A 72,089-nucleotide genomic window follows, 5' to 3' on the forward strand; every position below is an offset into this window, starting at 1 on the left:
AGGAATTCAAGCTCACTTCACCCAAAATTGCAAATGACCTTTTTCATTAGGGAGCCCAGATCTTTAATATAATCATAGTAAACTATAGTCTATTTATTCCTACACAAATATCCTATTTTGGAAGACTTGCATTCATGCAATCCTTAAAATAATATAACACATTCTTAATATGCATATAAAACATTTTTCTAATCAATATAAGCTCCTGACACATAAAATCAGATTATTACAGCTCTCATTAGCAGACTCCAGTTTTTGCTGTTTGAAAGTAAACAGAAGAAAAACTTATTTCCACCTGCTAAAATTTCATGCAGGGTTACAAAAACAATGCACACTCAGCTTTGACCTAAGAAATACCTTCAAACATTAAAAATTCATCAGTCAGGGCTGGTGGTGTATTCAAGGAATGCTCCTCCACTTTGCTGCTGAGCTTGGATTTGAATAAAATGCCCAATGTTAACAAACAATACCCACGTTTGGCACTTTGTGTATTAAATTGATCAAACAGATTTTAGGAAGCACAATGCACAATTTGTACAGACCTGATTGAGTTAATATAATATCAGCAAATTTTACATCGAAATGATTCTGTTTCTTTTCTTTGTGTTTAAAACCAGCACAGATTACAAATTTTAATGATCTGAAAATGTTTGGTATACAAAATCATGCTTATTTCAGTATTAGCAAAAACACAAGAAATTTTTCAACACAAACACCCAGCTGTGTCTATTTTAAAAGCAGTTCAATGACAGCTTGCACTTATGAGCATGCAATCAGCTAATTTCGCTTTTTTTTTCTTCTGTGTTAATCAACACTTTCCTTCCTGCATATCAGAGTACAAATAGTATAGTTACTCCACATCAGTAAATGTTTACGTAACCTGTCCTTTCCCAAGAATCCGGTTACACCGAATCATTTCACGCTAGACCGACTACGAAAACGTACCGGGCGTCCACCTCAGAGGGAGCCCTTGTGTGCCATTATAAGTGGCGCTGGGAAGGGGGGCTGTGGGAGGGGGAGAGAAACGGGGAGTAGGTGGAAGAATGGAGAGAGGGAGAGAAATGGAGGAGAAGGGTGGGGGAGTGAGGAGAGAGGGAGGTGGGAGAGGGGCGGAGGGAGGAAAGGCAGTTGAGGAAAAGTAGGAATAACAAGCCAGAGGAGGGGAGAAGAGTGGGAGGAGGAAAAGCGAGCAGGAAAAGGAGGGCCCAGAGATCTCTCCAGCCTGGTCCAAAAGGCCCATTAGCTCACCGGGCTCCTCCCGCAGGAAATCTGAGCTTAGAAGTCAATGTTGGGGGCCTTGTCACTATCAACGTTGGTAGCTGAAACCCTTGGATTTCCCCTCACGTGTAAATATAGTTGGTTTTAAAGTAAGAAAATACGTAGACACTGGGGTTGGGGGGAAATACATAAGGTGGAAGGATAGTGAAGGTTAGTCCAATGTCCAAAGGTCCCTTATGGCATTCCTAATAGAGGCATATTTAAAAATCACCAATTTTGTAATTATCTGTTTTTCTCTTCAGAGTTTATTCTCTCAGAATTTCAAGGTGAGGGTGGGGTGCAAAGAAGAGTGGAAACTCCCTATCATCCTGATTATTCATTAATTGCATTCTTTATATTAGAATTAAAATTTAGCACATCCTTTTATTCTTCCTTCGTTTTCTTCAATACATCTGCCAGTTGACTTGATTTCATCGAAGTGAAGAAATGTCTACATTTTATGGTTATTTACCTTACAGAGGAGGAAAAAGGGTGCTTTTCATTTATATTTCTCCTCCACCTCCCTCTTCTCTCCGCCTAGATCCTCTGTAAGAGTGGAGCGTTTCGTGCCCATGTGGGATGAAACAGCCTTTGATCAGTGTGCTCCGAACCGAATTCCAATCCCTGGGAAATGCTGGGCCTTAGCCCTGCCCCTGGCCACGGGATCCCTTTAAAGCCCCCGAATCACAAGCTCCCCTCTCACTCCAGCCTCAGCCGCACCTCCCGTCCCAGCGCCCCAGAAGCTGGGATTGCGGGGTGCGTGTTCCCCATGCTTTTAGGAGTCTTCCAGCAGCATTAGGGGGGGAAAGGACTGCTTTGGTGTGCGGTTGTTCCAGGATTAAGGCTCGCCCAGATTAGAAGCATGTCAGAGACGGAAAGAAAGGAGTGAAAATAGGAAGGCTTTAAAAAAAAAAAAAACCGGAAAGAAATAAGACGCCCATCCCTATTTCCCCTCCAATGTCAACAAGCAGAATGAACACACTCCCGGGGTGATCGCTGCGCCTGCTCGCTCCCAGTTCGGATTGGAAGCGGCGGAGACGCGGAGCGGCGCGGAGAACCCGCGAGTCACCGGCGCGGGAGCGACGTCTGGAGAAGGACGGAGGGGAAGGAAGAGAACGCATCGACATGGCAGGTGTTACCTGGTTTATTTCGAGATCGGTACAGTTTTCTCTCTGAACATCCCTCATCGGAAGGCCCTCCTGGGCGCCCACCACTGCGCCGCCCCCGCCCGCCGCCGCCGCGAGCCCCGGGCCGGGCTCCCCGGCGGCGCCCGACCCCAGCCCCGCGCTCGCCGCCGCCGGGCCCAGCAACCAAGTAAGTAACCCGGCTTCGCCCGGCGCCGGCCCCTTCCTCCGCCTCAGCCCCGTCCCAACCCTCCCGGGCCAACCCCCGGTAGGTGCGGGGCCCCCTCCCCGCGCCGGGGCGGGCCTCTCCGCCCCCGCCACCCACACCCTCCCGTGCGGCACCTCCAGGGCACCCCGTCCTGAGGGCGCGGGAGGCCTGGGCGGCCCGCGGCCCGGCGGGGAAGGGAGCGCCCAGCAGCGCCTCTCCTCCCGCGCCTCCATTTCCTGCCCTCTCCGCACGGCCTCTCCCCGCACGCCCGCGCTCCTCTCCGCCGCCGCCCCCGCTATTAAACATAAAACCGGATACAAACTTTAATCAATAAGGACAAATACTGACGCTCCAGCCAAAGTGACCCAACGCACTGAGGAGGGAGGCGGAACGTGAGACAGTTGCCCTAAGAGGGGACTCCGGCGGGGCGCGGGGGGCGCGCGGAGGGGCCGCGGCGCAGCGTGCTCCCGCCGGCGTATCCCTGCGCCGCTCGGCAAGGCCGGGGCCCGGCGAGCGGGGGGGGCGGGGCCCCGGATGGGGGCGGGCGCCGGTGGGCGGGGCGTGGGCGGGTGGGCCCGGGCCCGCTGATTGGTCGACGGCGGGAGAAACGCTCCCGCACGCCGCCGGCTCTGATTGGCCCAGCGGTAGGAAAGGTTAAACCAAAAATTTTTTTACAGCCCTAGTGTGCGCCCGGAGCTCGGGAAATTAATTGTGGCGATAGCCGCCTCGATCGCCGTCTCCCCGGCTCGCCGCGGCCGCTCCGGGACGCGCCCGCCCGCCGCCCGGCTCTCCCCCCCTGCGGGCTGCTGCTGCTGCTGCTGTGACTGCTGCTGGGCGAGGAGGAGGAGGAGGAAGCAGCAGGGGGGGGGAGCGGGGGGTGGGGGGGGACCTAGAAGTAGAGTTGGGAGCGAGGGAGCTTCACCCCCGGAGCGGTGGTGGTTTCTTTTTTCTCTTTTTTCCTTTTCCTTTTTTTTTTTTTCTTCCTTCTAATTCCTGAGGGGTGGCTGCTGCCGGTGCTACATGACTTGCCAGCGCCGGAGCCTGCGGTCCAACTGCGCTGCCGCCGCCGGAGCGCTCGGTGCCGCCGCCGCCCGCGCCGCCCGCGCCCCGCTCCACACCCACCGGTCGCCGCCGCCCGCCGCGCCGCTGCCCCGCTCCCGCGCCGCCGCCGCCCCTCGACGACCGGGTGATGCTGGACATGGGAGATAGGAAAGAGGTGAAAATGATCCCCAAGTCCTCGTTCAGCATCAACAGCCTGGTGCCGGAGGCGGTCCAGAACGACAACCACCACGCGAGCCACGGCCCCCACAACAGCCACCACCCCCAGCACCACCACCACCACCACCACCACCATCACCACCACCCGCCGCCCCAGGCGCCGCAACCGCCGCCGCCGCCGCAGCAGCCCCCGCCGCCCCAGGCGCCGCAGCCCCCCCAGGCGCGGGCCGGCCCGGGGCCCGACGAGGACAAGGGCCCGCAGCCGCTGCTGCTGCCGCCGCCGCCGCCCGCCGCCGCCGCCCTGGACGGCGCCAAAGCGGACGGCGGCCTGGGCGGCAAGGGCGAGGCGGGCGGCGGCGGGCCCGGGGAGCTGGCGGCCGCGGTCGGGCCGGACGAGAAGGAGAAGGGCGCGGGCGGCGCGGGGGAGGACAAGAAGGGGGCGGGCGAGGGCGGCAAGGACGGGGAGGGGGGCAAGGAGGGCGACAAGAAGAACGGCAAGTACGAGAAGCCGCCCTTCAGCTACAACGCGCTCATCATGATGGCCATCCGCCAGAGCCCCGAGAAGCGGCTCACGCTCAACGGCATCTACGAGTTCATCATGAAGAACTTCCCCTACTACCGGGAGAACAAGCAGGGCTGGCAGAACTCCATCCGCCACAACCTGTCCCTCAACAAGTGCTTCGTGAAGGTGCCGCGCCACTACGACGACCCGGGCAAGGGCAACTACTGGATGCTGGACCCGTCGAGCGACGACGTGTTCATCGGCGGCACCACGGGCAAGCTGCGCCGCCGCTCCACCACGTCGCGGGCCAAGCTGGCCTTCAAGCGCGGCGCGCGCCTCGCCTCCACGGGCCTCACCTTCATGGACCGCGCCGGCTCCCTCTACTGGCCCATGTCGCCCTTCCTGTCGCTGCACCACCCGCGCGCCGGCGGCACGCTGGGCTACAACGGCGCCGCGTCGGCCTACCCGAGCCACCCGATGCCCTACAGCTCGGTGCTGACGCAGAACTCGCTGGGCAACAACCACTCCTTCTCCACGGCCAACGGCCTGAGCGTGGACCGGCTGGTCAACGGCGAGATCCCCTACGCCACGCACCACCTCACGGCCGCCGCCGCGCTCGCCGCCTCCGTGCCCTGCGGCCTGTCGGTGCCCTGCTCCGGGACCTACTCGCTCAACCCCTGCTCCGTCAACCTGCTGGCGGGCCAGACCAGTTACTTCTTCCCCCACGTCCCGCACCCGTCCATGAGCTCCTCGCAGAGCGCGGGCGCGTCCATGGGCGCGCGCGCCGCGTCCGCGTCCACGTCGCCGCAGGCGCCCTCCACGCTGCCCTGCGAGTCCTTGAGACCCTCTCTGCCCAGCTTCACGACGGGACTGTCCGGGGGACTGTCTGATTATTTCACACACCAGAACCAGGGCTCTTCCTCCAACCCTCTAATACATTAACCTCCCTGGGACCAGACTGTAAGTGAACGTTTTACACACATTTGCATTGTAAATGATAATTAAAAAAAAAATAAGTCCAGGTATTTTTTATTAAGCCGCCCCCTTTCCCTCCCTCCTTCCCTCCCTCCCCTCCCCCCAGCCATTTCTGTACGTTTGTTCAGTCTTTAGGGTTGTTTATTCTTCTAACAAGGTGTGGAGTGTCAGCGAGGTGCAATGTGGGGAGAATACGTTGTAGAATATAAAGTCTGGGAGTCAAAATTATAGTAGCACGTGTATCTAAATAGTGACTGCTTTTGCCATTTCATTCAAACCCGACAAGTCTGAAGAGCCGCCAGATTTCCATGTGTGCAGTATTATAAGTTATCATGGATCTAAATGGTGGCCGCAGACCTTGAGAACAACCTAAATTATGGGGAGAGTTTTGTTTTTTTTTAATGTTAAACTGTAATTTGTATTTAAGAAGCATTCGTAGTAAAGGTGCCCAAGAGATTATTTTGGCCGTTTATTGTTTTGTCCTTTTCTTTTAAAAAAAAAACTTTTTTTTCTTTTGTTTACTTTTAGACCAAAGATTGGGTTCTAGAAAATGCACTTGGTATACTAAGTATTAAAAAAAAAAATGAAAGTTGTTTCAGTTGGCAGCACTGCCCATTCAAATGAATTGGAAGGGGACAAAATTAACGATTGCCTTCAGTTTGTGTTGTGTATATTTTGATGTATGTGGTCACTAACAGGTCACTTTTATTTTTTCTAAATGTAGTGAAATGTTAATACCTATTGTACTTATAGGTAAACCTTGCAAATATGTAACCTGTGTTGCGCAAATGCCGCAAAATTTGAGTGATTGTTAATGTTGTCTTAAAATTTGATTGTGATACTGTGGTCATATGCCCGTGTTTGTCACTTACAAAAATGTTTACTATGAACACACAGAAATAAAAAAATAGGCTAAATTCATATATAACTTGATACTTTTGTCTCTTTTATTAAGTAGAGCTGAGTTCTAGAGAATTCAAAGGCTTTTTTAGCCAAGTAAAATGTAAACGCTCCTTTCATTTGAACTGAGACTTTAAATGAAAAGAGTATTTTTTTTTCCATTATGGAATCAAATTTTACAAAGGAGCAGGCTATTTAATAAACACTAGCTTTAAACAAAGTATAGGCTTTTCAGCTGATATTTTAAAGTTTCTGTAGATGTACTCAAAAAGAGATAATTTACTGTGCATAGTTATTTACCCTGTGTTTATTTTCAAATCAGGCAATAGAATGCTTTTTATATATTTTGTTTCAGGTATCTTGTTTATACCACTTGGCAAACTATAAATAAATGTATGTGGTTAGATCGAAGTGAATATAATGCTCACAATATGTAATATATATAGACACACAGAGCCCTTCAGTTCAGGTAAAATTTGCACTATGAATGCTGCAAATATTTTTGTTTAAATATTTGTATTTATACTAAGCCAGCATTTATTTTGGTCGTTGTTTACTCACAATGAAAGAGTTCTAATAAAGATGTGCTGAAGTTGCAATATAGATTTTGCTGAAGTGCTCACCTGTTGTAATGACTTGCAGACCAATGTTTATATTTTATTTTAAATTATAATTTAAAGTTCTAGAAATTCAGAAGCAGTAAAATGCCTCTTTCTCATTTTCTTTCATTTTTGCAACGTAGAGGTATTTATCTGATTCCCTTTTAGATAAGTCTGTATAATCTAGAGATTTGTTTCTTTGTTTACAGTCATAATTTTAACTTGTAATATACATAGGCATGCATATATATATATATATATATATATATATATAATTCTGAAACAACATGAAATGATTTTTGAATTGTTTCAGCAGTCCTATTGCAATGACTCCAGAAAATAATTATAAAACCTAAGTAAAAGGTTTAGTAACTAATTGGATCCTGTGGTGAGTCCATGGAGGACAAGTTGTTCATTTGTTACAATTGTATGGTCTGAAATGTGTTCTGCAGTAATGCAATAAGCTGGCTACTTCTTACAATGGGCCCAATGAAAAATAATCTGTCCCCAAGATGTTATCGGCAAACACTTAGAGAGTTGCTCAGAGAGAAAAAAAAATAAAGCCAAGGTAGGAGAGAAGCAAGAGTGACTCAAACAGATTTGAAATAGAAATACAGCACGGTTAATATTAGAATATGGGGATGGATGGGTTGCGAATGGAGGTAGAAGAAGAAAGTGAGAGAGAAGGGAGGAAAGAAAAAAAGATCTTTAAAGAAATAAAAATCCCCACTACCAAAGGAAATAATGAGAAAGAAAGGGAGGTGTTTAAGAAAGACAGAAATATAAGGGCCAGGATAATTAAAAGAGTTAGAAGCAACTATGTACAAATAGGAAATGGACCTAATAGAGTAAGACGGCTAGTTTAATTATCTCCTTTAAGCAGACTGGACATGATTTTATTTTTTTCATAAGAGAGCAATTTCACCAAAGGTCAAAGTTGCTTGAAATTTAACAGTTCTTCAGAATGAAGCATGAAAGAAAACCCCACAAATAAGTTGTTTTAGAAGCCAAATTTATGGCTGGTATTAAACAGTGATAGAGTCCAAGTGAATGAGGTAAGGCAAAGGAGATCCCCACTGATGCATTTGTGAACAAAAACAGCTGAAGGGAAAACATGTGTTTAGACTGAAAAAGGTGATGACGTGTTTGCTTTTATCGGGGATTTTATTTGTGGAATGATAATGTACTGGCACAGAAGAAATATAGTCTTGCCGATCAAAAGTTGGAGAGTTGAACTCTTATATTGAGTTAAAAGGACATAGATCTAGAAGAAAGATTCCCTCCTTGAGTATTTTTTAAAGTCATATTAAAAAGCTATATTTATTTGTCATAAGTGTTTATTTGCATTATGGAGAAATAGAATTTCAATGGCAAACATTATAGTTTGAAGTCAAGATTAAAACTGACTTCTTTGAATTCATAGGAACTAAGGACTGGAGTTGAAATTCTATTTGGATACTATATATATATATATATATATACATACATACATATATAATGGGGGACAGAGAAATCTGTGAAGGCCTCCTACTGCCCAATATGAACATTTAATTTATCTCAGTCTTATCCTATCATCCTTCAAGTTATCTTTTTTAAAAAAATACATGACAATGTAGTGTGGCATTTAGTAGATTTTTTGCAACAAATTGATTGTAATATGGCATTAATATTTATTTTCACCAATCTTTGCAAGTTAAAAATTACCTTATACCAGGAAAAAAATTTTCAAAACTTTTCAACTGTTTCTTCTTTCATAGTTATAACTGTTTTCAATGAGATGAAAATTGTTCTTTTTGAGATTTTGGAACTAAAAGTGATCACAACTTATAACTTGAAATTCCAAATTACGTTTTATTTCTAGGTTTAAAGTATTTTACTTGAATTTACCTGGTATAAAGTTAATATAAGTTACTGATATATGAAACATTAAGAAAATGGCTTAGTTAGAGCAGGAAAGGATTCTTCCAAATATGTTTCAAGATTTAATACAAATATCCTTATGATCATGGAAGATTTAATGTGATTTCTATAACTTGCATAAAATCAAAGGTAGAGAGGCAAAAAGTGAACCTTCTTGTGCGTTGATTATATATATTCAAGTTGCATATAGGCAGATAAATTGAATATATTTAGAATTCTAAGTATATAAATGTAATTTCTAAAAAGTGTATTTTCTACAACATTGCTGAGGAGCTTGCATGCATTGAAGCAGTTTTGCTTTTGAGATATTAATTTTATGTATAGTTTAAGTGTCTGGTGAGTTTGGGGACAAATGCCTGTTGGAGAAATAGGCTAGCAAAAGGTGAAGGTGAAGATTGGAGGTTTTAGCACTGGCTGAGATGGGATGCTGGGGCTGTGTAACAGTGCCTGGAGGGCGGGGTTCCTGTGCATTCCTACTTCAGCAGATAACCTGCCCCCACGCCACTCCAGCTTCTGCCAGACAGATGGAACTCTCCAACAGGATAATCTGCGCAGCCATTCCAACAAGCAGGGTAGGTGAAACGCATTAAAATTCTACCCTCTTTTTTTCTCCCCCCTCCATGAAGCCAGATCCTGAAGATACAGAGAGAATAAGGGTCATCTAGATTCTCCTTTAACTCATACTCACCTGTCTGCATTCTCTCTAAGAGCTACCTACCTGTGAGAGTTCAGAGGCACTCTTCCACAGTACTTTATTTTCCATTTTTTTGGTGTGCTTTTTTCCTCTTTTCTCATCCCAACTATCCCTTCTTTTCTGTCCCTTTTCCAGGGCCTCCCCTCCCCCAACCACCAGCAGTTCAAATAACCCACCTCTTAGTCTTGGCCCCTAAACCGACCTTTTCCCCACTGTAGTGGTCAGTTCGCCGGAACTTAGTCCTGAGGGTGTAGCTCCGAGGAATATGTGATGTATTGAGTCTATGGTTTGAGTCTATTTTCTTCCTTCCGATTTATGTTTTTTTCCCTCCACCCAAGACTGCCTGAAGTTGTCTGAGGATGCGGAAGAAAAGGTTGCGGCCTGGGAGCGCTCCTTCCCTCCAGATCGGTAAGTAAAAGTGATTTTCCGAAGGGTGGCGGGCTACCCCTGCCCACCTTTGACTGAGGCTTAAAGCACGACTTTGAGGTCCCTGGCGAAAGTGCTCCTATTTTTTTTTTTTAATTTAATTTTCTTAGAGGCGTGTGCTATCAAGGAATTAGCTTAGGAAATGCATGCTTTTTCCATGTCGGGCAGAAAGTCACTGCGTAAAGAGGATGCAGACATGGCAAAGAGGGACGAAGAGAAACCAGGCGAATTTATAGGGAACAGGGTTGGTAGGAGACGGAAACAGGTCCCAAAGTGCAAAGTCATTCATTTCGTGGAAATACGATTTCTGAGTCTCACCGCAACTGCGGGGATATCCTAACTGGACTTTCTTAAGGATTAAATCCGTAGGTATTTGCTCTCGTATTTGAGACAAAGCTCTATGCAGACCTACCTCGTTCTAAAGTTCTTTTTTCTTTTTCTTTTTCTTTTTTTTGGGGGGGGAGGGGGAGCAAACGCTTTTCCTCCCCATCTTCACACTAACATTGACAACCTCCCCAGAGCTGGGCATCCTCGCTCAGCTTTTTGGCTGGGTCACTCAAGTCCCCCACCCTACACACACCTCCCCAGCACACACACACACACACACACACACACACACACACACACACGGAGCGGCCCCAGGCGGAGTGCAGGCCCCGGGGTGGGAGGCTGCCCTTCTGCCGTTCGGAGGACCAGGGAAATGAGCTCCGTTCTGGGTCTGACTGTCCCTGCTGGGAATATCCCCGGTCCCGGCTTTGGGAATCTCAGGCAAATAATTGATTGCTAATGCACACTTAGGGGACAAAGGTGTAAGCTCCAGGGCCTGGCTGTCCCGCGGGTGGCCCCAGCGCCCCGCACACAGGCTGGTTCCGCCAGAAGCGATTTTGGGGCTTCGCTGCGATTTCCTCCTCGCCTTCTCGGAACCTCCTGGGGATGAAGCTGGGGGGAGAGGCGCGGTGGTGGGAGCTGCAGTTTTAACAGCGGGGACCCAGCGTTTTCTGTTTTGTTTTGTCCTCGGGTTGTGGAGTCTGTTAAAGTGGCTGGGACTGCGGGGCCGGCGCCGGTGCAGCGCGGCCGGAGGAGAGGCTCGGGGACGGCGGCACAGCCCGGCCGCGGGGAGAGAGCGCTGCGCGGGAGCAGCAAGGTGAGGGCGCTCTTGCCCAGGACAAGCCGAGCTTGGCGTGTAACACGCTCACACTGGCCGAGGCCTGGGAAATTACTCCAGAACCGGCTGGTGCGCTTCCCCACCTTTTTCCTTTCTCTCCTCCCCCTCCCCCTTCTCCGCTTCCTTCCCCTACCCCTTAAAAGTTGATTCTTTTGTTTACCTGGTGCTGTTTCAGATCTCAGCACTTATTTGCTAGTTGATAACACTGTTTTCTCTGTAATAGACATCTTTTCTCCTTTCCACCCCCTGCTCTTCCATTTCGCTTTCTACAGCTTATTCCTTTTCTACCCGAGCGTGTTGGCCAAGGTGAAGGTTTTTTTGTTTTTGTCTTTTCAAACAGGAAAAGAGGTAGCCTTGGGGTGGGAACTCCCTTAAGTACTAAGCGAGGCCCTGGGTTGGGGAGAGGGAGGCAGGGGTTGGGGAGGGCAGAGCATCCCTGCGTGTGCCGGAGAGTGCTGTGGTCTCCAGCCATGGAAGGAGGGGAAGGAAAGGACAATGCAAAATAGAGCTCGTCACTTCTGACTGCCCCTCCGTCGCCCATAAAACCCAGTTCCCATGCTTCAACATCATCCTTACCTGGCCTCCTGTCAAGCTTGAGGTAGGCAGAAATTTTGAAATTGTAATCATAAAAGTTTTTCTAAATGATAACAAATAACTCTCAAATTAATTTTTGTGGGAGTAAGAGAGGAGATAAAAATGCCCCAAGTCCTTTTCGCGGTCCGGTGCCTGACATGTATAATCCTCTTTCATGGTCTTTGGCCTCTCCGAAGAGCTTCACGGGAGGAAAGCACGTTGCATATTGCTGAGATTTGGAGATTCCTGTCCAAGTGAAAAGTTGCCAGACATGTTTGGATATTCATTTTTGCCTGAGTTTAATTTGTCTTCCCAGGTAGCGCTTTCAGAATCAGGTCCTAGTCTTCAGTTTTATTCCCTCTTTTCTAGTCTCATTCTTTAAATCAGAATGCGGGTGTAAAATGCAAACATATTCATTGTTGATTCCGTTGATCAGGAAGACTAAACACTGTAGTGGGGTTAGTTAGGGAGCATTGTTCTCAGTTCTTCATTTTTTCACTGCTCTGGAATAGTGACCTGATCATTGTTTTTTGAAATTAAATTATCTGTTAAATTAGCCCCTAAACAATAACTGTTGATATTTTCCCTTTGGGTCCGGTTGCCCTGAATCTTTTTCCCTAGATGGGAAGAAGAGGCATCAAAAGATTGCTTGGACACATGAAAATGTAAAGACTATAAAAATCAATATTTATGTGCTGGTGATATTATGTATGTAATAGAAATCACTTTCAAAGCAGATGAATTTTATAAACAAATTCGTTTAGAGGCCTGTGCTTCAGGAGGACCACACTAATTCAAGGATGACTGTAAATAAGCATCTTTGTTGATTAAGAAAAAATATGAACACAGTATTTTCATTACTCTACAAAACCTAAATGCTCAAACTCATCATATACCGGTGCTTGCTAAACTGAATTAATTCTGTCATCCAGGGATATTCTCAAAAAGGAAATTTAACTTTAAGCAAAATCTGAAATGTTTTAGATGTGAATTTCTAGAAATCCAAAGTATATTTATTTCTTTGAATCAGATACTTGTTTGTTTTGCAATCATTATATGAAACAATTTTAGAATAGCGCAGATGCTCCCGCCCCCCTCCCCTTGTTTCAGATTGCTTGCATATGCAGGCACAGGCATGAGAGCTTCCAGGATATATTAAGGGAATGACATTTTTCTCATTTGTTTTAACAAAAGCCCAAAGAATCTTTAAACCCAAAGGTAGTAGGGTAGTTCAAAAATCTTTTAAGATAATGAGCACTATTGTGTGTTTTTCCTATTAAAATGTGTTGAGTGAATGAATAATTAGAGGCTATGATGGTTGGAAATTCAGAACAAGAATGAGGTGATAATTTTGTTATTTAATACTTTTATAATTTTTATAATTAGCAATGTAGTTTTAAAGTTGGCAAAGCTTTCTTAGAAAAAAGTAGGTACTCGTTCCACCCCGTCAAAAGTACTTTAGACTGAAGGAAGGAATCAGGTAGAACTGGCATCAGGGCTAGTTTATTATTTTTTTATTTATTCCAATAGTAGTATTAGTGGAGTTGAAATACACTTTTAATAATACATCTTGAGGTTATTGTAGGTTGGAAGACTAAAATTGATCATTCCTACATCGATAGTGTTGCCTATTATTGCATTGATTTGTGTTTGTTTATATAGAGGCTTTTGGTTATTTACTTACATATTTCAGCATCTGCCTCTTGATTATTATCTCAGGTTGGTTTTAATGAAAGCTTATATATATAGGAAACATGCTTGATATATCAATTTTAAGTAAACATGATAGTGAATTATGTCAACCCAAAGAGTTTATGAAATTACTTATTCATACTTGCTTTTTTAGTAGTTAACTGTTTCTCATTAAAACCTCAAGCTACTTGAAAACTTCCATTCTTCTCTTCACATATTGTATTGATGTGTTTCAATAAAATAGAAACACAGGTAATTTTATGGTGTCAGATATGATAGAATGAAACTGATGAATGTCTTGTCCTTTTCTGTTGGCACAACTAAGTTACCCTCATAACAATAAAGTGGCCTCTGTGTTTACTAATGCCCTGGATGAAAAATTAAGGAGCAGCAGGATTTGAATATAGAAATGGCCTTGTTTAAAAAATATCTGTGACTTATGCCAGGGGTACTTCTACTATGCAGGGTATTTCAGAGTTCTCCAAGACATATTAAATGCATACACTCACTTATTCTATGATTTAGTGTATGTGTACCATTCTGTTTTATAAAGATAGGTATTTCTTGGACTAATATATCTTATGTAAATGTTATGTATCAGGGTTCAGTTGAACACATACAACACTAAAAACCTTGGGGTGTTCTTTACATGCACAATGCAATAGTGGGAGATTGTGATGTGTGTGCCTGCTTCTCTTATTGTCATTTCAAAATGTGGAAAGATGACTTGGAAATTGGAAAATAAAAGTAGCTTAATTTATTGAGGGCTATTTACTCCTCATTTTATAGTTGTTTTTGTTGTTTGGAGGATGAATCTCTCCTTGCTAAAATTTTGGAATACATCTACCAAATATGGTTTACAGTCCAATTCTTCATCTATAGAGCTCCCCCATCCCCTCCAGTATTTGTAAAGTATATTGGGGAGAAAATTAGCAGAATTATTTCTTGAGGATGAAAGGATCCTGGGAAATGGAAAAGGAATCTCCTCAATCAGTCGAATTTTCCTGAAATTGCTTACCCTCAGCATCTGCAATGGGAGGTGGAGCCTCACAGTCCCAGGGCTGCAGGCGGGAGGTGGCTGATGGGGACCTCAAGCTTTGCAGGAGGTTGAAAGGGGAAGTGGAGGGAGAGCTTTGAGTTTGTTTATTTGGTTTATTTTTCTGTCCTGTGCCAAGCCCTTGAAATTAACACAGGAACATGGCCCTTTAGGACCAAGCGCTCTTGGCATTCTTTGGAGACTGGGATTCCAGAGCATCAGATGTACAGGACGGATAGCTAGGGTGTGCTCACCCAACCCTCCCTCTCTCTTTTATGGACACACCAGCTCCTCCTCACATGCATGGGGTAGTGGACAGTGTTGACTTGAATTGCGCTCGCTTGCTCCAAGCCTCTCCTGTGAATGAACCCGAAAACACTCGACAGGTCGTGAATAATCGTTTTAATGAGTGTGCAAAGCGTGCGATGGGGTGCACCGAGCTGTCCGGTTAAACAAACAACTTGTACCCCGACCGAATCTGATTGTTAAAGTGCAAAGTGATGTCAGTACCATTTCCATTGCCCTGTGGAAAATCATAGATCTGACACTCGGGAGTCTAAATTTTTCTCATTAAAAATATTTTCCAACGGTATATGTGATCTTCTTTAATATTAATCTGAGCCAAACAGAAACTCATTTGGAAACCAAAAAATTGTCATGTAACTACTTCAAAAACAAATCAAGAGAAAAACAAGGAAGAAATCAGAACAGATATTAAAAGTCTGAGAATTTCTTTTTGATAGCTCACATGTCATTGCTGATCAATATTGTAAAAAATCTTACCTTTGTATTTATATTTATTTATTAACTTAGAAGAGGCAAATATCAAGTTAGCTGAATCTAATCAACTAGGATGGATCATTTGGTCCTGTAGTAATATAATCTCTGAACCTGTAAGGACTTTTTATATTGAAAGTTTAACTAAAATACTTGCTCTTTATGTTAGCTTGTGAAAGGATGAATGAATAAGTACTTCCCACATTTATGCTTTCAAGGAAAACAGTTTGGAGGAAAGTAGTGGGAAAGGAAACCTGATGGGCCACCCTCTAAAACAATAACAAAAAGCACAAGCAGAAGTGAGTTCTTCAGAAATCACAGTCTCCCCCACTTCGTCTGCACAATTGCACTGGAGGAATAGTTCTTTTCCATCCAGTTAAAAGATCTTCTTGGTTCAGCCACTGCTGCTCCTTATCTTGTTCATTAAAATGTTCACAATTTCAAACATCAAAAACCACATAAAAGAATAGAACCTCAAAAGATTAAAAAATATATATCCATTTTACATATCCTCTCTAAAAAACTGTGGAGAAATTTGTAAAATGTTTTTCTCCACCAGCACCTTCTATACATTCACAAATCAAAAGAGCCAACTAAAAAGATGGTTGGGAATAAGTGTATTTGTTCCAAATAACTAGTTTCTTTAACCAAAAAAATTATAGGAGGGTTAAGGGTTAATATTTTATTGGATTGTTTTATAGATTTTGTGTTTTACTTTACTAAAAACTGAAAACATATCATGTCCTACAGTCTGAAGGTTGTCCTCTAGTAATTATAATCAGATTTAAAAATGAAATATTAGGATATGCTACACTTTAATATGGAAGCTCAGCAACATTTGATCACTCAGCTTCTACTGCCATATTGCTCTTTACATCTGTCATTCTTTTTAACCATCTATTTTACATATGATTGTCAATATACAACCAATGGAAATTAAATGAATCCATATAAAACATAACCGAGGTATTTAATGGAGTAAGCAATTTCTTATGGAAGTCATGATTTTGTTATTATGGTTGCTAGTTTGTATACATCTGTCAGTTTAGCCACAATTGGATAAAATGGAAAGTATTGAGATTCCGTTTCCATCATCAAAACTTGGAAAAGACAACCAGCAGTTTAGTATAGTGATTTTTATGTATTTTAACTGTTATCTAGTGAATGTATCAGAATATCAATTCAGAATACCCTTTATTTTCTAGATTTGACAAAAAAAAAAAAAAAGACTATCAAAAAGTAGGAGCTTGCACTTTTTATTGCTTTAAATATTTGGGGGCATACAACAAACCGTGCAGTTATTCCCTAAACAGATTTCTTCTCTGTGGGCTGACTGAGTTGAGGAATTTTAGGAGCCAGTGAAAGAGCCACATCCATTTCTGTTTTAGATGCACAAATAACAAAACTAGAGGATGCATCTGTTTTTTTAGTGTGTGTGTGTGTGTGTGTGTGTGTGTGTGTGTAAAGAACTACACCATTAAAACATTAATTATATTTGAAAGAGAGCAGAGAGCTTGTGGGTAATTGCATTATTGAATTTATATTCCATAGAACCTGTCTGTGGAGAGGGCTGAAATTGTATACCTGTCTTAAATGATGCACCCTCTTCAGTGAGGTGCATAAGAACAGCAAAGAGATGAAGGAAGCAAACCTGGAGGGGAATAATAGATATTTGGAAGGATCTAAGCAGAGGGAATCCATGTGCAAAAGCATTTCTCATGAAGAACAAGCACAGGGTCTTTGTTCTATGTAAACAAAAACTAATGTGATATTTTTTTTCTCTACAAAGCAAATCACAGAATGATCTTAGCTGAATTTGAGTGACTAAGTATATTTCAATTATCATATTTCTGATCCCCAAGTCCTGTTTTATTTCAGAGCTGCCAAATTTTATATCCAAAGTTTAGATTCTTTTCTTCCCAATCCTACATTGGTATGAATCATCCCTGATCATTTTTAGTTTTTGGCTTAATTACTAGTTTTCAGTTTTAAATTACTGATAAACTAATTAATCTGACTAATGTTCCTAAACTTCTGTGAATAGTATAATAGATGCAATAACAACACAAATAAAATTTGCAGCCATGATGATAAAAATAAAATGTTAATAATGATACTGCAAACAATAATAGCAGAAACAATTTTAAAATAATTTATCTGGCTGAATAGAATGAAGAGGAAATTTGTGTTTCACAGCTACAGTTAGGTATTTCTGATTTCTTGTTTCACTGGTTAGATGGATAACCCGTTCTGGCTCAACTCAAGTGTTCTGAGATTCCCTTGGTTTAATATAGTTGGTCTTTTTTAATTGCACAGAGTACTTCTGTGCCCACTTTTCTTCATTGATATGTGTAAGATCCCCCCAAATACCATTCAGAATCAAATCAACTCTCGAAGGAGACTGGGAGCAGAGGCATACATGTGGCTGAAGTTCTGCTGGTGAATGGGCAAGCTGTCATATTTGGGATCCTGTAATCGGGGCTGCGGAGTTTGAAATGGGCAAAGTGCTTCAGTTATGAGATGTCTGTGAGCCAAAGAGAAGAGTAGCTCTGAGGAACTCAGCCATAGGACAGGACACAGAAATTAAGAATTAGGTTCCCCTGATTTTTTTTTGATTTAAGGATAGAGGGATGGAAAGGGGACAATAAAGTGGAGGAAGGAGTTCACGTTGAAGATGTAATTGGTAGTGATCTAGCTAGTAAAGCTAAGCCCATCTCCTTAGGAGGAAGGAGAGGTGCTTTTGTCAATTGTAAACCTGACAAGGTTTATTGGTTCAGGCGTGAGAACAGCCACCAGTACCTGAGGCTAAGTTGGAATGAATTTGCCAGTGAACCTGTGTCTGCAGGAATCTAACTATACTCTAAGCCCCATGTTCTGAGCTCCCTGTGTTATCTCCCCCTCCCCCAAAGGGGGAAAAAAAAGCAGTAGGGAGGGAATTAGACTCAATGTTTGTCAGGCAGATGTTGCGGGCTGTTCGATAACTGCTTTCATTTGTGGAGAGGAAAGAAAGCTGGTTAGTAGAAGAAGGGTAGTTATAGGAGGGGAGAGCAGAGACAGAGATAGAAATTCCTTGGCAACCCAGCTACTAGGGCCAAATGGATAAGGACCTTAGCTATAGAAGGGTAATTTGGGAGCAAGGAAGGGTAACCATTCAATATTTTTAATGTTTTGTCTTATTATAAATGTAGCCCTAAAAATTTATAATAAAAAAAGACCTGCATGTCTTGTTAAAAATCAAATTACAAAAAGGCCTAACAATGCCCTGTTCTGTCCTCCAGAAAACTTTTTCCTTTAGTTCTTGTCTTCTAACACACACACACACACACACACACACACACACACACACACAATCCATAACTAAAACAGTGGTGGAAGGAAGAAAGGGAGGGGAAAAAAGAAGGACACAGCTTCCCTGCTGGTTGTTCCTACATCCACCTTTTACCCTTAACAGCAGGGAGGCTGAACAATTCTTTTTCATTTGTCTAGTCTTTTCACTTAAAACGGTATGAAATATTCCAGTTCATCAGAATAGTATTTTACTGAAGATTAGCAAAGAATGAGGAACTTTCATTTCTGGAGATAAATTCACTGAATATAGTCTGCAATGGAAGAAAGGCAGCTTTGGCTGCAACTGTATACTGCTTTGCTCTTCAATGGTACCCCAGGCTTTCTCTCTGCACCAATAATAAAGTTCATTTCAACTCTTCTGGAAGTACAGCTCTGCAACTTGAACTCAAACTGGAGCTTTCCATATACAATCCAAATCTAATACAAATAACAACTTAAGAAGAAATATTGTTATTGTGACTTTTTGTTTGCATTGTTCTTTTAATAGAAAAGTATCATTTGTTTCAATAAGATAATTAAAAGAAATCAACACTGCCAGTAAAAGTAACCCTCAATCTTGTTATATATACCCCCCCTCCCAAAATATGGCTTTTAAGAATCAATTTTCAAGTACTTTGGTTATAATCGTATATAACTGAGAACCCCTGGTTCATTGGAGACATGCCTAACTAAAAGAAACCAAGTTAGTACTTTTGTAATGGAAATATAGGACAGAAAGTAAAGAAGCAATAAAAGTTATTTCACAAAGTCATACAGACATTCATGTGCCCAGTTTATGCTCCTATTTCACAAAATTAGTAGACTTCTATATCCCCATATCTTAAAAATAATTTAGCTAACACAAACCAGATATTTAAATGTTTATGAATACATGCACCATGCTTCATTTAGTTCAAATATGTATGCTAGTTTATTTTTAGAAAGTAAGACTAAATCAGTACTAACATTTCTAAGTTTTTAACTACCAATAACTGGGATTTATTTGTGATCTGTAAACACTAAGGGAAACCAGAACCACTACATTTTGTTTAGATTTTATGATGAAGCAAATACAGATTCCTATCTTGGGATGTGCAACAGTAAGGAATTTAGAGGTGAGTGAAATTAAAACCTACACACACATTTTTTTTTTTTTTGTAAACCAAGATTTGGTGATTTCATTTTTTAAACACTAACATCTTACTATTAAGTAAAAGAAATATACAGTTTCAAAGACAGGAGAGTTAAGTAATGACGTTTCAGAAAGGGAATGGCTGCAAATGATGCTAACATTTTTTTTTCCAACAAAGAACTTTTAAGGCAGATGCAGTCAGATCTGTTGCACAGTGGCAAAGCCAATATTTTAGAAGTGGGTTTGGGGAGATTTAATTGGGAGGAGGAAGGGAATACATGTCCAAGTGACCCAAGTATTGCTAATGGTGAGATATGACTCGTGTAGAATAGGAAGGATTCCATTCCATGAGAAGAACTGCACAAGACTATTGGTCTATCAGGTTTACTCTCCTTTTAAGTATACATTTCAAAAACTTATCCTTCCACTAGGCTCTCATTTGCAGTTATGACTTCACAGCCAGCAGCCAGTTTGTATAATAGTTCAACACATCAGTTCAGTTTTGAAGAGAGAGAGAGAGAGAAAAAAAAAACAATAGGCAGGAAAAATAAAGTGAGTCCTATCAATAAAATTCTCATTGCCAGTTGGAGAATAGGAAAGAGGGAGGCATCGAAACCGGACGGCGGGGAAAGAGCAGTGCTCCTCACGTGAGTCTTGGGAAGATGCTAAGTAAAAAGCTGTTCAGAAATTGGGATTAATAGAGCAGCTTACACACAAATCTGCCGGAAATCGCGCTCCGTTTGAATGAAAATGAAGGAGTTGATGCATATTCTAATTTTCTCTGTTTGGCTGCTATTTTGGAGGAAGAGACTTCTTTTGCTGATGGCGGAACTTTTTTTGTTCCGCACAGGAAATGTGTATATTGAGCACAAATATTTTTCTCCCCCTTCCCATTGCTCTCCTCCCTCCCGCCACCCCTCTGTAATCGGCGGTGGCTGGGCTCCTCGGTTCCGTGGCCGCTAGTCCCAAGGTCTCTCCCCACCCCCAGGATAACGGGGGCCGGCAGTGCGGGGAGAGGAGAGGAGGGTTCCTCGGAGGCACCGGACCGGCGGAGATGAACTCGAGTTTCCATTCCATGTTTGGACATTGAGAGCGCAGGGAGTGAGGCGTCAGGCGGTTACTGTGATGACCATTAACTTCAAAAGCTGTTTCCTCTCATCACCAAGTAAGACAGTAAGCGCGGTCTGACACACACGTGAGGATCCGTGTCCGAACCCGGTCCGTGCCCCACGTCCTCGGGGACCCACGGGGCGGGCGCGCTTGGAGACGGGAAGCCCGGCGGGGCCTCGCTCGCCCCGCACCCCGACGGGAGTCGCTCCCGCTGAGAGCGCAGGGAGCGGCGTTCTCCGGGCTGCGGAGAAGCCGGGGCTCCGGAGGGTCCGGGCAGCGGGCCGCGGGGCGGACAGTGCCCGGGAGGGGGTGGGGGAGGCCGGGGAGGGAAGAGGGGCGCTCCCCCGCCGCGCCGCGCCCGCAGGCCGAGCTGGGGCTCCGGGTTTAATTCGGGGCGGCGAGTGGGGAGTAGGGGGCTTGGAGCGGGGGGAGGAGGGAGAAAAACGGAAACACCTCCGAGTGTCTATACCCGGGATAAAAACCCCGGAGGCAACCGGTTCCCAGAAATTTAATTTCAAAAGAGCGGGGGAGACCTGCCCCCTCCGCCCCCAAAGCGCCGCCCGAGCCCAGGCTCTGCGGAGGCAGCCGCTCCTCGCCCTCGCCGCCGCCGGGGAGGGAGGGGGAGGGCGCTGAGGTCCCCGCAGGGCGGCCCCGCGGCCCCTGAGCGCCCGTCTGTGCCCCGTGGGGCCGGGTGCCCGCTCCCTACCGGCCCGTCCGCCCGGACGGCCCGCTCCGCCGTCCGCAAACCCGCCCCGGCGCCGCACCGCCGCGGGGCTGGGCCTGGGGTCCTCCCCTCCCGGCGCAGAGGGGACCGGGGCGCAGACCTGGCCCTGGAGAACCCACGTCAAAACACCGCCACGGTCCTTAGCGCCCAGAAACCCCCACTTTGCCCACAGCCTCTGGGACAGGACCGGGCCTCGCGGGCACGGGAAACCGCGAGAGGCTCCGGGGCCTCGGGCTTCTCCCGCGCTCCGCGGGGCCTGACTTCCGGTCCCGGGTGGTGGTGGTGGGGGGGCCCTGAGCCACACCCACACACAGCACTTCCGCCCCGGGGGCCCCTGCACTTCCGCCAGCCGCGTGGCTGAGGGCTACCTTCCAGGAGGCGGATGATGGGCCCTTTTCCTCTTCCCTTTATTTCTCTTTATTTTCAATTTCCTTGAACGTCTTCGCTTTCTTAAACATGGGAGGGGAGCAGGGGGAAGGGAGTGGAGAGCTAGGAGTTGAGAGTTAAGGCGCACACAAGATAAATATTCCCCCCTCCCTCTTTTATTTTTCAGATCACCTGCCTCTTTTTGAATTCCATGCACAAATTCCCATCAACAACTTAGTCCTTTCTTAAGGCTAGGCCAGTGTCTGAACTTAGTAGGCATGCAATAAATGTTAAAAAGAACTACCGAATAAAGGTTTGCCACTTTGGGCACATGTGCTTAGAGCTAGTGGGTAAACCTTAAAAATTAGCTGACTTCTGACTTCTGGTGTTTTGTTGAAGTTAGTTGAGAGGTTAATGACCAAATGCTTTTTCCGGCATTTTGGTATTTTTTCTTTTTTTTGGGGGGGGGGGCGGTGGAAAACTCCCCCAAATGGGGAGGAAGTCAGAATTGCTGAAAACGTTTTCTTGAGGTTTTTTTTTTTTTTTTTTTTTTTTTTTTTTTTTTTTTTTTTTAATGTGTGGGGTAAAATGTGATTTTTAGAATTTGCAGGTTTATCAGCCCCTCTGTGGCTTTTCTTTTCCATTTGCTTTCTTTTTAAAGTTTTACTTTCAGAGGCAAGAGGTCAGGCCTTGTGAAGTTAACTTAAGCTCTTGTAGCCAACTTGAGGCAGAAACTAAGATATATCTTTTGCTTTCAAGTTATAGTATAGTTTAACCCTTGCCGATCCTAATTCACTTGTATCATCTGCATCATTCAACTGTTCTTGTTCTTTGCAATAGCATTTGTTTTTAAATGCCAAAATAACTTTTTTCTAACAAGGAGAGAAATTTTATAGGTGTGAAGTTATGAGACTAGATTCAGTCAACATATGTAAGTGTATATTCTACTGAGCACTAGTTGTATAACTCACAGCCTAGTCCCTAGAGCATTTAATATCCCACTTTTGTGGATTGTAGCAGTGAAAATATACACCAATAAGGTAACAATCATGAAAATAATTTGAAAGGCTATAATTGCAAATCAAAGTTAAACTGTATTTATTAGCATCATTATGAAGAGGCATTAGAGGGATATAAATAAGATTCATTCTTATCCTCTGGGAACTTACAATCTATTCAATACTTGGGCATAAATAATGTAAACTTAAATTGATAGAAACAGTTACTAAGTAATATTCAGTGTCTGGCATATGGAAAACATTCAGCAAATAATTGTCTCACATATTAATTTGCAGCCATGCCATTCTTTTAACAGAAATATGATACTGATAAGAAATAAAGGATTAATTAGGAAAACTTTCATGGAGGGTATTAATTTGTCCTTAATGTGTCACATAAGAAGACTAGAATATGCAAGCTGTTTGTATTTGGGGGCTGATTAAAGGTGGCATACACAAAGAATGAGAAAGATTTTGATGAGCTGGAGTTTGGTGGTGATTTCTAGTAAACCTTAAAGACCAGAGGAGATTGTATTTGATAGCAGAGACTGATCTTCTATGCAGAGTTTGGCATGATTAAAATTTTTTAATAGAATTTAAAAAATTCTAGCCAGCAATTGATTATGATGAAAACTGAGGGAGAAAGAGTAAGAAAAAAAAAAAAAGATTTTGGTGCAGTTCTGTAATGCGATATTACTAGATAGTGGCTATAGACAGAGCCATCATTAGGACTTTTCTCCCCAATTATTATACAATGGAAAGTACATTGAGATGATGAGATTTGAATAGAATAAAGCCACAGGAGCAGTGAAATCAGTACTACCCCAATTATTCATTCTGGTGGTGGTAGGGAATATTCTGTTGACTGATGGTGAGCAGAGATTAGTCATTTATCCATTATTTATATTGACCCATTATTCAGTAGCAGTACTTCTGATCTGGGTGTGATTTGACGACCCCTCCCCACCTCCACCCCCCAACTCAAGAGACACATTTGGCAATGTTTGGTGACATTTTTAGTTATTAACAACTATAGGGTCTCTGCTGGCACCTAGTAAGTAGAGGCCAGGGATATATATTGCTAAACATCTTATAATGCACAGGAGAGCCCTGCCACCTCCCCAGCCCCCGCTTCCCAAACAATAAATCTTCTGGAACAAAAAATGTCATAGTGCCCAGATTGAGAAACCTTCAGTTATGGATATGAAGTAAGAGTTCTATGAAGTAAGAGTTCTAACTCTGGAGAACTAGACAATGAGACCCAGAACCTAACTTTTCAATTGAAGAAATGTTTTATTTGTTTAGTGAGTCAAAAGTGGCTCTGAAAATGACAGTGTCTCTTCCTAGCCCCAAGGCTTTAGAAACAGGACAATCAGAAGGATACCTACTTGGATATTCTACTTTTAACAATATGGAGTTAGAAATCTTTCTTAAGGGTTTGTCATCTAAATATTATTTATTAAGTTAGTAAAATGTGCCTGTGGAGTTGCTTAGCAACTTATGGAAAGCTTGTTTTTTAGAAGTTCGTTTGTTTGTTTAAAGCTAGGGTAGGCTGCATATTATTAGCTACATTACATAAATCAACAAAGAAATGTACACTGAAAATGGAATAAGATGTTACAACACATTTTCTGCTCTCTGTGTCTGGCAATTAAAACACTCTAATTGGTAGAATTGCATCAAGTGTTCGACAAACATTATATATGAAGTTTCAACATAATATTGAGTATGTAAGAGAACCAAAGGAGAAAAATGAAGCAGGTTTGTCATAAAGTATGTGTTTATCTTAACCTTTCTTGTTCTTCAAAAAAAAAATCTTATCTACTAAGTACTTTTATCAGACACTAATTATCCTCTTTCTGAAAAGAATTTCTCCAACACCCTTCAGTGCTTGCACCCTTTAATCATATCTCATTACATCTACCTAATCCATATCTTTTTCACATTGCCAGGGCTCATTAACAGTTTTAAAAGCCAGTCTTGGACATTATTATTCTTTGTAACTGAGATGAAAATAATGCCAATAATATTTTATTTCTAAAATGTAATGGATCATTTAAAATTTGTTCTGAAGTCACTTCTTTAAATATTAATGAGAAATTAACTTTTAAACATGCATTAAGCTAGCAGGAATGCTAAGATGTGTCTGAAAACCCTGAAGCACCTTTTCAGAAGAGAAGTTATTTTTATAAGCTGTTTTAACAGTGGATCATGAGTCACTTTGAAGGGAACTGATCCTTGATTAACAGTTGGCTGATATTGTGATTCTACAGATGTGTGGAAGCAATACAGGTGCTACCTATGAACCAGGACAGATTTGAGCATTTTCCTTTTCTGATTGACAAGGGTAAGCTCTTGAATGGGCCTTCATCTTTGTGTATTACCCTGTTTAATTGAAGATAAGACAAACCAAATGCCCCACTGAAATAATGAACTATAGGCACCATGTTTCCCATACACTTAAAGAAAAGATTATAAATATGGATAGTACATTATTCCTTTTTATTTCTCATTTTTAGAAAAAGAAACCCAGATCCAATTTGCAGTTACCTGACTAAAGTAGAGCTTCATGATAGTGACATTTTAGGACTTGAAATTCAAATTCTATCTCTGAAAATATAACTACATAGTTCTAACATGTTATTTTCAAAAAATGGGAAGCTCTTTCCAACATTATAACTAAATTTGACTTTTTTTTTGGTAATGCTCATCAGAGGGTATGTTTTTATTGATTCTAGAGAGAGGAAGGGAGAAAGAAAGAAACATCATTCACACCCCAACCTGGGATTGAACTCACAACCTTGGTTCACACCCTGACTGGGAATCAAACTCATAGCCTTTTGGTGTACAGGATGATGCTTCAAACAACTGAGCCACTTGGCCAGGGTAAGATTCTTTCTTGAAAGTAATTTTTAAGAGCTTTAGGTAAAGCTTAATGGCCATTACTTATTTACTATACACATACTCTTAAGCTATATTTTAATAAACCAAAAGTAATTGTCCAAAAACCCAGCTTTTAGACAAGTACCTCCAAGCTATTTATTCAGCAGTAGTGGAAATGTAATAAAAGCTTTCATTCAACTTCGACATCACCCTTTCTCCCCCCCGCCCCTCATTCATTCTGCTAAAAAAGAAATTCTCTCTTATTTGTTTAATAGGTATTTATTTATTTATTTTTGGAATATAATATTTTAGAATTTTATGTTTGCTCTGATTTATCTCCATGAATAAGGTTCAGCTTATTGTTGACTGTAGGAGATTGCTATTAAGCAGAATCAAATGAAACCATATGAGTTGGTGAATTTGGTGTGCTGTGTCTTTTACTGATGCTAAGAATTGAATCTGTAAATTTTTTTAGGATCTGTAAAATTTTTTTTTCAAAAATCATTGTTGATATTTTTTTTCTTTTAAGTTCTCTTAATTTATTTACTCATTTTTTGCGGAGGTTAACTTTGTTTATACTCAATTATACACGAGTATTCACGTGTGTTCTTTTTTTACTTTACTGAAATAGCTTAAGTATTCACTCCTACTAAATTTCTACCACACCAAAGTCAATGCTTACTTTCATGAAATTTTTCTAATTTTATTATCATTTAAATTATTTCTACTAATAAAAATAAAATTTGACAACTTAACAATTTAACACCACAATAATTTACCAAGTTACAAATACAGTACTAATATAATTTAAAACTTTTTGTCTTTATAACAATTCTTACCTTTTTCTTATTAAAATTGTTTTGCTTTTTCTCTACTGATCATGTATTTCATTATCTTTTTCACATTATTTTCAGAAGTTTTTCACTGGTCAGTACAATGAAGGTTGATGGCATGATCATCCAACTTGCCTCAAAGAATTCATCGGTGTGCTGTTATCAAGCAGAAGTTTCCAAATATGAGTTCTCTAACTCAAGGAAAGTTGCTGCATCCAGGCAGAAAGGCGTCTGGGAACTCCCTAAGTGTGCATGATTTGTCTTCTGAGAAAGTTGCTTCAGCATTTTTGCTTGTTTTTTGAGTACTTCTCTCTACAGCATCCTCCAGACTCTAAACTACTAGATAGGTTCCTAAGTTCCTTCAGATCTGTCCCATGTCAGGGTTCTCGGTCCATTTCCCACCTTCTGGCTCCATGGATGAAAAATAAATAATAATAAAATAACAAAAATCATTTCTTTCTGTTTGTCTGAATCATTCCTGTCTTGAAGCACCCTGGATTCATTAGCCTTAATATTGCATTTACTAGCTCACACACACTTGTTTGTGGGAAAGTGCTCCTCTTGGCATTTGCCTGGTTAGGAAAAGGAACACTAGGTATGTGGCATTAGATGTTGCTCTTGAAGTGCATGGCACGATGGTAGCATAAAACTTGAACAAGCTTAGTTTTTCATTGATTGGGATACAACTGGCCTACCACCATTTTTCTCTGACGTTGTATGCCGGCTTTAATTTATTCTGGGCCACACCCCCTTCCAGAGCAATCACTCTAGTTTAGTATAGTGTATGGTACCATTAGAAAGAGAAACATGGTGCCTCTTGTAGGGGTAGTGTTGGGAGCTTTACCCTAGCAAGCAGGATGTGTGTTAAGATGATTAATTGCATCCTGGGAATACACTGCTTCTACCCTAAGTGAAAGAAAAGAAAAGAGCTGCTATTATTTCTCCTCACTCGTTTCTCATAAATAGCCAGGATTTAATTTTTCCAATTCTTGTCATTGTTTTTGCTCTTAGAAATTATAATGAGAGAGGTATTGGCAGTAAATTTGAAATAAAGGACTCAAGATGAGATGGTTAAACTTCAAAATCAGCACAAAATAAATTAGCACAGAGATGTGCGAAGTCATTTCAAAGAACATATAAATTTCTGTGTAGTAGGGTTTTGACATAATCCAATTGAAGGTATTGACGTATCCACAGAAAAAAAATTTATCCATGAAAGCAGGTAAAGGAAAGTCAGAAGCAATGTAGGCTAAGTCTATCCAAATATGGTTCAGAGATGAGGGAGTGGACTTAATTCCATTGGACTTTAATCCCAATGACAAGGCCATTCCTTCTGTGCATGAATATTAGGCTATTTAAACCTGATGCTATCAAACATTCTCTCCATAAAAATATCTTTATTTGGAATCTATGTTTTTAAAAGCAATATTCTGATTATTATTTGGCTCCCCAAGTATGTATCCCTGCTCCTAGAATATATACTAATCACATGAATTTTAGATATATCATTTATAATGGTAGTTACCTTTAGGTGAGTAATTATTATATTCTAGGACTTCAGTGAAGTTCCTTTTCCCCCCCATTTAAGTTATTCATTATAACTGACTGATTCCTGGATCAAAACATTATTGATTAATTTGCATCTATCACTGATAGATCAATTTTTGGCAAGTTGATGAAGTCAGAGTATAAGGTTTCCACTATGAGGGACAGATCAAGATTATAATAAATTTGCTAAGGTCAACCCTTCTTGTGGCCTACAGAATGAACATAGAACTATATAATTCTAGTATAGAGTAGTTGAAGTAAATTACCATTGCTCAAACAAGAACTTTTAGGTTCTGGATTCAGCACTTACTAGCTGTGAGTTCATCTTAACTTTTATAGACATCGGTTTCCTCTGTAAGATGCATATATTGTCAAAAATTCCTCATATGATTATTTTGAAATTAAATGAATTAATTCACAAAATGTATAATAGCTCTATGCCCAGAGTATGGTAAGAAATGAATGGTAGTTGATGTATTTGCATTTATCACTAAGATGAATAATAATCTCTATATATAAAAGGCTAAGTGTCCCTCCAACCATCCGACTTGTAGGTATGATACTCACTGACCACCAATTGCAGGAGTTACCATGATGTTGACTGATCAACACCATGAACCTGGTGCCAACAAACCAAGTGGGACACAGGCCCCATCTCCACCCTGGAGTGATACCCCACCAAATCACAGCCAATGCTGCTGAGTCCCCATGGTGAAAAATGTGGCCCACTGTCCAGCCCAGTCCGGAAATGGTCACTGTGGGTGCTGGGTAATGACGTCACATAGTAATGCCTGGCTTCCTCTTCCTAGTGACTAGCCTCCTTAGAGTTTCTTCAGCCCAGGAACATGACTTGCTTAATAGCCAGGTGCAAACATTTTACACTTTAACCAAAAATGTCTGTGAATAATTTTCACATGCCTCATCTCATTTGATCCTCACAGAAGTCCTAGAATAAATAGGTAGATAGGAGATTTGATAGAATCCTATTTTCTTTCAATTAGCTGGAGAACGAAGATTTAGTAAGTTTAGAAACTTGACCCGACTGAAAAGAAGTAAGAAATGGTGGAACTTGAAAATGACTTCAGGTTTTCTCACTTTGCAGAATATAGTCAAACACTGCTGCAGTTAAATATTTTACCCTCTGTTCTCCCTGTGTGATCTACAATAATAATCTGCTTCATGTTGATTTACTGCTGTGTTGCTAACAATTACCTGAAAGAGAAGTTGGGGTGCTTCACTGGGCTGGAAAAAAGTTTAGCTAAATCAGAAAGCAGGTCTAATTAAGCAAGTCTGTCTATACATATAAAGTTCTCACTGGCACCAATCACATGCATGTGTTTCCATCTGTTACTGTTGATCATGAATTTGGTTGACACTTCTATTACAGAGAAAGAGTGAATGACAATGACAATATTAAAATATTTTTTCTAATTAATTTCCTTTCAATGTGCACAAGTTTGTGCACGAGACATCTGGTATTATAATAATAAGATGACATGGATTCAGCATATGATTAGGAAAGTAAGATTTTAATGGAACCAATTGAAGAATGTTTGAGATCATATAGTTTCTAAAAACTATTCCTAGTATATTACTTAGATCCAGTGTAATTACTGCCTTTGCCCTCCTCTGAAGTACCAAATTTTATTTTTCATAATATTTGAGGAATAAATTGATAAATGAATAATCTAGTTTTTCTCAAGTCTCAGTAGCTTAATATTTTTATGATTTATTACTCCTTTATGTCACATTACGGTGTGGAGCAAGCAGAGAGTGGGGGTTAATCTTTGTTCCATTTGGTTCCACACAGTCATTCAGGGATCCAAGAGTGCCATTTTCTAGTGTTCTGGAGTCCACCCTTGGACACTCTGCAATAGGGTTGGGAGGGAAGAAAACTTGTTGAGGGTTCTGAAAGATATCTTATTTCATTGTTCAGAAGTCACATGACCCAAGCTAATTGTAGGTGACAATTTGGAATGTTTTTATGTTTGGAAGGAAAAATAATGTATTGCTGAACACAGCAATCTCTCTGCCTTACCAGTTATCCAAACACTTCCACCAACAAAGTTAATCAGCTAAAGATTGGCTGAGGAACTCCAGCCTAAAAAATTTGTTTGAACATAATTTTATAGAGGTATATATCTTATGTTACAAAGACTTTGTCAACAGGGATTGGAGTCTAGGAAGGCTTCATACCACCTTTTGATATGTTTATATTCTATAAGAATTCTCTGGGTTATTTTTTTGTGGAGCATTTACCTTATTTCATTTCTACTTAAAGCTTGTATATATGAAAGAGATTATATTGTCAAATGAGAATTTTTCTTGCTTTTTTCATCTTGTGTCATTATCTCAACATTCTTTTATTATAGTTGTTATTGAGAACATACTTTCAGATTTAGCATGGAGATTAACTGTAAAATAAGTAAATAACGAATTCTTTTGTTAGAATGAAGTCTAAAAGTCAATGCTTTTAAGATTTTTTTTCCTGCTATTTCTAAATGACTACAATACTAAAAAAAAAAAAAAGACAGCAGATTGATAACTTTAGATTTAAGACATTTTTCTATAAAAAACTGCTGTGATGGTACATTTTATACACAGTGCACACTTTGCTATAATAATCTAAAACATGACTTTTTCTGAAGTTCCACTTTATTGATGAGAGAGTTGCTTATATTAAAATCCATTTAGTACGTGAATTTCCAGGCACTCTCCAAAAGACAGATTTTTAATGTTTTCATGATCATGTTTATTCATCATGTTTAAGGAAATAGATTTGAATGTCCTGCTTATTTTACATTTTACCAACAAACTGCAAATGATAGCAACTAATACTAAATAGTCACGTAAATACCAATAATCTGTTGGAGCGAGCTGTGTGTAAAAGCACCATGAGTTCTTTAATTTCATGCATAGTGCTGTGAGCCCTGCTTCTGGCTGAGTGACACTCCCCCGGTGGGAGCGCACTGACCACCAGGGGGCAGCTCCTGCATTGAGTATCTGCCCCCTGGTGGTCAGTGTGTGTCATAGTGACTGGTCCTTCTGCCATTCGGTCTATTTGCATATTAGTCTTTTATTACATAAGATACTTATTGATTTCAGAGAGGAAGGGAGAGGGATAGAGAGATAGAAACATCAATAATGAGAGAGAATCATTGATCAGCTGCCTCTAGCATGACCTCCACTGGGGATCAAGCCTGCCACCCAGGCATGTACTCTTGCCTGGAATGGAACCTGGGGCCCTTCAGTCCGCAGGCAGACACTCTATCCACTAAGCCAATTTTGCTAGGGCTCTCTCTCTTTAAAAAAAATAATTTTATTGATTTTAGAGAAGAAGAAAGAGGGAGAGAGAGAAACATCAGTGATGAGAGGGAATTATTGATTGGCTGCCTCCCACATGCTATACAACCTGGGCACAGAATTGAACCAGGAGGTCATGGTTCAATCCAACCCGGAATTGAACCATGACCTCCTGGTTCATAGGTCCACACTCAACCACTGAGCCATGCTGGCTGGGCATGACCAACATTTTTTAGATGATTATATATTCATGTGCATACTACTGTTTTTAGTAATTATAACACTACTTAATAATTTTCACATAAAATATTTGGTGTATTCCAAGTGCTTTTTTAGTTCATTCTATAATTTTTCATATAATTACCTGTTTGCAAATTAAAAGAGGTTATAGAATTTAAAGTAACATCATAAATTTTGTTTCCATGCTAGCCTAACCAACTCTAGCATTTATTAAATAAATAACTATAGAAAATGGATACCCATAAATACATTAATTTTTAATTGCAAATACATATTATTTAATTGAACAAGTCTGTGAGATTTCCTAATATGCATTTTTAAAGTGCAAAATGGCATTTTTACTATTTCATTAAGTAGAAGTAAATTATTAAGTGTGTAGTCATATAAAAATATGATTAAATATTTTAGGTGTTTTCTATCGATATTATATGCTCAGTTATATTGCATTATTTATCTTTGCATTTAGCTTTTCATTAATTATATTATTTAGGTTATACAATTAATTTTCTTTATAGTTTAAAATAATTATTGATGAAGATTAGGAAGCATTTAATGAAAAAATAATTTGAGTTATTTTAACCTTTACACAGCATTCTAAAACTTTCATTTCATTTACTCCAGTGATTGTGAACTTTTACTTGGACATACAAGTTGTTGAATATTCATATTAGAAATTATTACTTTGAATGCTGCATATTTTTTATGAGATTTTAGTATACTATAAGAGTTCAAGTGGTCTAGAGTATAAATTACTTTGTTTCCTTTGTCTAATAACTTAAATTGTTATTACAAATTCTATGTTTGTATCACAGCTTTTAGTTTAGTTTAGATCATAGGAATTTTAGCTTAAGGTTTTATACATATTTGACAAAAATAATTTTAGTCTTATAGCAGTTAAGCAGAAATTATTTAGCCTTTGCAGTTGTAACATAAATGCTAATTATAATTCATTGGTAAATCATTTAAAATTTTATGTAAGTTGACTTCAAGACATTTTCTTCCAAAACATTTCCCCATGTTTCCTGCATGGTGGATTTTGAGTTTAGCATCTGACATGTTTTCTCAACTACTGGTTTATAATGAAAACATGTAGGTACTCGAGGGAATGTGTTAAAAGCAAAATATCTATGATCATTGAAAGGTAAATGACAGCACTGAGATTGTCACATCTGGATCAGAAATGTTTCATCTGTTTATCCATCTGAACAAACACAAATAAGATAATTAGGATCCTAACAATGCATATTTTTAAAAACAATCTATGGCTTTGATTAGGTCAGAACCCATTTAAAATTTTTTTCTTTGTTCCCACAAATGAATAAAAAATGAAGTAGTCAAATACCTTTGAATAATTGTAGCAAATCTAATATTTCATATTTTGAAATTTAAAGATAAAATTTATTCTTGGCTTTCAAACAATCATATATTTTATATACTCAAATATATTTATATACATAAACACACATGTGTATATAAATATATAATCATGTAATTTTGTATGCCTAATTATTCAGCAAAATTTACCTCATTATATTTTATTTTTATTAGAATAGCAGTAATATATTTGATAAATCAGTCACAACCAAAGTAAAATGAATTCCTTGATCTTTCACAGTTCTTTATATTTAAAACTAGAGGCCCAGTGCATGAAATTCATGCACAGGTAGGATCCCTAGGCCTGGCCAGCAAACAGGGCAGATCTGTGAGGCGACTTGCAGGATGATTGAGGCCCCCGCTCGAACCCACCTTGGCTGGCCTGGCACAGTCCACTTGTTGGCCCCAAATCTTGCTGCCGCCACTGGTCACCTCCCTTTGTGGGGTGACTGGTGGGAGACTGGGGGCCCGCAATTGCACCTGCTCTGGCTGGCCTGGCACGGCCCACCCCCTGCCACCACCGCAGATCAGGGCCTGCAAGCTGGGGACAGCTCCTACATTGATTTTCTGGTCCCCGGTGGTCAGTGCACGTCATAGCCACTGGTCGTTCTGCCCATCATTCTGCCCTTCAGTCAATTTGCATATTAGGGTTTTATTATATAGATAAGTTTCAACATTATAGTAAACTGTTAATTGACATGTAGATCTAGCTTTGCTTATAGATGAGTAAAATTACAGAAGAAAATACAATGTATATTAATTTTTATAGTAGTTTTAACTCTTAAAACTTTTTTGATATCCAAGACAGGAGCTTTAGTATAATTATACTTTCTTGCTGAGTTGAAAACATTTTTAATTTTTAGTCACATAGCTTACTAATAAATTAATATAATCATACTCTCTTGTTGAGTTAATATTAAAGTAGTTGTTTAATTAAACATGCCCCCCCCCTTTTTTTTTTATAATGTAGTTTTTCAAATGCTAGTTCAAAAGATAGGATAAAGGTTTACATCAAACATTTCAATCTGACAAGTAAATTACATTTCTTCCACCATAAAGAGGTAAGCAGAAAACAGTAGTAGTGATGAAAAGACATATAATATTCATCAGTCTACAAAATACAAGCTTTTCTCCTTGCAAGATTAAGATAGTCTCTAAAACCATTAAAATAAGGATTTGTTTTGACTTTTAGTATTTTAAATACTATATTAAAATTGTCATCCCTCTTCTTAGTCAACTCAGAGGGTAAAAAAATAACATTATGGGCTTAATATGAAAATCTGGATAAGATAAAACCTATAGGCTATTGTACACATATGAAAAATTATATCTCAGTAAATTCCAATTCAAGAGTAAAACATATAAAATGTCTCCCATTTGCCAAAGCAAAATGAAGATTGTATACACTTTTATTGTTTATATTTTGTTAAGTAAGATTTGCTGTAATTTCTCCTTTTCTTATTATAACAATGACTATTGCATTTACTACAGTAAAAGACATTCTCCTAACTTTTTAGTTAAACTTATGCAGTAAAAAACACACAATAAAATGATATATGTAAGGTAAAACATTTATTTTTATTTTTGTTTTTATTTTTTTAATATCTTTATTGATTAAGGTACTACATATGTGTCCTTATTCCCCATTACCCCCTAACCTCCCACTTATGCCTTCACCCCTGTGTTTTCTGTGTCCATTGGTTAGGCTTATCTGCATGCATACAAGTCCTTTGGTTGATCTCTGTTCCCTACACCCACCAAAGTTTATATAATTTTCTATAGTTCTGTGGAACTAGAAGACAGGTTTTATATTTTGGCTATTTTTGGTATAACTAAAGTACTATAATATTTGTTTTTGAGAAAAGATTTCTGGTGTTGATTTTCCCATTGCAGTTAAAACATAAAAAAACCCCTAAAAGATTATTAATTGTTAAGCATGAACTTGTAGTTCATCAGAACAAGACAAATTGATTGTAGTACATCATAAAACATAAACAATCTAATTTTCTGTTATTTACTTGAAGTTCAGTTATCATGAGCTTGTTAAATGTTTTAAAAATTACCGAAATATTGCCTCTTTATTTTATGAATTTCATGGTAACTATGGCTGTCCTCTTAAAATGTATGCATACAAGTTGAATAATTATAAAGGCAATGTTTATTAAAATACATTTCATTTTCAAAATTGAAAATTTTATCAGCTGATAAAGTGTGTATACATTTTTGTGAGGACACCCTGTATAAACATCTATTTCCTTAGTTCCTAATTGAGTCTCTGTACATCTTTCTGTTAGTTAAAAAAAAATTGTTATGATAGAAAGATTGATATTATCTAATATTTGAGTGATTATCATACACAAGACACTATATAAGTCTACTGTTTGGATTAATGTAGTCACCTCTTCATATACTCACACACATTGTTATGCTCATAATATACTTACATTGTTGAGTAGATTAAAATTATATATGAAAGATATATGTATATATATTAGGTACCAGTTTTTTTTATAATTAAGTTAATGAAAGGGGATGGTAAAGTGTGGTTAAACCAGTGTGGTATTATTTTATTTTGGCAGTTATATTTTTTTCTCTCCTCAGTGAACCTCAAAGAAAAAAGATGGGTATGATTTTTTACAGGGGTGAAATAGGTTGTCTGTCAGTTGGGTTTAGGCGACAGTCTGTCTGCAAGCCGTAAGATGATCTGCAGAGCAGTGGAGGAAAACAGGCAGGATTCCTGGCTTGCAAGAATAGATATTGATCTACCTTAGCCACCTAAACAATGCCTCACCTGTTAGCCTTGTCCATACCTTATTTTACGCAGTCTAATGCTTGTTTTGTTTGACTTTTCTTTTATTTCTCTGGATCTGAGCTTTGATACACTTTGGGGAGTACATAAACACAGTGTTGTACTTGAACATCACCATACTTTGAGTCCTCTGGTGGTTTAGGACCACCCCTCCCTTGTGAATAGCTCTGTTATTGAAAATTATGAACCAGAGCAAAATTACTAGGCTTCATAGAGAAGCGGTTGATCCAGCCTAGTGTCCAATAACACTGAACGTGAGATGCTACTAATTACTGCCCTATGGACCTCGTTTAAAATTTCTTAAATTTCAACTTGTAAAAGGCATTATTATTATTAAGCTTTTTTTTTCTTTCTTATCCCCCAGCAGATAGCTGAAAGATAAGTTACTACGGTCTTTAGAATTCTATCCAGTTATCTTGGAGCACAACCATGTAACCTATATACTGCCTCAGGCACTAATGAAATACTAAAGTACATTCAGCTTCCCAGTAAACTATAATATAAATATTTACCAGCACTTATTATTAGTTTGCCATTTCCTGCTGACAGCTATTCCAACTTTGCCAGCAGGCACTGGGTCTCAAAATTGTATTATGTTTTGAACAAATAGCAACAAACAAAAATTCTCATAAAATAAATGAACAAGAGTTCCTGGGAGAAAAAACCCTCTTCCAATGTTAAATGAATATTTCTTTCAAATTCTGACACGTAATATTATTTAATTTGCATATTGCACATTTCACTTTTACTAGAAAACAATTAACTTAATGAGGAACTAAATAATGTGCACTCAGGGATAATTTAACATTACTGTTTTGTTTATTTTGAGTTTAACTTTTTGCTGTTCCCAAGCAGCCCGATGCTAATATTTATATTGATAATGGAGGACTCTGGTTTTCAAATGAGACAGTTTAAAGACTAGCAGAGCCCTAGCTGGTTTGGCTCAGTAGATAGAGCATCTGCCTGCAGATGGAAGGGTCCCAGGTTTTATTCTGGTCAAGGGACCTGCCTGGGTTGCAGGCTCGATCCCCAGGCGGGGGCATGCAGAAGGCAGCCCATCAATGATTCTCTCTCATCATTGAGGTTTCTATCTCTCCCTCTCTCTTCTCAGAAATTAATTAATAAAAAAAAAAGACTAGCAGAGAACAAAAACAACATTTTTAGAATCGCAAAATGAAAATTTTCACATAACACATAAAACTGTGTGTTTTCTGTGCTATCAAGAAATAAAAAAATTCATCTGGAATAAAAAAGAGACCCTAAATAGATGCAGCAATCCTGAGAAAGAAGAACAAAGTAGGAGGGAATCTCAATACCAATAGGTGCATTACAAAGCCACTGTTCTCAAAACAGCCTGGTACTGGCACAAGAACAAACATATGGACCAATAGAATAGAATAGAAAACCCAGAAATTGACCCAAACCACTCTGCTCAATTAATATTTGACAAAGGAGGCAAGAGTATACAATGGAGTCAAGACAATCTCTTCAATAAATGGTGTTGGGAAAATTGGATAGATACATGCAAAAAAAATGAAAATAGACCATCAACTTACACCATACACAAAAATAAACTCAAAATGGGTAAAGGACTTAAACATAAGACAGGAAATCATAAAAATATTAGAGAAATCCACAGGCAGCAAAATCTCAGACATATGCCCAAGCAATATCTTTACTGATATAGCTCCTAGGGCAATGAAAACTAAAGAAAAAATAAACAAATGGGACTACATAAAAATAAAAAGCTTCTGCTCTGCAAAGGAAACCATCAACAAAACAACAAGAAAGTCCACTGCATGGGAGAATATATTTGCCAATGTTATTGCCAATAAGGGTTTAATCTCCAACATTTATAGGGAACTTATACAATTTAACAAAAGATAAACAACCCAATCAAAGAATGGGCAATGGACCTAACTAGATACTTTTTTGAAAGAGGAGATACAGAAGGCCAAGAGACATATGAAAACATGTTCAAAGTCACTAGTCATCTGAGAGATGCAAATCAAAATGACAGTTTGGTACCATCTTACACCTGTCAGAATGGCTATCATCAACAAATCAACAAATGACAAGTGCTGGAGAGGTTGCAGAGAAAAAGGAACCCTCATGCACTGCTGGTGGGAATGCAGACTGGTGCAGGCACTGTGGAGAACAGTATGGAGTTCCCTCAAAAAACTAAAAATGGTACTCCCATTTGACCCAGTGATCTCACTATCTAGGAACTCTGATATCCTTCTCCAACCTATTTCATGGTGTGAGCCTAGAAACTATCTCTTCTCTTTCCTGCACCATGTGTATTTCCTTTGATTCTAGATGCTTCATATCAGCACACACACATGCTGCTATTTCTTGAGTTCCTAAAAAACTCACTTTTTCTAGACTTCCCCTTCTGGCTTTCCTTTTCTCTCATTCCTTTTATTATTATTTTTTTAAATCCTCACCTGAGGGTATTTTTTCCATTGATTTTACAGAGAGAGTGGAAGACAGGGAGAAGGAGGCAGGGGGAAAAGGGGAAGAGAGAGAGAGAGACATCGACATGAGAGAGACACATCAAATGATTGCCTCCTGCACACACCCCAACTGGGTCCAGGGCTCTCATTTCTTTTAAACAAAACTTCTTAAAAAATGAGTTTCTACATATTTCTTTCCCCTATTCTTTAATCCATTCCAAACAAACTTAGCACTAGAACTCCACTTAAACTACTGTTACCAAAGTCATCCATAAACATCATGTTGCTAAATACAATGGTCAGTTCTCAGGCTTTATCTTCCTTGAACTCTCATTAACATTTGACAAGATTGATTACTATCTCCTTAAAAACACTTTCTTTATTTGGCTCTCAGGACAACAATCTTAGTGTTGCTGTGTGCTATGTTTGCTTTTTATCCTACCTCTGGATTTTTGATTTCAGATTCTTTATTTCCTTTCAATTCCCCTGTCTTCTAAAGGTTGCAGTGCCATTAGGCTTCGTACTCATATCAATTATCTTTTCTATATTAAATACTTTTTGAACTCATCCACTCTCAAGGCTTTAACTGCTATTGATCTACCGATATAAAATGCATATGCAAATATATGTTATATAAAATATGTAATTCTAGAGTTCTGATGCATGAAAATTGTGCACAGAGTGGGGGGATGTCCCTCAGCCCCGCCTGTGCCATCTCCAATCTGGGACCCCTTGGGGGATGTCAGACATCCCTCTTCCAATCCAGGATGACTGGTTCCTAAGCACTCACCTGCCTGCTTGCCTAATGCACCCAACGACCCTGCCCCTGCCAGCCTGGTCACCCCAAATGACCCTCCCCTGCTGGCCTGGTCGCCTCTAACTGCCTCTGCCTTGGCCTCCACCACCATGGCTTTATCTGGAAAATGGCCAGTTGACCTGGTCTAATTAGCATATTACCCTTTTATTAGTATAGATAATAACTTATCAAATAAAGAGGAAATATGCTAATTGACTGCCATGCCCTCAAAGATGGTGGCACCCACAACCACAAGAAGGTGGTGTCCAGTCCAATAAGCCCCCCAGCCACCCAGGGCCAGCCTAAAGTGCAGGCAGGCCTTGGATGTCAGCTGCCCAGCTGACTAGGGCTGGCCCGAGGTGTAGGCAAGCCTTGGATGGTGATAGTGGCTTCACATCTGGCCAGGGCCAGCACAAGGCACAGGCAAGCTTCGGATGGCAGCTGCCCAGCTGTCCAGGGCCACCTGAGGCTCAGGTAACCAGGGCCAGCTGTGGCTTGCACTGCTGGCAGTGGCAGCAGCAGAGGTGCCTTCCCTTGATCGCCAGGTTGCCTACCACCCCTGAGGGCTCCCGGACTGTGAGAGGGGGCAGGCCAAGCTGAGGGACCTCTCCTCCTCTAGTGCATGAATTTTCATGCACCAGGCCTCTAGTAATACATAAAATACAATATGTAAACCCATACACATATGATATTAAAATATATGAATATAAGTGATCAATTTATATTTATTTTGTGAATTCTATTTTTCTTTTACAGCTACCTGCAAAATATCTCCACATAGCTAGCAAATAGACATCTTAGGTTCAACATGTTCAGAAGTAACCTTTGATATTCTCCCACAACCTGCTCTTCATCCAGTCTTTTCCCTTTCAGAGAAAGGCAATTTCATTCTTCCAATTACACAACCCAAAATTTCTTAGAACTGTTTTTGACAGCTACTTTTCATTAACATACAACATCCAATTTCTCAGTAATTTATGTTGGTGCTATTTTCAAAATATATTCAAACTTCATCCACTTCTTGCTACCCAGACTACACTATCAGAAGTTCCAACACTTCCTCCATGATTTCTATGACTCTTCCCTGGTTTATTTTTTTCTTTAGCTAGCATTTAGCTAACAAATATAACATACCTAACTTATATTTTACTTATTTATCTTGTTTATTGTTGAAGTATAATGCAAGCTCCATGTATAATGCAAGTATAATGCAAGCTCCATGGTATCAGGAATTTTGTCTTTCTTATCTTATTTTGTCTGTGACAAATCTCTAAGGCTTGTAAAATGGCCTAAGATAAGTTAATTATCTTTTCAATGAATACATGAGTGAATGAATAAACATTTGGGAAAGGTTGTATAAATAAAACATTTTATTAAATTTTAATTTTGGTAATTACTTAAAGTTATATGGTATCTGCTGAATTGAGGAGCAATAATTAAGAGTATATTTTTTGTCTTCGATTTTTCTGATTTGTTCTGTTAATTCTGCCATGCATTAGTTAATTTCAAAGGTTCTGATATCAAGCATGCAGTAACTTAATCTTCTTATATATCTTAGATTTCCCAATTTAAAATAGTCAGTTTTAAATTACTCTTATTCATCCATAATGTACAATATTTAATAAATACTGGTCAGTGGCTATTTATTAAATACATTATGGATGAATAAGAGTAATTTAAAATTGACTATTTTGGAATGTTTAAAATTACTGTCAGAAGGAATTTGTGATGATCTCTTTTCCCCCTGGACCTTTGTATCTAATTTTCCCTTGGTCCAGTATACTTTTGCTCCATCAATTCTTCAGCTTCTGTCCTTGAAGTCTCAACTTGAGATGTCACCTTCTTAATAAAGTTGTCTCTTCACCACTTTCATCTCAGAAGATTGGATTAAGTGCCATGCTTACTGCTATCATGACACCACACATTGGTGAAAGTACCTTTTTAATCTCTTATAATAGACTTTAAACTTATTGAAGTCAAGGATTTTGTGGCATTTTGTTTTGTATACATATCATAGATTTCAGTGACCAAGATATATATATATATATATATATATATATATATATATATATATATATATATATATTTATTTATTTAAACAAACATTTGATAAGGCACTCCTGTCAAGCAAAGATGGGACTTAGTTAATAAAACAGGTACTGTGTCTGCTTTGTTCTTTGTTGCATTCAGTAACTGGGAATGATAAATATTTAATATATGGGTGTTAAGTAAATGCAATTTTATAGTAAAATAAAAAATAAATATAGGCACACATATACTTATCATTGCTTCTTACTGTCTATAATGGTAAGACTCCAGAGAGTTTCAAGAAACATCACCTGATAAATGCATTCTGTTAAGACAGAACAAGCACATTACAATGACAGGTTTTTGGTAGTTTCACTCATAAAAATCTTTATTATTATTATTATTTTAGATTCCAGTGTCCTTCTAAAACCCTAAGAATACCATTCATGACAAAATTGTATTCCTTTAGGACATTTTGAGGAACATTCTTTTCCCAAAAGCCTATTTGTAAAGGGTGGTTTGTTAGGTTTGATTCTTTTTCCTCTTCAGTGTTAGTAGACAAGTTTTTATTTTGTCATTATAAATAACATTTAAAAAAATATCCAATTTCTTTCTATTTTAATTTTTTATTTGCATATGTAGACTAAAAGGCAGAGAGTGGAAGAGTGGAAGAGATAGAGTACAGATTGCAGAGAAATGGAGGAGTACTCAAATTTCTTTTTTTTTATATATATATATATATATACTACTAGTGCATGGAATTCCTGCATGAGTAGGATCCATAGTGGCTGCTGACTGCCTGCTGGGAACTCCCTTCCCCCTATGGCTGCCTGCCCCAGGCCGGGGCCTCCCTTCCTGTGGTTAGTCAGCTGTCCCCATCCCCCTCGAACTCCCAGTCAAACTCCTGGTTGAGGGGACAATTTGTATATTGGGCTTTTATTATATAGGACTAGAGGCCCTGTGCACAGATTCATGCATTGGTGCGGTACCTTGGCCTGTCCTGTCCAACATCCTCCGAGGGGTCCTGGATTGTGAGAGGCCTCTAGTATGCATATAAGATCTTTGGTTAATATCTTCCCACCCTCTCCCCTCCCCCAATCCCTCTGAGATTCTTCAGTCTGTTCCATGTACTAATGCCTGTGCTTTGAACATCTTCCCCCTGGTGGTCAGTGTGCATCATAGCTACTAGTCAAAGGGTCGAATGGTCACTTAGGCTTTTATATATATAGATTTTTTTATTGTTGATAGTATAGTAAATATTTCCCAATCCCCCCCATCCCCCCCATTTACTTCCCTCCTCCTAGCCTTTATTCTCTCTTCCCTCCCCCAGATCTTCACCGCTCTATTGCCCATGGGCTATGCATATAAATATAAAAGTTTTTTGGTTTATCTCTTCTTGTTTCCTCATCCCCACATCAAGGTATGTCAGTCTATTCCATACCTCCATGCCAGAATTTCTTTGTACCAACTTTATGTTATTTGCATAATATGAAAACAAGCATATCACTCAATTGCATCTTAAGTGCAAGATAATTGCCAGGTGAATCAACATCCCTTCTCAAACCTATGCCAATACATACACACATATACATGTACATACACACAATCACTTCCCATAACTTTACCCTAAAAACATATTTAAATATTAGGTTATCCATGGCCACTTTTGCTCAGTTGGTTAAGTGTCATCCTGTGCACCAAAAGGTTGCTGGTTGGATTCCCAGTCAGGGCACATGCCCAGATTGGGAGCTCAGTTACCCAGTAGGGGGCTTGCAGGAAGCAGCCGATCAACGATTCACTCTCATTTGGATGTTTCTTTCTCCCTCCCTTTCCCTCCCTCTCTCTCTAACAAGCAATAAAAACATTTTAAAAATTTAGGTTCAAATTAAGTCACATATATAAAAAACTTGGAACTCAAAAAATAAAAAGTAACTCAATTTAAAATGAACAAAAGATTTGAGTAAATTTTTTTCTAAAGAAGATATTGGCCAATAATCATATGATAAGAGGCACAGTAGTATTGATCATTAGGGAAATGCAAATCAAAATCACAAGGAGATATCACTTCACGCCCACGAGGATGGCTAAAATAAAAAGATGGACAATAAGTAGTATTAACAGGATGTGAAAAAACTAGTATTGCTGGTGGGATTTCAAAATATTGCAGCCACTTTGTAAAAAAGTTTGGCAATTCTACAAAATTTTAAACATAAAATTACCAGATGACCCAGCAAGTCTACTCTTAAGTATATACCTCCAAAGAAATAAAAACATATGTTCACTTGAAAATTTGTGTACAAATAATCATTGCAGCATTACTTATACTAGCCAAAATGTGGAAACAACCCAAATTTCCATCTACTGAGAGACAAATAATATATTTGACATTCACATAAAAATAAAGTACTTTTCATATAAATACTCATAAAAATTTTTTATATGGCAATAAAAATAAATAAAATCCCATTACATTTTATAACTTGGATAAATATTGAAAACCTTGTTCTAAGTTAAAGAAGCCAGTCACAAAAGACCACAAATTGTATGATTCCATTTATTAGAACTATCTAGAATAGATAACCTATGTAGATACTAAATAGGTTATTGGCTGCCAGGGTTTGGGGAAGAAAGGAATAATGCCTGCTAATGGGGATGATGTTTCTATCTAAATTAAGATAGTAGTAATAGTTGTATAATTCTGTGATTATGCTGAAACCCTGAATTGTACTCTCTGGGAGGATGAACTTTATAGTTTGTAAATATCTCAATAAAGCTATTTTGAAAAAAAACAATATAAATATTACCCAAAGCTTAGGTGTTTCTTTCCTTTGATTACATTAACTTAAAAAAAATGTTTTTATTGATTTCAGAGAAGGGGTGGGGAGAGAGAGATAGAAACATCAATGATGAGAGAGAATCATTGATCGGCTGCCTCCTGCACGTCCCACATTGGGGATTAAGCCCTCAACCTGGTCACGTGCTCTGACTGGGAATCAAACCACGACCTACTGATTCATAGATTGAAGCTCAACCACTGAGGCCCATTGGCCAGGCTGATTATGTTAACTTTTTAATACAACATGTCTTATTTCTTAGAGTTTGTTTCATAGTTACATTAAATTTGTTATTTTTTATGTACCACTAGAGGCCCAGTGTATGAAATCGTGCACAGGTAGGGTCCCTAGGCCTAGCATGCAATCAGGACCATCTTCCGCCTGCTCACCAGTCCCCATTCCACCCTGCTGCTGCTACCTACCTCTGTTCCCCGTGTTTCCCCATTGATCATCTATCAATCAGAGCCTGTGGGCTGGAGGGAGGGACTGAAAGGTGGTCAATGCACCTCATAGCGACTGGTAGATTGGTCGTTCTGGTCATTATGCCATTATGGTCGCTGGCCTTTTATTATACAGGACTAGAGGTCTGGTGCATGACATTCATGCACTGGGGGTAGGGGAGGGAGGCGTGTCCCTCAGCCCAGCCAGTCTGTGCCCTTTCACAGTTTGGGAGCCCTCAGGGAATGTCCAACTTACAGCTTAGACCCACAGGGAGTGGGCCTAAGCCTTCAGTCAGACATCCTTAGCACACTGCCAAGGAGGCCAGCTGCTGTGCTTGCCAGTCCATCATCCCAATGGACCCTAATCAGCCCAGGCACTCCACCTGTGGGAGCGCACTGACCACCAGAGGGCAGTGCCTGCATTGAGCATCTGCCCCCTGGTGTTCAGTGTATGTCATAGTGACTAGTCATTCTTCAGATGGGTCTATTTGCATATTACCATTTTATTATATAGGATTATTATTTCAGAGCTGATTTTCCACCAAAAGTGTAAAACTTGTTTCTGTGTGCATTTTTCTTCCATTAATTTTATTTCTTGGATATATCTGTTCTTCTGAGATAGACTGCATCAGCAGCAGCTCAGGCCTACTGCATAGCTGTTTTCCTTAAAGATTTTCTCATCATCTTGGTACTGACCTTTGTCTCTTTCTTGAGTTGGCTCCTTGTTTGCTGGATTGCTGAATTTTATTTTATTGATTTACTTCTTCAACTTGGTGAAGTTCATCCCATCCTTTAATAGCTTACTAAGAAAGGTTACTTAAGAAGGTAAATTATATTAGACATTATCTAAAAAGACTATACAGGGTTGTGAATATGCAAAACACAGAATTTATTCTTATATTATTATTTATTAATTATTATATTATTTTCCATATAAACTGTAAATCCACTTTTGTCCCACACTATATTCTACTCTCACACTTGATTAAAAGTCTGATTAAAAATAATTTTCCCCTAGAATTTTTTCATTGTATCCCACTTTCTATTGAATGGTGGTATTGGATTGTTGAATATCATTTGTAGTCTTAACTTTTTGTTTGTTTACTTGTTTATACTGCAAAATACAATTAATGCTCCTAATTTTTCTAAGGCAAGTCTATTCATTCAATCCAAAGTGGAACATTTCTATCATGACTGGGAATAGAGGCTAGTTTAGAATCCAATTTAATAGTGGACAATGCATACTCCTTAAATAATCTATATATATAAAAGCCTAAGTGACAGTTACGACCAGTCGACAAATGACTGGTTGCTATGACACACACTGACCACTGGGGGTAGATGCTCAATGCAGGAGCTCCCCACTGGTGGTCAGTGTGCTTCCACAGCCAATTTTCTGTGGCCAGACAACTTCCATAGTCCCTCCAGCCAGCCCCAATGAGCCTTAATCAGGACTGGTTGAGATGGGCCCCCATTGGCCCTGATTGCTGACCATGCCAAGGGACCCCACCCATGCATGAATTCATGTACTGGGCCTCTAGTTTATCCAATAAAATGAATGTGGTTTAAAAAAATTGTTTCCAGGGTTTTCAATCAAGTGGAAGGGTGGCAGGTATTCTCTATTTTTCTTGCCCTGGGAGTGTATCAGAATCTCAGCAATGTGAGTTTGTGGGGACAGGATTGTGTTGGTCATGGGAGAAGGGACATGCATATTTACACACATATTCCCCAGGGAATTCAGATAGACCTCCACCCTGGCTTAACCAATGCAGGCCTGTATTTCCACTTCACAATAGCTGCTTGACTCAGTCTCTCAGTAACCTTTTATCTGCTTACTGCTGCTACTCCCCCTTGCTCTCCATTTTTGGAAGGATAACTAATGGTGATAAAGTGAGGCATTCTGTAGTAAAAAGGATATAGTTTTAATACTTTTAAAACATTTCGAAAAGAAATACAATTACCTGAGCACTTATGTTTTATTAGTAATAGCAAGCAAGATTAATGAGTAAATTCAACTAAAAATGACTTTGTGTCAGAGTGTATAGTTTTTACATTGACATTTCACATAATCTGACTTTGCTTAGAAGAGAAATCACTCGGCTGTTAAAATTACTTTTAAAGAGCTGTCAAAATTGGAAAATATGCTGTCAAAAATATGATGAGAAAAGTTTAAAAATGGTAAAGTATGTTGACTTAGGCAAAAAATATTACCTTCCTGGAGGGAAACTTGAATATTTATCATTATCTTAAAAAGGGATAATCCCCTCTCCTCCGATATTGGACATCTTTGTTTCAAAATGTGTATCCTGACACATGTACTTTCACTTAATAGCAACATGAAAGAAATCATTTATACTCATACCACAATGAGAACATCTCTAGGTGCTAGGAAGTGCTAAACTAGTAATGCCATCTATGCTCCTTCATATTATTTATTGTTTAATTTTTAATTGAAGATTAATTTAAATATATATATTTTATTGATTTTTTTTATAGAGAGGGAGAGGGAGAGAGAGTTAGGAACATCAAGAGAGAGAGAAGCATCAATCAGCTGCCTTCTGCACACCCCCTACTGGGGATGTACCCGCAACCAAGGTACATGCCGTCAACCAAGGTACGTGCCCTTGACCGGAATTGAACCTGGGACCTTTGAGTCTGCAGGCCGACACTCTGTCCACTGAGCCAAACCAGTTGGGGCTGAAGATCAATTTTTAATCTTTATCCTTATTTTTAGCTTCTCTGACATTTTACACATGTGTTTATTAAGTAAATATATTTTAAGTAATAGAAGAATATAAATATATATTTTCTGGAAAGTTTGATGAAATTTTTATATTTTTATTCTGTCTATTCAAATGATAAGAATATATTTCCCCCACATATCAGGTGCTCCTTGATTTGCCATTGAGCTTTTCAATTCAAAATGGTTTAATTTAGAGACTTCACACTAATCTTCACTTAAAAATTGATCCTTCTGTCCCTATTATAATATAATTGAAAAGACCAATATTTGAGAGGTTTTGAATCAAGGACGAATAGATTGGTAAAACTAAAATATCTTTTACCGTCTTTTTATTTTATAATGAGCAAAATCTGTTAACGATTCAAACCTTGAAAAGTTCAATTTCTTCAGAATATTCTAAACACTTGATCATTGATTCTTAATAAAAATGAATAAGGATTTATATCTAGAGGAATAGATTATGTGAATATGAAATAAAATACAAGATTTCCCCCCCCCCAATATAAATAACATAGGGTTTAACATTGATATGCCAAGTACTGTATTGTCAGATCATTATTTTTATTTTTTAAATATATTTTTATTGATTTTTTACAGAGAGGAAAGGAGAGAGATAGAGAGCTAGAAACGTCGATGAGAGAGAAACATCGACCAGCTGCTTCTTGCACACCCCCTACCGGGGATGTGCCTGCAACCAAGGTACATGCCCCTGACCGGAATCGAACCTGGGACCCTTCAGTCCGCAGATCGACGCTCTACCACTGAGCCAAACCGGTTTCGGCGTCAGATCATTATTATTGTGTTACCTTGGTGCTTGTCTCTTCCTCCATATGGCAAAATACAAGTAACTGTCATTACCACACACCTGGGCTATTCACCACATTTTATGAGTATTGTAAAGCACTGTGTAAATGTAAGTATTTAAACAGCCTTGTGCTGCTAGGTACTATGTTAAAAATGCAAATGCAGAATAAATTGTATATAATAAGTTGAAAACAATAAACAGCGCTGTTTTATTTTTGAAGAAAAACAACATAGCTATAATGGAGTGATTTATTTGAGCTAGAATTATAGAAGTAATTTCTTGTAACAAGAGTATCTCAATACCACTGTCCATCTAAGTAAAGTCTATCATTTTTTTTTGTTGTCTACTATTTTATGGCTATGTGGAATAATTTAGGACAGGCTATTAGATGTCTCAATGTTTTTATAGCCTTATATTTTAACACCACTAGACTTAATCATCAAAGTTTTAAAAACTGAATTTCACAAACAACATAATATGTGAATACTAAAACAAACAAGCTTAAACAATCAAGGTAATTACAAACATTGCCACAAATGAGATAAATGTAATTTCATAGACCTGAAATGCGAACATAATTTTAGGGGATGTTAAAATATAGAAAATTAAGCAAGAAGCTTTACAAATTTAGACATCTGAATCTGAACATAAAAATTTCATTGTTTCTTAGAGGTTTTAGTTTTATCAATCTATCCATCCATGTTGAAATATCATTACTACTACACACATGGATAAGAAATTCTAACTGGTAACCCAAAACACAGTATATGTATATTGGAGAAAAGTTTGTGTTGTCATGGGAACTTTGGCTTTTGTTTACATTATACTGCAAACTATATTATGTGTCTTGGTTCACCTTAATGACTACTTTCCTATATTGCTAATTATGCTATTTTCCCTCATTCACTTTGATGATTAACTCCTTAAGGTTAATATTGCTCATCTTTATTGAGTTAATTCATATTTTTCTTGAATATAGAAATATGAACTTACATTTACTTTCATTTGTGAAAATTGCATTATGCATGTCACCATCACCTGTTCATTACATTAAGTAAAAGAAGATTTAGCTTTTATGAGATTTGCAAAATTACATTTATGAAAATTATAAGCTTGACCTTGTTTGCTTTCAGGAACAACATATTCCAAATGGTAGAAAATAAAATTTGTGAACATGTCTTTTCTGTTCATAAAATTGTACAATTTTATTTTTATTGAAAATTTCCTGCAGGATTTTAAAAGTGAAAATTTAAGCTATTAACATTTTTCACACTTTCAACATATAGGAAAAGACATGATAAAATATTTATTAGTAATATGCAGAATTCCTTCTGCATGTACAACTCCACAGAGCTAGTTAGTTAGTGAATACATTACATAATAAATATGCCTATAGAGCAGATGTTGAATTGAATCTCAAAGTCTTAGTCACCTTTCCACATTCTCCAATTTAAAAATTTGAAAATCAGAAAAATTTCAGAATGAAAACTATGTGTAGGTTATTTTAATTAAGATAAACTGGAATTTATATTTTTATTCAGAAATGGTTACTGGGTTCCTATTATGTTCTAGTTATGTGCTAGGCATGGGTATTCATAGTGAGATAAGAAAGCTCTCAGGAGGTTATAATATGTAAAGAAGCAATTGCAATATAGTCTTTCTGATTCTGTATTTTATAAAGCTGTTGTAAAAACCCATAGGAATTTTTTTGTCTTATGCTATTATTTTTTACATTTCTTTATTGATTAAGGTATTACATATGTGTCCTTATCCCCCCATTACTACCCCAACCCTCCACTTATGCCCTCACCTTCCTGTTGACTATGTCCATTGGTTAAGCTTTTTTGTATGAAAATATTTTTTTTTATTGATTAAGGTATTATATATATATATCCATATTCCCCCATTGCCCCCCCACTCCCATACGTGCCCTCACCTCCCTGCTGTCTCTGTCCATTGGTTAGGCTTATATTCATGAATACAAGTCCTTTGGTTGATCTCTCCCCTTTCCCCCCACCCTCCCCTACTTTCCCTCTGAGGTTTGACAGTCTGATCAATGCTTCTCTGTCTCTGGATCTGTTTTTGTTCATCAGTTTATGTTGTTCATTATATTCTGCAAATGAGTGAGATCATGTGATATTTATCTTTCTCTGAATGGTTTATTTCACTTAGCATAATGCTCTCCAGTTCCATCCATGCTGCTGCAAATGGTAAGAATTCCTTTTTTTTTTTTTTTTTTTTTTTTTTTTTTTTACAGCAGCATAGTATTCCATTGTGTAGATGTACCACAGTTTTCTAATGCACTCATCTGCTGACAGGCAGTTAGTCTGTTTCCAAATCTTAGCTATTGTAAATTGAGCTGCTATGAACATAGGGGTGCATATATCCTTTCTGATTGGTGTCTCTAGTTTCTTGGGATATATTCCTAGAAGTGGGATCACTAGTCAAATGGGAGACCCATTCAGTAGAGTTTCCTAAAAAAAAAAAAAAAAAAAAAGATAAAATAAAACAGGAAAGCCTTAGGATTTTGTCTTGCCTTCATGAGTGTATTTACTGTGTTTGAGATAATATGTCAGTTAATCTCTGAGTGACAAAGGGTAAAGGAAATTTCATTTCAAATTGACAAAAGTAAAAGATAAATTGTTTTCCACAATAGCATGAATCACATACTCAGAAAAAGATATAGATTTATTACAAATGACCCAATTCCTAGTTCTATGACAACTTGTATAACAAACTAGAATATAAAATATAATAAATATTTTTTGTGAAGGAAACTACCAATTACGGTCTTACTTTGTATTTTATTTTTATTATATTATAATCATTATAATAGTTTTATTTTCTACATTAGTTGTTATATCATTTGTTATATACTTGTAAATAGCATATTTTACAAATATTTATTTTTTTTCATTTTGAAATAACTACGAACTTACAGAAATGTTTCAATAATTGTACAGAAAATTTCTAGATATTTTTCCAGATTTCCTGTTCTCTCTCTCATATATATATAATCAGTGTCATATATCTATATCTATATCTATATCTATATCTATATCTATATCTATATCTATATCTATCTAATCTATCTATCTATATATAAAATCAGTTTTTCTTTTTATATATAATCCCTTATATCTTTTATATAATTTATATATATAATTTATTTTTTCTAACATACTTGAGTGTTGGTTGAATATATGAAGCCCTTCCCTCCTTTAAAACTTGAGTAAGATTTTTCAAAATTCAAGGTAACAATATCTTACGGTAAATATATATAAGATCCTAGAAGACATGTGTCCTTAATTTAGGGGACTGAGACTTAAGAGAATAAAATAAAACACTGTAGCTTGAAGTTTAGAAGATTCAGGAAGAAAGTCTATAATTGTATTGTGACTTTTCTCCTAATAGTATTCTTTTAAATTTACTTTTATTGAATTTATTGGGGTGACATTGTTTCACAAAGCCATATGCGTTTCAAATGTGCAACTCAACAAAACATCATGTGCATATCTAATAAAAGTATTTTAGAGGCTATATTTAGAGCTACCTAGGCAAGGTCACCTCGTGTCTCTCCAGGATCTGAGGCTGTAGAAGGGTATTGGGCAGGGTTTGGGGCAAGGGATGAGGGCAGCAGTGATGCTCTCTGTCCTAGGTAATAACCTGGCATGTTTTCTGTTGAGGAGAATGAGGAAAATGGGGAGCAGGATGCTGACAATGAGGTAGATGAAGAAGAGGAAGGAGGAGGGGAGGAGGAGGAGGAGGAGGAAGAGGAAGGTGATGGTGAGTAGCCTTATCTGCCTCCTCTTTTGTGGGTACCTTTCCCTGGCTTCTGTCACAGGAGGAGGAGTTGGCTCCTAGGGTGGGGGCCAATGGACTACCTACGACTGGGTTTGAAGCTAGGTAGCTCTAAACGTGTCCTCTAAAATACTTTCATTAGGTGTGCATGTGATGTTTTGTTGAGTTGCACACTTGAAACACATATGGTTTTGTGAAACAATGCCACCCCAATAAATCCAATAAAGTTTAGAGTTAGACAATGAGAAAGAAGATCACAAGTAACCTTCAGAAAGATGGCAGTGAATGGAGTGGGATACCAAGAAGGGTATGATCATTTTAGTGAGCTGAAGTGTTTTATCTAGTAATTTTTAAGGTGTTCATCTCTTTAAAACAATGTGATAAACTATAGCATAATAGAAACAATGTCCTATGTTAGAAGTATAGCAAAGCAGTCTGTCCAATGCAAAGCTGTGAGATAATTTGAAGCGGAGTAAAAATAGATATAACATGAGCCCACATACCATGAAAAGTTAACAAATAGAGAAAGGAAGCAGCATGGAAACCCCAGCACATTTAATCTTTTTTTGTGTGTGGTGGCATTAATGTACTGAAAAGTGAAAAAACAGCCCCCAACCTTCCAGAAATTAGTCAGTTTCATGTCTCAAGCTGAGTATAAACACTCAAAGGTGGCAGCTTCCCACAGCTGACTTTAACTGTGATTAGAATAGAGGATGGTTGCTCGTTTGGGCTTACCATATGTATCCTCAAGACTTAGCCTGATCATCAGGTAAATTCAGAATTTCTTTAGGACCAAAAAATTGGCTTACAAATAATTTTTCATTTATATATTCTAAACAATACAGCTCATCAACAGGCCATTCACATATGTTTAAACCATGCTCCATACCTTTGGGCATCCTAGACTGACTTTACAAGTTTAGAACTCCATCTTACTTGAAAATCCTTTCAATTTTCCATTCCTATTTTCCATTACAAAGAAAAGTGCTCCATCTGATGAACACAGGTCGCACTGTTTTGAATAAATACCTGTTCTTTTCTGAGAATCAGAATTTTTATCAAATCAGAATTTTTATCCAGTATGGATTCAGGAGACTTTTGGGCTAGAAGGGGAAAAGTTTTCTAGTTAATTTCATGGCCTTTCATGACAAAACTGGGTAGAGATGCTTTAAAACATTTTTAAAAATATATTTTCCAAAACCCATTTGGATCTTGTATTTAAAGATTTTCTTGCAATCATTTCTTCTGAACAGAAGTTTATTTAGAATACTCACAATAAAAGATTAAAAATAATCTGGTTTCCAGTGTTTCTACATTTTTCTTTAACTATAAACAAAGTTCTGAAAGTTGCTTGAAGTGTTCACATTTCTGCTACATATTTTTAAGTGCTAAGATTTAGTAGTGAAACTGCCTGTCTTTATCTTTGCTACATGATCAAGTTTGATTAAAATAATTGTGGTAGTATCAGAGTTACAAGGTAATAAGTATGTTCTCCATCACCTGGCAGACAATGAAAACAAAACATATTAGGTATTTTATATGTGTTATATTCTAGTTTATTGAACAGATTAATAAAATCATATAAAATAGATTCAAAACATTGCAGGAGCAATTTAAAAATTACTTATTTTCCACAAAAAATTACTTGTTTTCCAGTATAATTAGTGGCCATTTTACATCAAACATTAAATATTATTATTTGTATGAAAATTCATTGAAAGCATGTAATGTTGATTTAAGAGAAATAGAAGTTAGGATTTTAATTATCATCTTCTGAGCCAAATTTAACCTGTTAAATCTGGTTTAGAATCTGAAACAGTTGTAGTGAAAGATTTGGAAAGAAAAATCCTCCCCCCTACAGTTATAGAAGTGCAAGCCAAATTAAAAGAGCATACAACCCAAAGTTGCAAAGTGATATTCAAAAGGAAATTTCAAAATTTGACAATGTGTAACATAATATGGGAGTTATATATACTGTTTTTTTCACAGTATCACTTTAGTTTTGATCTCAGATGAACATATATATGAAGTAAGTTAAATTAATAAGGTTTCAGAAGTTTTAAAAACCAACTATCCCACCCATACCCCACTAACTTGACAAGAATAGACATAGTAAAATCTACTCAAACAAAAATTTACATTTCATTTTTCTTAGGAGGAGGTTTATGGCAAAATTAAAATTTAACTTTTTTTTTTTTTTTTTTTTTTATAAAATAAGGGTAGTCACTATACCTCTTGATATTTCTCCCAAAGGAAAATAAATAAAGAACATAATTAATCCAGGACAAGTAATCCAGGATTCACACAAGTGGTACTACACATTTCTGAAATCTCCTCCAAACTGAAGGTTTATAATGAGTGAGAGAAGAAATTATAATTCACTCTATCAAAAATCTGAAGAGGGAGGGAATATTTTTGCTATGCACAAGCTGAATCAAGTTAATGAGGCATCTAACATTGCAAAAAGACCGTTGTCTATAAATAAATTCAGTCTGATTGGAATGTATTAGTTGTCTGATAATATTCTGTAGCCTACAGATGCTATTGGTAGAATGTAGATTTCTTGAAAAAGAAAGGCCAGTTGAATTGCTTCTGTACAGCTCCAGGTCATTTCTATTAAGAAATGGCATTAAAATAACATTTCTTGTTAAAACAAGGCTTTCCATTCAGGATATTTCCAAAGCAATACGTTCAGCATAAGACAAATTATGTTCTTCATCTGAAATTCACTTGAATATGGGAATTTGGGAAAAATATTTTCCTTCTCATTCATATTTTTTCCTATTGAAATTTGTCTGTTAAGGTGCTACTCATAGGCTATATACCTAAACTCTAGAGGCTAAGAAGAGGATATAATTAGAATCTTAGCTATTGCTCAGCTTCCCCCTGCAACTTTGTACATGTACTTAAGCTTATTGTTGATGGGAGGGCTGGACTTTTATTACTGAGTATATGTCATTTCTGATTAGCTGCCAGATGTCTCCACAGAATGGTGTGAATCTAAGTCTTCCAATCAAATGAAAAGTTCAGGTTTCATGGAAATTAAAAAAAAATGAATTGTAGAATCTATAAATAGAATACATTGTATATTTGTCATCTCTTTGCCTTCCCCGTAAGGGAACACTTTTAATTTAATCATGTACTCAGATTTATAAGCCTGAAGGGATATTTACATTGAAATATGAGGGATATTGCTTGATTTGTTTGTTTATAGAATGGCATGAAGGCAGAAGCTTTGTCTTGCCCAGTGTGTTATCTCCAGACTGAACAGAGTACCTGAGACATGATTAGTGCTCAATAAAATTGGCCCAATAAAAGAAGGAATAAATGGTTTGGAAAATGGCTACATAAGAGATGCACCTGATAGCAATTTATTGCCTCCCAGGTCCAAGTTCAGCCTTCAATGTCAGCCCTGCAGCTGTGTCTTCTGCAAGGAAATCTGAAGCACATTCTTGTGGAAGGAGTCCCCAGCCCAAGTTCTTCCTCTTTACGTATTCCCCCATAACCTAGGCAGGGGTCCTCAAACTTTTTAAAGTGGGGGCCAGATCACGGTCCCTCAGAGAGCTGGAGGGCCGGACTATATGAACTACTAATTCCTACTGTAACACCTCGGCTGCGCTCACTGCCCAAAAAACCTGGCGGGCCGGATCAGACTCCTCTGCGGGCCGCATGTGGACCGCGGGCCGTAGTTTGAAGACCCCTGAAGAGACTTAGAGGATCCTGTTACATCTTATAGTTACTCTTTCATTATAACATAGTAATAATGTTTTATATTAGTCTTCTACTGTTTAGATCACTATGTTGTTTCTAGTTCCTGATTCAGAATTGGTTCCAGAAGTGGGATGGGTCTCAGGCAATAGACCTTTAAAGAAGGGATTTTGAGACTGGCCATGCCCTTGAGCCTTAGCACTGTGCTGAGCTCCTCCTTAATGGGAAATGGATGCTAGTAACCCATGGCTTGTAGTGGCATCAAAATTAACCAAGCTACCAACTGTGGTTGATTGGGATAAAGTGCCAACTGAAGCACATTTCCTGGGAACTCAAATGACTGTTACACTTAACCAGATGGAAGTGGTGAATTCTATAATGACTGCAATGTGAGAAGAAATATTTTTGTGTGTATTTGAGCACTTATAGAGAGAAAATAGCAATCTTAACTCCATTATTTCTAAACTTAACTTACGATTTTATAACCAATGAGTTTCTACAACATTCCTAAAAGTATTTTATTTCTTGTAGCCACAGGATTGATATTGGTGAAAATCAAATACAAAATGTAGTTGTGTGAGTTGTTGAACTATAATGACAGGTCAATCCAACTCTTGCTAAGCTTCTCATGTGGAAGTAGAAAATAATGGAATTCTGAACCCTGCAAGGCGGAGATCTGGTTGGACCTCCCTTATCAGTGGAAGTAGCTTTCTCTCCAGTATCCAAAGAGGCTAGCCTTCTCTCTCTTTCTTTCTTTCTTTCTTTCTTTCTTTCTTTCTTTCTTTCTTTCTTTCTTTCTTTCTTTCTTTCTTTCTTCCTTCTTTCCTTCCTTCCTTCCTTCCTTCCTTCCTTCCTTCCTTCCTTCCTTCCTTCCTTCCTTCCTTCCTTCCTTCCTCTCTCTCTCTCTCTCTCTCTCTCTCTCTCTCTCTCTTTCTTTCTTACTTTCCTTTTTCTTGAAAAATCTTATGATAATCATACTTGGACAGATGCCTTGGAAGGGGGTGTTTATTCTATTCAAGATTAACCTCTACTACCCATTGTTGCCAATAAATGGCCCAAATATTGTCAAATTCAGCATTCTGCAAGGTGAGTTTCCTCATTCTCAGCACTGCTGATATTTTGAACTGGGTAATTCTTGTGGTAGCTGCCTTGTGTATTATAGATTATTTAGCAGCAAACCTGCTCTCTACCCACTCTATACTAGGAGATCTCTCCTCCCCCCACTTGCATAATCACAAATGTCTCCAGCAATTACCAAATGTCTCTGGAGGGAAATCATCTCCAGGAGAGAATCACCACTCCAGGGCAAACAGTTACACAGTATGAGCTATGGGGAAATAGCTTACATATTAAAGAATGTCAAAGCGTTATTAATATATGTGTGTAAAGCTGATATGGGGAATATGAATGAGAAGGGATTTAAGTTAGACCAAGGAAGACAGAATGAAACACCAAATTTACTGATATTATTTACAATGGATTTACATTTTAATGTGTTAGCTCATGAAGATGGAGGTGGCTTTAACAGCTTATTTGGGTTGACTGAAACTTGGATGCAGTAGTGGCTTACATTTAATGAGATGAAGATTCCAGGGCCTCTCTGGCATGATGCATAGGAGGGAGCCCAAAGATTTATAGAGACAGGAAAGTTGGACTGTATCATGTGCAATCTATCTGCCATCCTCTTAACACATTTCATGAGAAAGCTCAGAGGATACTTACCTCACTAGGACATTAATATTAGTGAGAAGAGTACCTGCATCCTTGAAAGACTCTATGGTTGGTGTTCTTTGTGGTCCAGATATGATTATAGGGGATGGCAACATTGAGATGGGTTCCCTAATTTCAGCAGGGATGATGGGACCCCAGAATAGCAGAGTTTAAGTGGCCCTACTTAACTGTCCAACACAAGGTGGTTCTATTGGCTAGTGAAAACTTACCAGATATGGGAATGCATTTTCTCATAGATACCTCTGGGTGTGGCTAATTGATCACAGAGTCTCTAGGAATGAAATAGGCAGTCTAATAGATTATTTCTTGATCTATACAATGGGAAAAATTCAAATTCTGGTATCCAAAAACCTGACAGTCTCATCCAGTTTTAAGATATAGGATGTTGGTTCACAGACACAAGGCCTTTGATTGACAGGGAAGCCAGGTGCCCTTGAGGAAGGTCTTTGCACCATTGCTGTAAGTGTACCCTGTAAATCATCCTTTCAGCATCTTCCAATAATATCAACAGCCAAACATTCCTTCAGAGAACTCACAAACCTACATGTTTAAGTAACTGGAGGACAGAGTTCAGGGCAACCAAAGCTACTGCAAAATGAGGAGAGCATACACCAGAAAGAAGACATGCAGAGAGGATACCTCCAAATTTTGTGTGTCAAATTTACCTAAAATTTTGACTAATCCATACACAACACAGACTCCAGCCAAAACTGACAGCATTAAAAGGAGAAAAAGATAATTCCATAATCATGGAGATTTTAACAACTCTCTCCCAGCAACAATTAGATAGAACAATTAGAAAATAACAACAAAAATGCACCAGTAAAGAGCTAGAAGATATGGAACCCTGGTTTGGGAGTCTGGTGTGGTGCTTGCAGGTGGCTGAGGCAGCCAGGATCTCCCTCCTGATTAAAAAAATGCCACACGTGGGTGTCTGACCAGCCCCTTCTACACTTCCACCCCTCCTACCAGCCTCAATGTGCTTTCTTATTTAATTCTATAATTGTAGGACTTCCATTCAGCCAGACTTCCGGCTGTTCTGGATGATGGTTGTTCTGTATTTTAGTTGTAATTTTGATGTGGTCAAGGGCCATCTACCTTCAGAACACCCTACAGGATTGGCCAAGGTCTTCAATTAGTCCACATCAGAGCTCAGTTTCTTCCACTGCCCAATCCCTCTTCCTTCTCTTCCCTTCTGCAGTGCAGATCCACTAAGAGCACTCCTGATAAACTTTCTGAGCACTCAAAAACTAGCGACAAGCAGTTAGAGAGAAAAGCGCTAATTGACAGAGTTAGCATATATCCCTGTGAACTGCATTTCATTTTCCTGGATGTTGAATCTTCTTTTTTTGTTGTTGTAAATTATTTGCTGCTGCTCTCAATCTTGATGTTTTCAGAAAAATCTCCTGATGAAGGCTTGGTGTACTAGTTTTAGACTGTTGCCATAACAAATTACCACATATATAGTGGTTAAAACAATACACATTTATTATATCACTAGAAGCCATGCACCAGTGGGGTCCCTCGGCCTAGCCTTCGGGAATTGGGCAAAGCCAACTGTCCGACATCCCTTTGAGGGTTTCTGGATTGAGAGAGAGCACAGGCCAAGCTGAGGGACCCGACCAGTGCAGGACCAGGGCTGGGGAGGGGCCGCAGGAGGGCTCTAGGGTGTGTCCAGCCCAACTCACCCAGTCCCAATCTGCTAGACTCCAGCAGCAAGCTAACATACTGGTCGAAGCATCTGCCCCCTGGTGGTCAGTGCACATCATAGCGACTGGTCGACTGGTCAGACAAATGGTTGGACACTTGACATATTAGGTTTTTATTATATAGGATAGTTCTATATACCAGAAGCCTGGTTTGGCTTAACCATTTGCTTTGCTTCAGAGCCAACAAGATCAAAATCAAGGTGTCAGCAGGCCTGGGCTTTTATCTGGAGGCTCTGGGGAGAGAGAGAGAGGGAGAAAAAAAAAAAAAAAGAGGGAGAAGAGAGAGAGAGAGAGAGAGAGAGAGAGAGAGAGAGAGAGAGAGAGAGATTGATTGGTTGCCTCCCCCAGGTGCCCAGACCAGGACTAGGGATTATCGAACCTGCAATCCAGATAGGTGCCCTTGAATGGGAGCCAAACCCTTGACCCTACTGTGTGATTGGGCCAGTGCTCTAACTACTTAGGAATACTGGCCAAAGTGATAAGTAAATTCTTTGAAGTTTCTTTGTATAATATTAAACTACTGGGGGAAAAAAACTTTATCTTGTTTTTAACATTTAAAGTGTTAAAAAAGGATTAAAAGTTGAAGTTACTCAACTTATAGGAGGTATTTTACAAACTCGGTGTACTCTCCAGGAAGCATATCTGAACATATTTCTCCCTTTAAAACATACACATGTGCAGAGACAGCTTTCCACCAAAAAATGAAAAGGATGTGAATTTTTCTTTGCCTTCAACATTACCAACTATATTAGCCCAACTAAATAGGATGGTGTTAGAGAGTTATTGGGTACTGTGGGGTGGTAGTGCACATAGCGGGAAGCTTTCAGAATCTCCAGTGGGAGGCATGTCTGTGGGGAATTCTCTGCCTGGTGCTGTTGGTCTGAAAGTGGTCTGATTCCCCTTCCACCCTTCTTGGTGCCTAATATTCTTAGGGCCTGTTTTAAAGTTCCTGCATGCCCCGGGCCAACTTTTTATTGCTCAGGAAGGCTTTTCATTTCTCTGTTCTACTTGGCTGTTTGATCTTATCCTGTCAGTGTCAGAAAGACTGCAGTCATCTGTTGTTTTCTGGGTGCTTCTGGGAGCCTTGATTGCTGCGATGTGAGATGACTTCCTGAGAACGTTTCTGCTTCTTCTGCCTCAGCACAGAAACAGATTTTCTGATCTTGTGTTGTGCAGTTTGGCTGGTTTAGAAATGCTCAATAATCAGTACCACCATTTCCTCCTCCTCATTTGGGATTGATCCCAAGGCATAATGACTTCTGCACTGCTTAAACTTTACAGTTTAATCATGGTTTTGCTGCCTTTGCTGGTTCTTAGGGACATTCTGAAATGGGTTTTGAGGTTTATCTTTTCTTGGGTTAAATAATTTTTTTTCCTTTGAATTTCTTAAAGATATGCACTTGGCCCTTGAATAGATTGGTGAGGATGACTAACTTTTCCCTGATATTCGGACTTTCTGTTGGGGCAATCTTGGTACTAACCCCAGCAAATCTCATACATTGTTATATGTTAACCCATTCCTTCTACCATGTTTCCCACAGCCCAGGTGATGTGGATAGATTAAGATATCATGCTCTAGACTAGGGGTGTCGAACTCAATCAGAGAAGCGGCCAAAATCTAAAATCCAGCCTAAATCGCGGGCCGAATGGTTTACTGAACAGTCATAAACTGACAATGTCATAAACTGACAGCGGAGTGTAGTGATGACAGCGCGGTGCGGGCCACATTGCAAGGCCTGGCGGGCTGGATTTGGCCCGCGGGCCTTGTGTTTGACACATGTGCTCTAGACAATAGCGATGATGAAAAATGGGCTGACATCATGAGGGGAATGGAATGGAGAAGTTTGGGGAGCCGACAGCAAAGTAGAGGTAAGGGTATGGGTGAGGATCCACTAGCCACAGATTTTGGAGGCAGTATGGACATTCCCTTGAAAAGATAGAGTACATGAGGTTTCATCCTGAGATCAAATTGGTTTGTTGATTAACAGCCAGCATATAATTTTCAAAGGTTTTATATAGCTTCTTAATCTCTGCCTTATCATTGTTGTAGGCTTCAACTAAGCTATTTTTTTCAGGGATTTATTTATTTATTTTTTTACTTTTTAATCTTCACCTGAGGATATACTTTTTATTAACTTTATTGAGAGTGGAAGAGACAAGGGAAAAGAGAGAGAGAAAGAGAAAGAGAAAGAGAGAGAGAGAGAGAGAGAGAGAGAGAGAGAGAGAGAGAGAGAGAGAGAAAGCGATTCTCTCTCACATCGATCGGTTGCCTCCATACTTGTCCCCACCAGCGGATTGAACCTGAAACCTGGGTAGGTGCCCAGACCGGGAATTGAACAGGACAACGCTCCAACCAACTGAGCCACCCAGGCCAGGGCCTTTTCAGAGTTTAAAATGTCCATTCAAATCATGAAACAGTGAGGTATCTTGGTCCCCACATTATGTTTAATTTATTTTAACTATATTTTTGGTGATTTTGGCCCAAGAAACTGTAGGCTAATAATTATGGAAAAATTTCCTCAGCTAGTTTGGCCTCATTAGCCTCTTCCTGCATGATTTCAAAAATTGTAAGGCATGCTTTAGAGGTTCTGTCCCAGGTGATGGTTCCATTATAACCATGGATAGTGACAGACTTCCCTGAATCCTAGAATTGCCTTTTCTATGGATTCCCATACAAGAGAAGGTCTTTACTTTCATTTTTTTAGCATTATTTTTACTAGAATAGTATGAATTTACTTATCCCCACAAACCCTACTTTGTAATGGTTGGAAAAACCACTCTTCGAGCTCAGGATATTCAGAGAAAAAGCAATCTGGAATAAGACCCTCTAAAGGTAAGTTCTTGTTCCCTTGAAAAGTTGTCTGCACACTGGATGTACTGATGGGACCAAAAAAACTGGGTATTTAATATAGGGTGTAAGAGGTATCAAACTGATAAATACTTACCTACCAAATGGCCTTTTGTCTGTTGCATATGTTATAATATCATCTGCAATTTCTGTGTTACATACTGTATCAAGTATAGACTTGATACTGTGCCCAAAGTCCAGTGCAGGTAAGGAGACTTGTGTGTGTGTGTGTTTTGGGTGTCATTGCTTTTTAAATTTATCTTTATTATTGAAGGTACTACATATGTCTCCTTTGTTTGTTTGTGTGTTTTTCCCCCCTCCACCTTGTACCCACCCCTCCAGGCCTTCACTACTCTATTGTCTGTGTCCATGAGTTATACATATCCTATATAATATAAAGTTAATATACAAATTGACCCTAACAGCAGAACAATTGGGAATGACTGGTCGTTATGATGTGCACTGATCACCAGGGGGCAGACACTCGATTCAGGAGCTGCCCCCTAGTGGTCAGTGTGCTGGGGAGTGCTGCTCAACCAGAAGACAGCTAGTGACTAGACAGCGAAGCAACAATGGTGGGAACCTTTCCCACCTCCTTGGCAGTGCTAAGGATGTCCGACTAACGGCTTAGGCCCACTCCCCACTGGCCTAAGCCATTAGTCAGACATCCCTGAGGGCTCCTGGGCTGCCAGAGGGATGTCTGACTGCAAGCTTAGGCTTGATCTCCTGGGGAGCAGGCCTAAGCCGGCAAGTGGACATCCCCTGAGGAGTCCCGGACTGCGAGAGGGCACAAGTCAGGCTGAAGGACTCTCCCCACCCCCCCGCCCAAGTGCACTATTTTTATGCACTGGGCCTTTAGTATACATATAAGTTCCTAGTTAATCCTCCCTTCCCACCCCCATCCCGTCAATTTCACTGAAATTCTTTAGTCTGTGCCATGTTTCTATGTCTCTGGTTCTATTTTGTTCATCAGTTTATTTTGCTCACTCGATTCTATATATGAGTGAGATCATGTGATACTTATCTTTCTCTGCCTGGCTTATTTTGCCTAGCATAATACTGTTGGAAATGGTAAGAGTTCTTTATTTTATTTTACTTATTTTTTACAATTTTAGAAACAACTTTATTGAGTTATAATTGATACACAATAAACTGAACATATTTAATGTGATTGAATTAGTAAGATTTAACATAGATATGCACTTGTGAAACCTTCACTATCAAAATAATGAACATATCTATTGCCTCCAAAGGTTTGCTTTGTGCCAGTCAAAAATTTCTTGCCTTTTAAGCTTTTTCAAGACTGAGAAATCACGTTTTATAATTTTCCATGCAATTCCATATTATCCAAGAGAATCTTCATAGAACAAGTGGCACAATTCTGATGGAGTTTGCAAGATTTGAGCAGGACTCATTCTTCCAAATGCAGTTTCCTCTGCTGTGTCTTGAACTCCTCAACTTCTGTTCTTTCTTTCTTTCTTTCTTTCTTTCTTTCTTTCTTTCTTTCTTTCTTTCTTCCTTCCTTCCTTCCTTCCTTCCTTCCTTCCTTCCTTCCTTCCTTCCTTTCTCTCTTTCTCTCTTTCTCTCTTTCTTTCTGTCTTATTATTCTTGCTCTTTTTGTTCTTGTTTTCCTTCTCCCCATACCTCTTCCACTTTCTCTTCCTTCTCTTTTGCTTCATCCTAAACTTTTTCCTCCTCCATCTTTTCTGCCCATTTCTCAGCCTCACTTCTGCTGCCCACTCCCCATCCACCCATATTCAGCCTCGCTCTCCCTGAAGCAGCAGGACAAACCTTTTCCTATATTTTATACTATAAGAATAATAGATGCTTAAATCTCTTTGAAAAAGGGAAATTTCAGGTACTATACTTCCCAGAAGCAAGGACTCCTAGCATAATTTTGAACAAATGGCATCATTCTCTGTATACAGTTCTGCAATTAACTTTACTTGCTTCAATATATCTCCTACACTTATCACTATGTACAGAGCTACCTAATTCTAAATAGCTAATTTTTAAAATTAATAAGTTCTATTAATTTTTTGTTCTATAACTTTCTAAAATTAAACAATGCTGTTACTAACATCCTTAAACATATATATTTGTATACACGTATTTACTATATCCAGTGGAACCCACTGTTGCATTGAAGTAAGTGTTATAAAATTATTTTTGTTAAACAGCAGAATTTCTCTAAACAATGTTGCACAAATTTATACTGTAGCAAGTGTTTGAGAATGATATGCAATATTTTATCATTAAAAAATAAAAAATATTGAAGTACATATGGTGGGTACACATAATAATTTCAGTTAATATAAAATATTTTGAACAGTAGTAAATGTTTCTAACATTTACAAAAGCAAGCTAGCTAGCAACTTGACTTTAATAATGATTACATTTTTAGAAAGACAGATGAGACCTGGGCAAATGTTTCTACTTGCACCAATGCTGGAATTTGTTGGAGTGTTTTGATTAAACAATTTTTTTTGTTAAAATGTACCTAATGTTGGAATTTGTTAGTGTTTTGATGAAACAAAATTAAAAAAAATAGAAAAAAGACATTGTATAGGCAATTTTTATAAAAGAATTTTAGTGGGAAGTAAGAAGTTGAGCTTATGGAGAAGAGGTTTTGGTTGGTAGCAGTAGCTGAGCCAAAAGTCAACCAAGAGAGTGAGACACACATACCCTGGAAGTTGGTTACTTGATGGATGGAAAATTTGACTGCAAGTCATCAGCCAAAGAAAACAATAGCCTTGTTAGGTGGGTTTCAATTTTTCCAAACCTTGTAGCAAATATTTAGAAGTTCATATTTGGAACAAAAAGAAGTTGAAAGCCACTGACGCTTTCTAAGAGAGGGAATGATGTTATCCAAACAACATTTATGGAAATTATTCTAGCAGCTGTGTTGGACTTCTTTAGTTGCCTTCAATTTATTGCTTGATTGCAAGTAGCATTTCACAATATGGCAGAAGGAACATTAGAGAAGTTGGTCTAAAACATCTCATCTGTAAAAAGCCATCACACACTGGTATATTGTATATACATTTTGTTTTAATAAATGAATTAATATTAAACATTTTTATAATGGGATGATAATCCATGTCCCTCAGCAGAGAGAAGTAACTCATGCAGTATTTCTGCAAGAGTCTTGTGCAGTTACACATATAATAAAAAAATTCTATCCTCAGATAATGCTCTAAGCAGTGAGCTGTTGTCTGATATAGAGCTCTTCTCCATTTTCAAAGCAGTGAAGTTTTGTGGAATTGCTGTGCATGTACTCCCTTAAAAAGAAATACTATAGAAGTCACTTTGCATTACTTGAGCCCTCTCCAAACTTTTGGAAATGCCTGTTCTGTGTCTGGGTAGGATACAATCTATGGAGGGCTATTTGATTAAACCTATTCACACCTTTTAAAACATCTATAGCAATTTGTTATGGGCTGAATTTTACACCCTTAAAAATTCACATCTTGAAGTCCTAACCTCCAGTATCCCAGAATGTGACCGTATATGATAATGAGGCCATTGGAGTGGATCCTAATTCAATATAACTGATGACCTTGGATGAAAAGGAATTTTGAACAGACATATACAGAGAGAAGATGATGTGAAGACCCAGGGAGAAGACAGCCTTCCATTTACAAGCCAAGGAGAGAATTCTAGGACAGATCTTTCCCTCTCTGCCCTCAGAAGAAAACAACCCTGCCAACACGTTATCTCTGATTTCAAGTCTCCCCAACTATGAGATAATATTTCTGTTGGTAAGCCATCTAGTGTGGTATTTTATGTCACTTCAAGAAAACCAATACTATAGCTACCCCAATTCTAAGTTTTCTAAACAAATAGAAACTCAGACAGAAATTCATGTGCAAAAACAAAACTCAATACAATGCTACTTAGAATACAGAAAGATAAAATTAACCCATATATTCAACAATAGAAGAATGGTTATGTAATTTCTGATATGGACATATAAAGCCATTAAAAGTAATATTTTAAAAGAATGCTTAGTGACATAGGAAAATGATGACAAAAATTTTAAATGAAAAAGCAGTTGATAACATTGTGATTGCATGTTCTACTTTCATAAACATTTCATTTGTGGAAATTTTATATTTTTATTTTTAGAATGTCAATATCTGAAATCCTTGGGAATAAGTCTGTTGTTTATTGTTTCTACTGATTCACACATGATGGCTTATTTTCCTGCATGCTTGGGGATCTTTGATTAGTGCTCATGTTTGTTTGATCCTCATTTGTGAAAATCTTGGATACCTCTATGCAGCTATCACATGTGAGTATTCAACTTCTCCTATGAAAGCAGGAGAAGCTACTGTTGAAGCCTGAGTTTCTTCACAACACCAACTCTGTATTCTTTCTTGCATTGAAGGGCATTTACTTATGAAGGAGGGTGGTACCAACCCGAGATCACTTCAGATTTTTTCTAGACTCCCTTTCTAATATGAGTCCAAGTTTCAGGTCCCCTTCCTTTAAATTAGCTCCTGATGGCAAGGAGACTATTAACCTGAAACTACTTAAACTTCTCTCCAGACCACTAGCTAATGCAAAAGCCTGTGAATTCAGCTCTCCTTCCTTGAGGCTTGCTCAAGTCTTTCCTGATGCAGTGCTAACATTGATGTTTACCTTCATAGAAGCTTGTTAGTTCTCATTTGCTTGCTGCTTGCTGTCTCCACTCCAGGTTTGGCAAACAGATATTTTTCCCTGATATGGGACGCCCTTAGTAATTTCCTATTTGCCATGACCTCAGCAATGCAGAGAAAATTAGGTTTTATGAAGTATGAGGTTGTTTTGTAGAAGGAAGTGCCTTTGAACTATTTTAGCTTATAATAAAGTATACGGAATTGAAATATGCATTTTTAATAAGCTCTTACCTATACTTCTGCACACCAAAGTATGAGAATCATTGGCATGGATCAGACATGTGGAAGATTGGTATGTTCTAGCAATGGTGAGTGTTCTTGACTGGCTAAGCACAAGATTGTAAAAGAATATTAAACTGAAAATGTTTGTTAGGTTCAGAGGGTTGAAACACTTTAAGTGCAGTTCTAAAGGGTTTGGAATTTTTTTTGGCTATGGAAAGTAATAAAAGTGTTTTTTGAAAGATATTTTTATTGATTTTAGAAAGAGAGGAAGGGAGAGGGAGAAAGAGAGAAACCCATATGCACCCCTATTGGGGATTGAACCAGCAACCTTTCAATGCAAGGGACTACATTCAACCAACTGAGCCATGCCAGCCAAAGCAATAAAAGTGTTTTAAACAGAACAATTATATTTAAAAAATCTGTGTGCTAGAAAGATAAATCTTGTGAAAGAAGGCTTAATGATGACGGAGACCAGAGGCAGAGAGGTCAATAAGAACAATGTTTCTCAAATTTGGATGTGCATTAGAGTTACCTTGGGCACTTTAAAAAATACTGATTTGTAGGCACACCACTGAGTCAATGGTGCTAAACCACTGAGCTAAAAGGCTTTAGTCTATGTGAGATTTAATAAGGAAAATTGCTGGGACTGACCGGCAGGCCCTGAATGACAGATGAATGATTACACTGACACATGTTTCTGTGAAAGAGAGGCTAAGGGACTACTTGGCTACCACCACCAAGTAGTCCTGTTCATCTGCTTCGTTTTATTGTAACAACAGTTTGAACTACAATTAGCTAGTAGATACTATCAGCAGGGCAAGCATCCTTGTGAAAACACATGCGTCCTTTAAGCAAAGATGCTTTGAGGTCTAAACATAAAGATCCCAGTAAAACACCCAGGGAATTGGACTTGTTTGGAAAAGTCAAGGTAGTGGCTGCTGCCTTAGGCAAGGTCCCCTCAGAGGCCCCAGGCCTTTCAGAGAATCCTCTTTACAGACATTCCAACCAAGTCCCACGCTTCCCCACAGAAAGTGGCAGTGAGAATCCAGAAGAGAGGCAAGTTGAGTTTGAATTGACAGGACTTGGTGACTCATGAGAATTGCAGAAGTTAAAAATGATTCCAAGGTCATACACAAAAGCTATTATCAAGGTAGTCTTATGCTTGGCCTGTTTAATATTTCATATGTTATGATTTCATTCTCTTCAAGAGAATTTTGTAATCCTCTTCCCCTCTCTCTCTTCTGCTTTGTCTCTCTACATATATCAATATCCCTGTCTTTATCTAAATTAATATACATAGGGTTGTTCAAGTTCAAGCACCTGAGATCTCCATATCCCTGGCAAATTCTGAAATTGGATTATTTTTTATATTAATTAACTCAGCTGCCATAGAAATTCTTAGAAACATACATAGTGAGATCCATATCTACTTTAAAAAATTAGTTTTATTGATGAAAGAGAGAGAGAGAGAGAGAGAGAGAGAGAGAGAGAGAGAGAGAGAGTGTTTTGTTGTCCCACTTCTTTATGCATTCATTGATTGATTCTTGTATGTGCCCTGACCAGGGATTCAACCCATTACCTTGGCATATCAGGGTGATGCTCTAACCAACCGAGCTATCCAGCCAGGGCCATATCTACTTTTTTTTTTTTTTTTTTTTTTTTTTTAAGTTTACTGTAAAGTTACACAGAAAGTATAGAGTTCCACATACCCCATCATCCCTGGTCAAGCACTACCCCCAGTTTTCTCTTAACATCTTGCATTAATGTGGTACCCTTGTTAAAACTGATGTACCAATATTGATACTTCATTATGGACTAAAATTCATAGTTTGCATTAGGGTTTACTCTTTGTGTCAAACAGTTCTATGGGTTTTAGAACTGCATAATATTTTGTATCCCCTATTATAGTTTTATATAGAACAGTTTCACTGCCTTAAAAATTACTCTGCTCTTCATTCATTCATCTTCCCCTGCTCTGCTCTGAACCTCTGATAATGACTGGTCTTTTTATTTTCTTCAATTTATCTTTCCCAAAATGTTTTAGAGTTGGAGTCATGTATGTAGGCTTATCAGATTGGCTTCTCTCATTTAGTAACATGCATTTAAGTTTCCTCCATGTCTTTTCATGGCTAGATAGCTGATTTCTTTACGTTGCTGAATAATATTTTGTTAAATGAATGGATCATGGTTCATTCATCTATTGAAGGACATATTGGTTGCTTCCAATTTTTGGCATTTATGAATAAATTTGATATCTATATATGCTGATTTTTGTGTGGATACAAGTTTTTTTAAAATATATTTTTATTGATTTTAGAGAGGAAGGGCGAGGGATAGAGAGATATAAACATCAATGATGAGAGAGAATCATTGATCAACTGCCTCCAGCACGTCCCACATTAAGGTTCAAGCCCACAACCCAGGTATATGCTCTGATGGAAAATCAAACTTGACCCCCTCCTTGGTTCATAGTTCTATGCTCAACCATTGACCCATGTTGGCTGGGTTGAATAGAAGTTTCAAATAATCTGAATCTGTGTAAATATCTAGAAGCATGATTGCTGGGTCATATGGTAATTCTAAATTTAATTTTGTAATAAACTACCAAACTGTCTTTCAAAATGACTGTATCATTATGCACTTTTACCAGCAATGAATAAGAATTCTGATACAGCATTTGGTTTGTCAGTGTTTTGGATTTTAGCTATTCTAATAGATGTGTGGTGGTATTTCATTGTTGTAATTTATCATTTCTCAATGACATGTTTAGCATCTTTAATATGCTTATTTATTCTCTTCATGTCTTTACTGGAGAGATGTCTGCTTTATTTCGTAGTTTATTTTCTTACTGTTAAGTTTAAAGCATTTTTCTAATATTTTACTTATAGATTTAAGTTTTGCAAAGAATTTTTCTCTGTGGCTTCACTTTGCTTTCTTTTTAAAAAAGTACTTTTTAAATTTATTTTGGAGAGGGAGGAGAGAGAGAGAGAGAAAGAAAGAGAGAGAGAGAGAGAGAGAGAGAGAGAGAGAGAGAGAGAGAGAGAGACATCAATGTGAGAAAGAAGTATCTATCAGTTGCCTCCTGCACGCTCCCTGACCAGACATTAAACCTGCAACCCTGGTATGTGCCTTGACCAGGAATCAAACTGGTAACTTTTAGTGCAATGGATGAGGCTCAACCAACTGAGCAATCCTGGCCAGGACTTTGGCTTCACTTTTCATTGTATTAGCAGGGTCTTTTGCAGAACAGAAGATTCTTTTCTTCATGTTCGTGCTCTTAGTGTTATATCTAACAAGTCATCACAAATCCAAGGTCACCTATATTTTCTCCTATGTTTTTTTTTTAGTTTTATAATTTTGCATTTACATTTGAGTTTATGCTCCATTTTGAATTAATTTTTTATAAAAGGTGTGAGGTCTGAGTCTGATTCATTGTTTTTTCTTAATATGATCATCTAATTATTCTAGCATCATTTATGGAAAACAATATCCTTTATCTTTAATTTTTAAATTATTGAGTTATAGTTGACATACGATATTATATCTGTTTCAGCTGTACAACATCAACATAGTGATTAGGCATGTGCATGACTTATGAAGAGAACACACAATAGCATCCTTTCTTGATTATATGGACTTTTCTTCTTTGTCAAATAATTAATGTTTATATTTGTGTGGATCTATTTCTGTGCTCTCTATTATATTACATTTATATTTTTCTCAATTTATTTAGATCTTTTATTTCTTTTAATAGCATTTTGTAGTGTTCCTCATATAGATCTTACACCTTTTTAAAAGTTTTAGACCTGTGGGGTATTTTGGTGTTGATAAAAATGATGTTTTTTTTTTGTTTTTGTTTTTTTAATTTTAAGTTCCAATTGGTCACTGCTGATACATGAAAAAGCAACTAACTTTTGTATATTAACTTTGTATCCTGCAACTTTGCTATAAACTCTTATTAATACCAGTAGTGTTTTTGTTGATTCTTTTGAAAACTTGTAGACAATGATGTTACATGTGAACAAAGACAGTTTATTTTTTCCTTCCCAATGTGTATAACTCTTGTCTCCTTTTCTTGTTTTATTATATTGGACTTCAAGTATGATGCTGAGTAGGAAGACATTATATCTTGTTCCCCATATCTGGAAGGAATCATCTCTTTTCTTATAATTAATATATTAGCTATAGCTTTTAAAAATTATTTATCAAGCAGAGGAAGATATACCTTATTCATATTTTTCAGATGACATGGTATTATATATAGAAAACCCTAAAGAATCCATAAAAAAACTATCAGAACTAATAAGTGAATTTGGCAATGTAGCAGGATAGAAAATTAACATCCAGAAATCTATGGGGTTTTTTTTTATACACCAATAGTGAACTCACAGAAAGAGAAACTAAAAAATAAAAAATCCCATTTACCATTGTAACAAAAAAATTAAAATACCTAGAATAAATTTAACCAAGGAGATAAAGGTCCTATACTCAGAAAATTATAGGATGTTGAAAAAAGAGATAGAGGAAGACATAAACAAATGGAAGAATATACCATGTTCATGAATTGGAAGAACCTATATAACTAAAATGTCCATACTACCCAAGACAATCTACAGATTCAGTGCAATACCCTTTAAAATACCAAATGGGATTCTTCAAAGCCTAGAAAAAACTCTCTAAAAATTCTTCTGGAATAAAAAGAGAGACCCTGAATCTTGAGAAAGAAGAACAAAGTTGGAGGGATAACAATACCAGATATCAAGGTATACTACAAAGCCACTGTCCTCAAAACTGCCTGGTTCTAGCACAAGAACAAACATATAGACCAATGCAACAGACCAGAGAACCCAGAGATTGACCCAAGACATTATGCTCAATTAATATTTGACAAAGGAGGCAAGAGCATACAATGGAGTCAATAAATGGTGTTGGGAACATTGGACAGATACATGCAAAAAAAAAAAAAAGAAAAGAAACTAAACCACCAAATTACACCATACACAAAAATAAACTCAAAATGGATATAGGACTTAAACATAAGACAGGAAACCTTAAAAATCCTAGAGGAAGCCATAGGCAGTAATATAGCAGACATTTGTCATAGCAATATCTTTGCCGATACAGCTCTTAGGGCAATGGAAACTAAGGAGAAAATAAACAAATGGGACTACATCAAAATAAAAAGCTTCCACATAGCGAAAGAAACTATCAACAAAATAACAAAAATGCCCACTGCATTGGAGAACATATTTTCCAATGTTGTCTCCAATTAGGGTTTAATCTCCAAAATTTATAGGGAACTCATATACCTTGACAAAAAGAAGATAAACAGGATTTTTATCTTAGAATTTACCATTTTACAAAATGGGTAAAAGACCTAAATAGACACTTTTTGAAAGAAGACATACAGAAAGCCATGAGACATGAAAACATGTTCAAAATCACTAATCATCTGAGAGATGCAATTTCAAACAACCATGAGGTACCGTCTCACACCTGTCAGAATGGCTATCATCAGCAAATCAAAAAACAAGTGCTGACAAGGATGTAGAGAAAAAGGAACCCTCTTGCACTGCTGGTGGGAATGCAGACTG

General features: G+C 38.5%; 1 protein-coding gene across 7 annotated transcripts; it reads left to right on the top strand.

Moving 5' to 3' along the window:
• Positions 1 to 3,675: 3,675 nt before the first annotated feature.
• FOXG1 (forkhead box G1) lies at positions 3,676 to 26,854 on the top strand. 7 transcript variants are annotated; one of them, XM_084883581.1, is made up of 6 exons: positions 3,676 to 6,653; positions 9,186 to 9,275; positions 9,736 to 9,805; positions 10,851 to 11,057; positions 25,462 to 25,609; positions 26,521 to 26,854. In XM_084883581.1, exon 1 carries the CDS (start codon positions 3,779 to 3,781, stop codon positions 5,249 to 5,251), a length of 1,473 nt encoding a protein of 490 aa, XP_084739707.1. In that variant the 5' UTR covers positions 3,676 to 3,778; the 3' UTR covers positions 5,252 to 6,653; positions 9,186 to 9,275; positions 9,736 to 9,805; positions 10,851 to 11,057; positions 25,462 to 25,609; positions 26,521 to 26,854. The 7 variants fall into 7 exon arrangements, with proteins under 7 accessions (XP_084739707.1, XP_084739709.1, XP_084739706.1 ...); XM_084883583.1 differs by lacking the exon at positions 10,851 to 11,057 and having other exon boundaries at positions 3,676 to 5,269; positions 5,420 to 6,653; XM_084883580.1 differs by lacking the exon at positions 10,851 to 11,057.
• The last annotated feature ends 45,235 nt before the right edge of the window (positions 26,855 to 72,089 follow it).

This window comes from Pipistrellus hanaki (genome assembly GCF_964339955.1).
Source record: "Pipistrellus hanaki genome assembly, chromosome: 1".
NCBI classification, from domain to species: Eukaryota; Metazoa; Chordata; class Mammalia; order Chiroptera; family Vespertilionidae; genus Pipistrellus; species Pipistrellus hanaki.

Coding starts and splice junctions, on each gene's coding strand:
- FOXG1 (XM_084883581.1), top strand. CDS start 3,779: ATGCTGGACATGGGAGATAGGAAAGAGGTGAAAATGATCCCCAAGTCC.